A 51,534-nucleotide genomic window follows, 5' to 3' on the forward strand; every position below is an offset into this window, starting at 1 on the left:
GACTTAACGCAGTGCTATAATTGCCATTCCACTGAACAGCCACAGAGGGGAAAACTGACTGAAGAGCTTGCTCAAAACTACCTGGGGAGTTTCTGGCAGATCTGAGAAGTGACCATAGATCTCCTGAGTGCTGGGTAAAATATTGGAACATTCTTTCTCCTGTAAACTTCTGTTCTCTCCTCAGGCATTCACTTTAGAGCAGCAAAATCTGAAGAAACAATATAAGAAAATACACATCCCCAGGATCTCCTCTCGCATGATACTGATGAAATCTGACACAAAATGGTAGCCAATTACTAGTAAAATATTCTCTTGAAATCTAAGAAAAGCTCATGTCCAACCTTTCTGAAGTCAAGAGGAGTCTGGTCAAGTAATCTCAATGCATTTACGATGAATTTAGGGGGGCGGGGAGGAGGCATGTAGCAAACAGAAAATAAGTGTATGTTAATCAGATGCTATGCTGGTTAAACTATGAAAACCACAGGTGTGTACATAAAAAAACCACCAAGCCATAGCATTTGGTGTTAGCTTACAGTTCAGAGAACAATCCTTTTTTCTACATCTTGTCACCTGATAACTCTGCACTGAGCACTTCATACTTGAGGTACTTCAAACATTCTGCTTGAATCCACAAACACATTTAATCATGTGTTCAGTACACATGCCCTGCCCCACATCACACACCTGTCCTTCCTCACATTTACCCCTTGCAGATTTAGCAGCCACCACACTCTGCTCAATCCATGACCAATCCTCCTTGTGTCTCCCCTCCAGCTCCTGCTGGCACTTCAGGCACTGGACTTGAAATCTTTAGCTGTAATGACAAATATAAATGCTGCGTGCCTTTCATTATCCAGATGGCATTAGCCTGATTCTCACTGTAACTGCCAGACACGACTGATTCTCCTTCTGCACAATAGTTTCATAAGGGTGTATCCACAGCTCATTATATTGTTAGAAGTGGAAGTTAGTAGACATTGACAAATAGTGATTCTGCAGCCAGGCTTTCAGAAGTTACAACACAGAGACATGTGGTGTCCTGTTGCCAGATCAGTGCCAAAGAATAACTGTGCCAAAAATTAAAACAAACTGTGAAGATAAAAAAATACACTAAGAAACAATTGGAGATATGATCAAGAATACGAACTTCTAGCAGACCAAGCCTAAGGAGACTGATTTTCCAGCTTCTACGTTGCACAATCTTTACTGTCTGTCATCCCTTCCCTATTTAAGCTAAACACATTGAATGATTTACAAGAAGGTATATAAATATAAGCAACATATGCAACAATCCACCTGACTACTCGATCACATAAAATTTGTTCCTTAATCTAATATCATATTAGTTTTACTGTTGCTGCAAATATAATTGAACCATTCAATGCAGTACATGAAAAGCTGAACTCTAAAGGCTGAGCTGGTAAGTCTGTGTGTTGGTAGCTGTATTGGTGGCTTTGTGATTCTATTTATTTTCTCTGGCTTCTGTTAGAGAAACTCACCCATGCTCCATATGACAGGTAGAAGTGGCTGGGTTACGGTGTCACACTGCTCTGGAGAGCTCTTTACTGCTAGGCTCTTTGCTGACTTCTTGAATGGTCAAAGAAGTAAAGAATATTTCTGGTATGAGCAGCACAGCTTCATAATCTCATGCTTATAACCTGAACAGAAGTGGATTTAATAGATCCAGTAATGATTTCTTCTTGCTTCTCATAGACTCGCACATTTCAGGGCCAGAAGGAACGTAATTCATCTTCCCTAAGTACCTAACAGAGGCCACTTCGTTTTATCCAGCTACTCATGTATTGCATTCAGTAATTATACTCACCTGAAGTACACCCCCTGGAAATGCAGCCAGTCTTAATTGGAAATCACATTAAGCAACAGAGAACCAACTACTTCTCTTTGAAAGTTTATTCTGTGATAGTCATCTCCAGCTTTAAAAGTCATGATTTTTTGATTGACATTGTCTCGTTTTTAATTCCAGATATTGGCTTTTGTTACACATTTTTCTGATAAGCTGGACAGTCAGCATCAAGTATTTTACCTCTATGAAGGTACTTTCACATGTATAAAGTCGACTTTCAATCTTCATAAGCAAGTAATCTTAAAACATTGATTAATTGGATTTTTTCAGTCATGGAGTATTTTATAGTTCATTTCAGAGCTTTTGGAAACATTCTTTATAACAATATTAATGGCAAATCTGGAAACAGAATTCCTCTCTTAACTGGCACCATAACTTGTAAAAACCATATGGATTTAAAAGTACCTGAAGTAACGGCGGAAAGTGGACACAGTTGAGAAGGTGAAAACAACTCTGCTCTGTTTCATGTGAGGTCAGGAAATAAACGTCGTCATCTTACAAGATATCCCATTAGGACCCACCTAAGTATATTTATTTAAGACAGTTGTTTACATTTTCTTTAGAGAAATAAATGAAGTGCTGATCTCTTGTAGTTTGTGAAGACCAAACTTCCACAAGATGATAAGCAAAAAATCAGCAAGGAGCTGTCCTGCCAGATAGGAGGGAGGATATCCAGGCTCCAGGAGTCAGCTTAACAGATGGGGCCTCAGTGGCTATGCAGATACTGAGACTGGAATGACGGACACCCATAATTACTCTTCTTACTCAGATGTATGGCTCAAGGAAAAACTTCTCTTTCACTATTTGCGCTCTGCTGATTGCCTTACAAAATTGCCAATTGTCCCGTCTCTTTAAAAACATAACAAAAAAAAGTGTCGAGTTGTGACTATGAAATTTATTTTAGAAGCTGCTAATGGCTTCAGACAGATGTAGAGGAATCTAGTCTTCCATTAAAAATAAATACATTCTGACAAACTTTGGCTGCATCTACTCTGCTGACTTGGATGATGGCATGAATGGCACTAGAGGGCAACTGCTAAATTGCTGGAATGATGCTTGGCACAGTTTTGGCCTAAACCAAATAGCTTTCTGTTGGGATTATAATGCATGTTTTGGCACTTACTGTTGGCAAGGGTCTGTTCCCTGTAAACAGCTTACATGCAAAATAGGTCCATGAGTCTATGGACTGCCTGGAGTATCATCGGGGACCTGTTCCGTTCCCCTCACTGGGACAGGTCACAGTCCAAGACACGCTTGCAATTCACACGCCAGTTATTCTCAGCTGTGTTGGTCCTGGCTTGGATGAGGCTTATGCACTTGCCCAAACTAAAGTTGTACCCATGATCCAGCATCATCATTTTAGTATTATTGCTACTTTTAGGTCTACTGAATTTTGCCATAAAGCCCTAAACATGAGGATCAAACGATCACATGAAGATGTTAGATCCATTCACTTCTCGTAATTCTGGCAGAGTAAACAATTGGAAATGGAAAACAAAATACTACAAAGGACTAGCAATATTAAATATAGATGTGATTATATATATGTGATGATCACAAAATCTGTGATAAAATGAAAATGCACTGAAAGCACAAACAAACACATCCAGTTACTGAAAGAAATGTGTTACCATCATTCAAATGGTAAATGGTCCACTCGGTAACTTACCTACCTCAATTTAAAAGAAGCTGCCAAAGAATCTAACAGAATCATAGAATGACTGAGGTCAGATGGAGGTCATCTGGTTCAACACACATGCTCAAGCAGGGTCACCTAGATCAGGCTGCCAAGGATCATGTCCAGACAGCTTTTGGATATCTATCTCCAAGGGCAAATATCTCCACAACCTTTCTGGACAGGCTGTGCCTCTGCTCAGTCAACATAACAGTGAAAAAGTGTTTCCTCATGTTCAGTGGGAGCCTCCTGTGTTTCAGTGTGTGCCAGTTCCCCCTGTTCCTGTCACTGGGCACCACTGGAATGTTCCTGGCTCCATTTTCTGTACACCCTCCCTTCAGGTGTTTCTGTGCATTGATGAGATCTGCCCTAAGCCTTCTCTTCTCGGGGCTGAACAGTGCCAGCCCTCTTGGCCTTTACCCACATAGGACAGGGGCTCCAGGCTCTTAATCATCTGAGTGACCCTTCGCTGGACTCTCTCCAGTAGTGCCATCTCTCTGTGACAGCTGGAGTGCACAGCCTGCACTTCAGCTGTGGCCTCACCACTGTCTGAGCAGAGGGGCAGGATCACCTCCCTCCTCCTGCTGGCAATGCTCCTCCTAGTGCAGGTATCACAGTTCTGACAGTTCAAGGCAGTATATAACACAGACAGATGATCACATAGAAATGTTCATGACAATGGATAGCACTGTGACACTATTCGTGCCGTAATTATGCCTCTCCTGATGGGAGAGATCTTTAAAGTCCTTGCTAGGAGTTCGAGAGACAAACGGGACTCTCAGCCTTCGCTGCTTCTAGATAGTTGTTTATGAAGTCGTATCAGAGAAAAAGAGTCACTGGTGTGATCCAGACACAGCACAAAGCAGAGAATGCAGGAGAAAGACGAATTATCAAGATTACACAGCCTTTTTAAAGGTAAATCAACCAATGATTACTAAAAACTTAGATTATTTTTACTTTTCTACCAATTATTTAGTAACACAGCCAGGAACTGCGGAATTCTTTGTCCAATCATCCCAAATGACTTTTACTGCGGAATATGGAGTAGTAGAAGAAGAAGAAGAAGAAGAAGGTTTGGAGAACAACAACAATCCTCCATTTTGATGTTTTTTGCTTTTATCTGTTTACTACATTAACAAACCCAAAACCTCTAAATTTTTCACCCTGTGACAATCTTACATAGTAGCCTATCACCTAATTTACACCAGTGTAGTTTCTAGTTCTTCTCTAAGAGTAGGCAATTTTTTCCAAGGACGGAGGTCAAAAGCAGTGTTGTTCAGGGGGGTAAAATTCTTCAAAATAGGCAGAGAAATATTCTCTGCACTCTGGGTTCCCACACACTGAATTATCCCAAATATCCCATTCTGTCTTTTTTTTTTTTAAGTAAGGGCTTGGGCTACCCTGGTTTGTTGCAGGACACCAAGAGTTTTCTAGCATCTGAGGATTGCTGCAGGTCAGCAATCTGTAGGTCTACCACCTGTAGAGTCTCCCTTCAGGAGATAATTTGGGTACTGGAGTGCTCAGAGGAGCCCAAGTGGGACTGGTGCCTCAGGGCAGAGCAAACAAGCAGAACAAAGCAGCACAGCCAGCTAGGAAGGTGCATGCTTGTTGTTGGGAAAACTTTCCATGCCTCCCTGTTACAGAAAACAATTGCTAGAAGTTTAGCAAACCACAGACCTAAAGTATTCATCAAATTTCCTGTTTCTGAACTCGCTAACCACCACGAGAGCTCAGAACCAATAGGCTCTCTAATTTACATGGTTGGAAACAGATCCTACACCGGCAAATGAAGTATAAAAATGTGTCTGCAGAACCTGGATACTCAGAAGTTATGACCCAGTCAACTCTATATAAGGACACCAGACCTAACCTGTCCACATCCTGCCCCCTTCCTGGACTCCCCATTTCCATGGAGGAGAAACCCAGTAGCATCAGCTGGAAGCTGTGGCACGGCTCCAGGAGGGTCCCTGATTTTATCTGGAAAGAGCTGAGGTTCTCCAGGGAAGGCATCTGGCCTGCAACCTGGCACAGCCAGAGCTTCCACAGGGTGCCTGCACTGCTGGCTCACTCTACCCGTGCCACCAGTCACAGGCTGGGCAGGCAACAGCAGTGCTACAGTGGCAAACCCTGCTGCTGCAGCTCAGGCAGGGAAATGTGGCAGCATAGGGGCTGCTCTACCTCATTTGCTACTTCCATACATGGCAGGTAAGGGAAAAAATACCAAAAATCATTAAGGATGCCTGGCATTTCCCATAGTTAGGCTCTGTCTTATGTTTATAACTTTTCCAGCTCTAACCATACAGTCTGTCATTTTCCAAGCTTGGTGCCTGCTCAAAGTTTTGGAAAAGGTCAGCCAACAATTCAACTGTTTCTGAAAAGAAAATAACTAATCAAGCTAAAAAAAATAGTGGCATTTTCTTTGAGCTGCTCTAGCACCCCCCAGCTTTGGAGCATTCACATGAAATCTGCCAGGAGGTGGTCTCCCCATCTGGGACATGCCAAGAAAGAAGTCTTTGAAAATATGTGGTTTACAATGATCGGGAGAAACATAGTAGAGTTTATAACTAATTTCCCCAGAGAAACTGTCTGCAATGACAATGTCCCAGCTTCTGGCGAGCACAGAAACTGCAGTTCTGTGCTGTGCGGGCTCAGTGCTTTACACCAGACACCAGATGAGGAAGATTCTCTTGTGCTCCTCAAGCTCCCCCTGCTTTTCATTCTGTGATTCTCTGGCTCAGCTTCAGTGAGCTCAGACAGTTAACCGGAGCGTGTTTCCTCATCTTCTTGTACTATTGAGTGGGTGGGATGTTTTAGTGCTAACAAACTGGAATAGGTGGGGCAGTGTGGGTGTAAAGGTACTGTCCTTCTCTGCTGAAAGAGCTGTGCAGAGATCAGAATGTGAAAACCATAAAGCATAGTATGAGTGTCACCAGATAAAAGACAATTAAAGGAGAGAACTGGGCATCAGATTCTGATCTCATGGCTTTTCTATATAGATATTGTTCAAGCAAATCTGAAGTAAAAGGAAAGCCTTTAAAAGTTTTAAAATATGAAGCCTCTACCTATAGTTTGTGGGCTTTTTTTTTTGGTCATAGGTTTTATATTTTTATATTCATTCCAGTAAGGATGTTGAACACACTAATAAAAATAACTTGCTGTAAAACTCTGTGTGCACTAGGTTAAAGTTAATCCTGTAAAAGATTTATTCCTCCTTCTTCACACACACTGAACTAATCTGCCCTGTCTTACTCAAAACCTATTCTCACACTTTTGTCAGTGTTAGGTGGACAAGTAACAGTTGCTTATTAAATTTCACAAACAGAGTTAATGCCCACTTGTACTGCTTTAAATGCTTGCACAACTCGAAGGAGAGGCCCTTACAAAGACAGTTTTTCTAACCACATGTTGTTTGGTTCCCGCTCTTCCTATGCATGAACGTCTTTGAAGGAAAATGAAAATAATTTTCTCTTTTTAAAAAATGTTCCAAATTTCACCTGCTGAATCTAACATGCAATGCAAAGTGACAGTCATGCAGCTTCATGCAGCAGTGGATGAAAATTCCTGCTAAGTAGTTAAAGACTACTTGTGACTGAGAGGGAAATATCTATATTGGATTATAAACTCTGTGCTCTTACGGAATTAAAAATTTTATGAGAGCAGCACAATAGCAAATGAAGCAAGAGGAAATGGAGAGTTCCTTATTCAGCACAGGATGTAGATGATGCAAACCAAACAGTGAATGGCAGTTGATGGTTCCCAGTGTTTCCTAACTTCAGTCCAGCTATATTCATGTCAGCACTGGAAAGAGGTTTGTTCAAAATTGCACCAGTGCACAGGGAGATCTGAGGAACTACCTTATGCAACTGTTCACCTTATTGAGTGTTCTCATTCAAAAATTAATCATGAGCCCTTCCTAAAGATTATAGCTGTGCAACTGTTGTGGTTTAACCCCAGCTGGCAACCAAGCACCATGCAGCCTCTCACTCATGGAGTGACACCCCTGATGGTACTCTCTACACTCAAGCTCCAGGTCCTTTTGGTAAATGGGACAGAGCACTTCTTACTTCACTGTGCTCTGATCCTGGTTTAGAGGAGCTCTGTCAGATGAGTTTCTCTTGGCCACAGGAAGGGACTCACACAGAACCATCCTGTTCTCTCACCCAGAGCTGCCAGAGAGCAGACACACACCATGGGGTCCAAAGAGGCACAGATATGCCAGGAGGTGACAGGCCGAGCTTGGGGAATGCTACATCCCAGCCATTCTCAGATTCTACAATGGGCCACAAGGATTCTTGGCTACCTCCTGAACTTAGGGAAAGAGACCCACAGTAGTACAAAATTACCTTGATTTTCATCTATAATTTTCTTCTGAAAAACCTCCACAGGCCTCTAGATTTATAAATGACCCACAGTTTTTCTCCAGATGACTCCTATGTATAAATATATACCTATGACATATATAATTTTGTACCTCCCATACATTTTGTACAATTCAATTCTTCAGAAGAGTTGGATTCTTCTTTTTAAAGATAAAATAAGGCAGGAGTTCTGAAGACCTATCAGATATACAAACAGGCTTAGCCTGTACATTTTCCCTTCTCCCTTCAAATTCAGCAGGCCTGCAAATTTTTTTCAGCAAATACTCCCACTGAATTATTCACTGTTGAGACATAAAAAGTATTCAGAATATCTTTAATTTACTGGAGGGGAAAAAGTCTGAATTAAATGGTCTGTGTTCTGTAGCTTGGTCACGCTGACTTGAGATAATTTCAGGGCAGGATTTATTACTATCTGGTGCTCCTTTGTGCTGGTGAAAAAAATATCCATAAATGCTTCCATGGAAAAAATAAAGCTTGGTTTAAAATAAAGTGTTTTGGTGATCCTATACAAACCACTTTCTTTCAACACTGGACCTTGCCACCTTCTCAAAACCCTGATGAATACAAAGAATGCTTTTGCAGCATTGCTTTCACCTTTCTCATCACTATCCATCATGTGGTGCTTAGGCAAGAAGAAGGAATTCTTGGGGGAAGATTTGTGCACTATGATGAAAAATCATGCAGCGTTTGTTTCCAACAATGAGCATGATGCCATGGTACTTAACTTAGAGGAGTGTTAGTCCATAGAAATTGCTTCTGAACTGTAACTTACAGAGCAAGAGTGGGATTCAGTTCTCCTGACACTGTTCTCTAGACATCTTTTAGAGCCAGTGGAGAGAAACAAGCTTTTCTACATTGTGATTCATTGATCTGTTTCATTACCTCTTTGGATGAGATGAATCTCACCTTAAAAGTGCCTCCTTTTCTCCACGGACTGATAATGGTTTCTATGTGAGTAGCTCACTGCTTCACCACTAGAAGCATTTCTGTCCATTAGTCTTTCCCTGTAAATAAGTACAGCTAGCGCCCTTCAGCTTGAATCCAACCAACTAGGATGATGAACAGGGGACTGCCTGGAGCTACCAGTGCTGTTTGAGATCACACCCCTCTCTAATTCTTACGATGTGCCTCTTTTATGGCTTTACTTTGAATACAAAGCATTCTTTTGAAGTCATCCCGCAGTCATCCCCAACTAACTACTGAGCTTTGATATGCTTTGTGAAAGTCTGAGTCCATCACTGGTTCTGCTTCAGAAGGCACTACGGCAGAAGATGCACACCATAAATGCCCCTAATATGCTTCTATTGCTAATATGTCTTCAATTGACAGGATCAGGCTAGATGCAGTTTGAAGTAATTCCCCATGAAACTTCCATATTATGGTTGACAAGTTCTCATATTCAACTATTTTACTACACAACCATTTATTTTGGATTCCACTTCTTCGTAATTAAGATACAGATGCAGATTTCCAAAATCTTACAGGCACCTACCTCCGCTGATGGTTCACAGCCAGGAACTACTGCTTGAACTGAAGTACCAATGCTGCTAGCCTGTGATCATCTCTACTGCTTTATGGCTGGCAGAGCTGGCACAGTTCTGGCCCTGCCCTCTTTCATACATAGCTGGGAGATGGCATGTACCAGAGACTGCAAGCAGCAGGCAGCCTGCAAGCAGACAGGCATCTTCTGTGGGGGAAGAGTGCTCTGGCATGTGGCTGACAGCCATAACATGTCACACACCTTGGAGGTCAAAAAACCCTTGACCTGTTTTACTCACTGCAACAAACATAACCTTAGAGACTACAGCACTCTATGAGGATCAGGGAGAAATTGCTTATGACTGAAAGAGTTCTCCTCCCCTAAGTAGCTGCCTCAAAGAATAGGCAGCATAACAGAACAAGTGCCTCCCCATAACTACAGGATAGACTACAGACAGTGGTTTGGTCTCCCTCTGCAAAAAGAGAATCCCCTTAAGCAGGAGACGCAATTGAACCCAAGTCTTCCACATCCTAAATCGGTGCATGCACCACTCAGACCCTGAATAAAAATCAATTACCACCTCTGCTCCAGAAGAGTAATTTTGTGTGGCATCCAATCCTTTGTGGAGCTGCATCCAACTGCTTTATCAATGAAGCTGCAAAGTGACATGGATGACACTGTAATTTATGGCCTTGAGGTGATATGCTGTAATGGCCAGAAAAAATACAGAGTCTAATATTCTGCTAGTCCCCCTGCTATAATTCAGCATCCTGATAATTCTTACCAAATGAAGGTCCCTGAGGAAATAGGCAAACAAAAGGACTGTCGTTTTAGGCAAACTGTTATCAAAACTACTTCATGTGGTTCAGACTGAAGGGTTTCTCAGCACACTCCAAATCTAGCACTTACATTAGGACCACCTTCATTAAAACTTGGGTCACTTAAAAAGTTTCAGCACACCCTGGTTATGCCAAACATGACCTGGTCTTGTCAGACTCGTAGGTCTTGGACTGTGTTTTCCTAGTCCTACCACGACCATCTACATTTGCCCATTTCCATCCGATCTTCGGCATCTCTCTGCCTTTATTCTTCACCCGGCAGTGGAGCGGCACTGCCTGGCACCAGGCGGTGCTCAGCCCTGGCAGCACAGATGGCCGGGCAAGCCGCGGGCACGGTGACACGCTGGGGCAGTGGAAGGGAACTCCGCCGCTCTCTCCCACCCGGCCGGCAGCGATCTCCTCCTGCGGGAGTCACCCCCGCTCACCTCCGGGCCGCGCCCCCGCCCCGCCGCCGCCTCGCCCCCGCTCGGTGCCGACCGTGCCGCCTCGCCGCCGCCGGCCCTCCCTCCCTCCCTCCCTCCCTTCGCCTACCGCCGCTGCCCTCACCCTCGGGAGGGACCGAACTGGACCGGCGGCGGGAGGGGCCGGCGCGGACCCCGACAGTGTGGGGGACGGGAGGGAGGGAGGGGGACGGGAGAGAGAGGGCGAGAGAGAGAGGGAAGGACAGGGGGCTGCTACCCTCCGGGCGGGATGTATGGTAGGGATGGAGGGGGACAGCTCCCCTGCGGGCGGGACGGATGGCGGGGATGGAAGGGGACAGCTTCCCTCCGGGCGGGGCAGGAGAGAGGGATAGAGGGGGACAGCTCCCCTCTAGATGGGACGGGAGAGAAGGGTGGAGGGGGACAGCTCCCCTGAGGACGCGCCGGGCCCGGCCGGGAGGGAAGGAGGGATTGAGGGGGCCAGCTCCCCTCTAGATGGAACGGGAGGGAGGGCTGGAGTGGGACAGCTCCCCTCTGGACGGGTCGGGGCGCCTCGCCCGCTCCGGCACGAGGGGCTGCGCCCTGTGACGAGCCCGGGCGCGGGGAGGCCGCGCGGCGGGGCGGGGTGACGGCCGCGGCTCTAATAAGGCCGGGGCTGGCGCTGGCCGAGGGCCGTTCGCCCCCGCCCGCCCCCGAGCATGCAGTGCCTCCCCGGGCTGGTGCTGGCGCTGAGCTCGCTGCTGGGCGCCCTGGCGCTGCTGCAGCTCTCGCTGTACCTGCGGGTGCCGTCCCGCTACGGGAAGCACGAGGAGCGGCTGTGCCGGCCGCGGGGCCGGCTGCCGGCGCGCTGCGCCTGGTTCCTGCAGGAGCTGCCCTCCTTCCTGGTGCCCGCGCTGCTGCTGGCGCTGCGCAGCCCGCCGCGCCTTGAGCCGCTCGGCTGCCGCCTCCTCTGCTGCCTCTTCTGCTGGCACTACTTCTACAGGTACCGCCGCCGGGCACGGCTCCCTGCCGCCTCGCCTCGGGAAACTAAACCAAGGGGAGCCGCGGGAGCGGGCGCGGCCGGAGCCGGGCGGGCGGCGGGGCCGGGGCAAGTCCTGGCTGCAGCATCGCTCCCTCCCGCGTCCCGCTGGCCATCCGCGCCCCTGGACTCCGCTCGAAGCGTAGGGATCGGCCCGGTGGGCATCTCTGCCTCGGCGCGGCCGCCGGGGGAAGGAGCAGGTGGTGCTCGGGTGCCTGAAGCAGGGGAAAGGATGGATGCTTTGAATTGTTCTATTAGGGGGAGAAAAAAAAAAAAAAAAAAAAAAAAAAAGAAGGTGTCGCTAAACTGGAGCAAATGTTTGGATTAAACCCATCCAAATATTATATAAAGGTACATAGGAAGAGCTGGTTGCGGGCAGGAGAAGCGCCGCATGTGCAGCGCCGGGAGCAGCGCCGGCCGCCAAATCCAGCCGTGGGAATATGCGAGAGGATGGCCGAGAGCAAAGCCACAGCAGCGCGGCAGCGCACGGCTCTGCCCTCAGCGCGGGGCAGACAGAGGCGCTGCCGGCTTGCTGAGCCACGGCACCAAAGTTGGTTCTTTAGGCTCAATTCGTCATTCTCACTTCACTATCGAACTACCAATTTATGTAGGGTTTTTTTTTTTTTTTCCTTTTAGTATCTTTTCTTTTAAGAAATCTGGTCTTAACAGAGTCAACGAATGCTGTAACTCTAATTTATTCCATATTTACTAATCAGGAGCTCAAAAAAAATAGTAGAGTTTTCATCCTGTGTGATAATTTTGAAGAGACATAGCTCTACAATTGTCACCTGGTTCTGCAGTCAGTGGGACTTGTTTCTGGAGAATATCACCAGAATCCATCTTCTGCTCCACTTTCATTTTCTGTGGAGTTCTTTTATGAGGAATTTGAGTTTTGGTTATCTGTTTATGGAAACAAATGGCTTTTATTCACATGTGGCAAGTGCATGTGAAAATGTTATGCCATTATGTAGGAAAGAGCTATGTAATTTCTGAGGCAAAACCTTGACTTGATTTGCCATTTTTCACCACAATTCCTATTTCTGTTTTCTTAGTTTGCTTCATAGGAATAGAAAACATTCTTGTAATATTTGATCAGAAATTATTATTTGCTACTCAACCAAAATCAATATATTGAAAATCCAGTTGCAGTATCTCCACAGATAGTTTAGGGATAGAAACTCTAGGCTGTTGTTGAGAAATTTAAAACAGAGAATGGTTTACTCTGCTAAAACACTAGTTTAGACACGTATTTGTTATCACTACCATTGTGTTTGCTGGAGGAGTTAGCTGGAGGACACACCCATAATATATTTGGCTTCCAGAAAGCTAGATATACTGATTATATGTCGTTATACAAAATTTAGTTTCATGCATTCTGTTATTCTCAAGAATTTTGATTGTTTGAGAAACACAACTATCAATGAACACCACTAGACAACTGAAAGAAATGTTACCCTACCAGCAAGCATACATCTATTGAGCCTCTGGCTTCTTTTCCAAATTTACTGCCGGACTTAGGCAAAAGCACTGTGTTTGCGTATGTTTTCTTTCCCAGACAGTTTGGGAATCTTCTCATCTGTCACTGGAGTATACTTTTTTAAACTTACTTTTTGAAGTGAGTAAAAGCCCTCACTTCAACCAACTGTATAAAACCTTTCTTTCTAATACAGCATGTTACTTCAATATTATTCTCACAGTCTGCAGCCCCTTCTCACACAAGCCATTCTGACATTCTACTGAATCAATTAATATTTGAAATGTTGTATTAACTATTACTACTCTACTGTTATCTAAAGAGCAGCAAAATCACAAAATAGAAGTGTTTCTGGCTTTCACCTGACAATGCTATGGGATAGGCAGGTTCTTTGAGGGATCCTTGGCAGAATGACCTGTGGGCACACAGTTGTGCTTATGATTAGAACTTTATTGATAACATTAAAGTTTTAACAAGCGGCACAGATAATTGTTATATACAATTTCTAGCAGGTAGGATAATTTATTGCTACAGAGAATTTTTTAGCCATTAGCATAGCTTACAGTTAAACAGAATTTGTGCAGCTTTCTTCTTTTCTAGACTTTTTAGCTGCCTAGACTTTTTAGATACTTGGACCCTCTGAAGGTTGGGTCAAATTCTTAGCAATCAGTAAGTGACAAAACAACTGTAATCTGGATTAAGTCTTTGGGATTTATTCCGTTTTTGGAGGAAGAAGACAACAGTGGAGGAGACATCCCTGACCACCAGGGATTCACGGGTTTTGCCATCCAGCATCAGCTCCAGTCTAAGCCCACTTGCAGCTCCTGGATTTTGTAGGCAGTATCTCATGGGATATTAGACTTCCCTGTTCCATACTGAGTGCTACCACATCCTGGTGACAAGGCTGGTGGGCAAGCTGTCTTATTGCAGTGCTGAAAATGGGGTAGAAAGAAGTGCACTTATGTATTTTGTGCACTTGTGTATTACAGCTGTTTGCCGATAAAATGATGTTGGATAAATCATATTACCAAGGGGCACTGATCACACTGGATTAGAACATTTCATTGCCATATAGTGTTTGAAAAGAGGTTTGGTAGTTTGACATAACAGTCAGGATCTAGCTTGATTTTTTTAGTTTTGTTTTGTTTGTTTGTTTTTTTCAATTTATTACCTTTACTTGGAATAAACTAACAACAGTTTTAAATACTTTTGTTATTAAGCTTGCCTGCAAGGATAATGAGTAAAGCATTAAAATTGCATTTACCTAATGGCTGTAGCCTACTGCATTTTCCAACTTTAGAATTTTGAAATGAATAAAGGTGTTCCACCCTTAACTATGAATGTATTTTGTTAATCCACTCCTACTTTTACTACTGATCATCTGATATCTGTACTTAAGAATCCACTCTGTTTGTATGAAACAGTTTCCTTGTATATTGTTGCAAAATTTAATTAATTCTTTCTCTCCATGGGGAAGATTTTGTAACTCCTACTTTTGTCTCATCTACTATAGCAACCATACATGAGGAAGGGAAGTTTTCATTAGAGGTATGCTCAAAAGGACATTATACTCCATAATGGAGAAACACAGACTTCCAGAAGACTACGGTGCTTAGCTATTCTACCTTCCTTTATGTTCTAGCCAGCTGTGTTTCCCCAGTAGCTTCTTTTAGACTGAAGCACATATTTCGGAGTAACTTCAAGTCTTCTTCTCAAGACGCCAGAAGGCGAAAACTCCATCATTTTTTAAGTGGAGAAATCCAGCGTTTTCTTTGGTAGTGTTATCTTCTGAATCATTTTACCCTTACTTAAACATGTTTAAAATGTCTTGCTTAAATATGACTGGTCTTGATTTTCTCCCAGTGGGCCTTGCTCCTTCTCTCCACCCTGTGCTAATTTAAAGCACTCTGTAGTATCCTTCAGTATTTTCTTACCATGATATCACTTACACGGTACTGGGTCATGTTTTAATTTGCTTGTTACAGGGCTGTCAAGTCCTCTGTCAGCATCAGTTTGATCCAGATAATATAGGGGCACATGATCGTGTTTCTGGTGCATTAATTACTCCACATGATATGGTATTTATGCTGAATTTATGGGTTTGTAGTGGATTTATGCCAGTTATAGGGGAACAGACATTACCTGATCTGACACGAGTTAGAGTAGTGCAAACACATGATACTTCATCCAACATGAAAGTGGTCAGGATAAAATTACCTTTTCATAAATTTAGGAACAGGTTTAAGCCAGCATAATTAACTTGTCCTGCTTTTGGACATGGTGTCAAATAGCTACAATATTTTTTATTTGAACTGAGATATCCTAAACTAGATTTATAATGTCACTGGACCACAGCAGACAGCCCTCAATGCAAGACTTTTTTCCCCCCTCTCAGTCCTCAGATAATTTCTGCGGCTTTTTTTCCCTCTCCTCTTTTTCTGTATCCATTTTAAAATGAAGACATCAGTGTGTGATGTATAATACAGTACCAGAGTTGTAGTAGCATGTCTGGAGAGAGCATTGCTTTCCTGTTCCCCCACGCTACTCCGATGTTTACAGACTGGGAAAGCGCTTTTCTGTTTAGAGTCACAGAGGGACATCCTGTGTTTCCACGCTACTTAGAACACTCTGGAGCTGGTATAACCAGGATTGTAACCAAGGTTACAATCTATCACTCCTTAGGAGTGGTTTTTGTTTGTGTCACTGTATTTCTTTGATTTTAAAGTAACTTTTTTATATGGGCACACTGCTCAGAAGTGCTGTCCTGCCCACATTAATATGCACAGTTGTCTAGAATTTGTGCCGTGAGCCAGCTTAATCAGTGGTAATTTTGTATTTATTGTCAGGTTCTTGAGGAATATGCTGGAGTGTTGAAACGACCACCCTAATCCTGTTCTGGAAACTGGGTTAATGCCGATGGTGCCTCACTGACAAGGACTTTAGAGGACCTCTCTGCTTGCCTACAGGAGCCTTGTGAGCCAGTTCTGGCAGGTGCCATGCCCCATCCAGCCCACTGCTGGCAGAGAAAGGAGAGGGTCACCTGATTGCTGGCCAAAGAGCCAGCCCTCCCCTAGTGCTGCCCAGAACAGAGATTTGCTGCCCGAGAGGATTCAAGAGGGAGGTGGCTGGAGCCAGGAGACCTTCCCTCCATCCTGCTTGTCCAGTGCCCCGTGGTGAGCCATGACAGCAGGATGCTTTCTGCCTTTCTCTGCCACCGCTAGGCAGCAGCCTCTCTCTTCGTAGCTTTCAGGAAGGGCTGAAGGCAGGCTGCTGCTGCTACTGCTGAGGGGAGAAGGAGGAAGGGAGGAATCCCACCCCCGACCTGTTTGGCTGCTCTCCTTAGCCAGCTCTTTGTGTCTCAATGTGCACTTTATTAGGTGAACTTCATCAAATTCCAATGTTCTCTGGTGCTAAAGATAACATTCTTAAAATCTGAATTATTTGGAATCTGAAAAAAATCTAAATCTGAGTTTTCACGTCTGTGTTAAATAGTCTCATAGCTTCTTCACTTTCACAAGGTAGGTTCTGTGATGGTAGGGGCCTCCAAAAGTGATGGGGTGGGAAGGCAGAGGAAAGGAAGAAGAAAGTGAGACAAGAAAGGATTGCCAAGTCTGCCATCTGTATATGCAATCTCTGTGGAAAGCTGGTTAGGAGCTGAAAATGATGAGTGGTGTAAGATGTACGTACAGGAACACTTCTTGTGATAAATTACTTACGAAGTATTTTACTTTGAAATGTGGTTTGTATTACAGCCTTTCGTGCTAGAGGGGCTGTGCTGGGAATGCCAGCGGAAGCCCTCAGGTGGCGGGGAGAAACCTGTTTGCTGCCTTTCCATTTCGCAGTCCAACTTCAAAAACCAAAGGTGGGAAACATAACATGAGGCGATGAGAGGAAGCCTTTGCAATCCAATTCCATATAAATCTTAATGCTGCATTTCCTTTGCCAGTGAGGAAGGCAGGGGGGTGAGGCAGCAGAGGAGATGCCACCATGGGCAATGGCAGCAGGGAAGGCCTTGTCCCTCTGACTTACAAAGCTAATCCTGAAGACAAAGGTGTAAAAGACAGGGTGCTGCATTTGCCCCTTCTGTGCTGCCCTTAACAGCTGGGGCACAAGCAATTTAAAGAGGCATTTCAGTTTAAAAGACCACCTAGAATTACATTTACTTATTTGTTTTTTTCTCTTGCAACTTTATTTTCAATCAAATCCAATCAAATCTTTGTTTTCTTTTTTACTCTGTTGATATATTAACAAACCAAACTGCTGTTTTCATTTCTGAAGTGCACTGAGGTGAATCTGAAAGACATTAAGTAAGGCTGCTCTTTGAGATGTAGCTCTGATTGGAGGTGACCCACTTGGTGTACTTACTTTTCTACAAATTGAGATATTTCTAAAAAGATCAGGGAATGCATAATTTGGTGGCAAGAGAATGAGAAATGAGGAGCATTTGAAAAGTGCATCCTTGCATAAGTTTTTAACATTTCTTTTGGCCAGTTCCCCTCTCTCTGAAACTAAGCTGGGTGGAGAAAGAAAAAGGCACTCCCTCTCCCCTGGTGCTGCAGAATGCGGTGCCTGCCGGTACTGCCTGGTTGGTCAGGCAGGTGCTGTGTTTACCTGTACATACCTGGACTGGCCTTTTTTTCAAATAGGAGTACCTACTTGTGATCAATAAGAAAAGCAGCTCAAGCCTCCAGAGAAATGCAGATGGATGGAGGCTCCAAATGAATAAGTCATTTATAAATTAATTTTCTCATAATTTTTAGAGGTATTCTGTATTGGTACATATAGAGTTTTAGTTATGTTTTTTGAAACATGAAGTGGATAAACAGAAATTAGATTAAGTTTGAAGAATATTTATATATTTAAGTGGTACTCTCCTTGCTAGTAGTGAATATAACCAGACCAGATAATAACCACCAGATCCAATAGATCCAATCCAGAGATTATTTTTCCCCCCATAGAAATAGCTATTTTATCCTTTGGTCTTAGAAAGTCACCATTATTAAGGGTCAATAACTAAAAGCATTTTTACTGTTGGCCTCTTGAGACCTCTGTCATTAATCTCCCAACAAAAAATATGCAGGTATTTGACAAGTAACAAATCCTGTTCTCTTTTCCTTCACCTTGATGCTTTGGAATAGACCTTGACTAGATTCCTTTTGGCCTTCACCAGTAACACATTTGCATCCTCTCTCCTGCTGTTTGGACTTGGCAGTAATTCTAGATCTGTCAGTGATATCCCTAACAGAGGCTGGCCGTTGCTCTGCCTCTTCTATGTATTCCTTGCTCCCCAGTCATCCCAGTGCATTTCAGTAATGCTAGTATACAATTTCTTCTCTTCCATGAAAATACTAGATTCACTGCTATTTTTATCCAGGTTCCTCAAATAATTGTATTAAAAGCCAACAAAAGTGTCCCTTTATATGCTTTGCCTCAGAATTGTAAAATGCTCATGTCCCCAGTGCTGGTGAGGAGTTTGCTTCCTTGCAGTCCTCTCTAGCACTATGAAATATCTTCGTAATTCTGTCCTCAGAATACTATCTGATTGCCTTCCTAACAATTAGCACAAATAATCCTATCTATACTCTCCTTTCCTACTGGAAAGTGGCTAACATTACAGAAACCTGTCATTTTGCCCACACCAAATTGTACCCATGTGATTTTTCCTTTTGTCTCTCGGTCTGGAAGATTTTCTGAGTTATGACTTTCATCTTTCTTCGCTTCTTTTCAAGACAACATGCCTTTTAGGAGTATCTTTATATCTGCTACTAATTTGTTTGTGCCATTTTGTTATTAGAAAGCAGCTTTAAATGCACTAAAGGAGTATTCATGCCTTCTCTGAGACTTCACTGTTGCTGTCAAATACAAAATGCCTTGGTGGGTGTCAGTCCACCATCAGTCTGCTCTGCAGAAAACTGTCCAAACTTCAGTCCCAGGGCAGAGATCCAAGTCCCAGCCACCAGGATATCACCAAGGCAGAAGAGGGTTTCTCTGATCTCACCCGTGTGAGGCTTGAGCCCACTGAGGAAGTTAAAACACTCGCTATCCTGTGAGCTTAAATCCTTACAAGACGGTAACATTCTGAGCTCCAAACTCCACTGGGCCTCAGTAAGACTGGTGTGGATGTAAAGATCTGGATGTGCATTACTACATTCATGCTGTTGATATCAGAAAAGCAGAGTTGTAAAGGGTTATACTGAGACAGAGAGAGAAAAAAACCTAAATTATATACAGGAGTTTCAATAAAGGTTTTTACTTGAAAATAGTAATGTTTTTACCAAACAAGAAAATGACTTGTTTTAATTAAGAGGTGTCTGTAGTATTCCCTTATTGAGGCTACTCTTAAGTAGGACATAAAAAGCAAGAGAGAAGTGTTAAGGTTCACTGTATAAGGCCAGTAGGAAATTTGTGATGGATCTTGCTCCTTCAAGATCCACAAATCTGGTTTTTTTCGATTTCTTACCGTAATAGAGGCAGCCATTATGGAGGAGGTAGGACTTTTTTACCAAGCCAATAAATATTGTTTGACAAAAGGACACACTTTAATAAGCCCCTCTGAGTACTCAAAACCTTATTTAATTAGGTTATTTGCCAGTTTTATGGTGTTCAGTTAAGAAAAATAAAATAGTGAAATAACCTCCTAGTAGTATGATTATAAATCAGTGCCCATCCCAGACATTGCATATTTCCCTTGATGTAAGTTATATTCTTGGTATCTCCTTCAAAATGAAAGTAATTTTGGTCAGGATGGATTATGATAAAGAAATACTTTCAAACTTAAATCAAGAGACTATTCGTAAGTTATACACCTCAAAATGTCCTTCTATGTCTAGAAACTGATTTAAATGTGGCAGGTGAATTGGTCAGTAAGGTGATCCTTACTGAATTTGGTCAAATAATTAAATACACGTATATCTACACCCATTTGAATGTAAGAGCTGTGTTACTCTTTGCTGACCACTCAGCTGACATTCTAATTATTTTTGCAACATCTCATTGTTACAACAATAGCAATGAGATTATTTTGTTAAAAAACTCAACAAAACAAAACCAATTAAAACTGAGTTAAAATATTCCACGCAGGAAAATGGGAAAAGTCAACTCATAAGAAGAAAAAAACCAATATCTTTTCCTACAGATCCAAATTTATTTTAAGAGCCAGCTAAGTTCTACCTAGCTGTGAACTTTTGAAGCACCGGTTGCTACCCTTTTAATACCTAAGGATGGGCAGAAAGTTTCACCATTCCTAGAAATGTGTAGCCACATGTGACCTTCAACAACAATGAAAAAAGGTCCTGTTTGAAGGAAGCTGGGTTTGACTTCCTCCTTCTTAACGACTCTTTATAAACATGTAGTAGAGTAGCAACACCCACAGTCAGTTTTAGCCAGACATAAGATACCATTTTGCTTACAACAGTGCTAGACCAACTTAATCCAACACCTGCCATGCTGGGAGACTGCCTCCCAGAGATGGCTCTGGAAAATGTCACCTTAGCAAGGCTGTCTTCAAAGAGATGTGTTGTCTGCTAGAGAAAGAGGGTTAGCCTAGGTGAGATGCTAAGGAGCAGATCAGTTGCCAGGCAGGGATGCAGATCGTGAGGCAGAGTGACAGCCTGCAGCACTCTGATGTACTGTAAAGATGGGCTGGGTGACTTTCCTACAAAGCCAAGTCTCCTTGGTCTAGGTTGTCATGCCACCCTTCAGGGTGGGCAGGAAGGCTACAGAGAGCTCTGAATAAGTTAGCTGGGCTACCCAAAGAAGTATAGTCATGTTAGCAGGGTCTCCTGCTAGAGATGCACATGGAAATACCTCTAGACAGTGTGGTCCTAAGAAAACCTTCCAGTGACTCCTGTCACACATCTGGGGTAGGACAATGCATGGACCTCTATAAAACTTCTGTTCCTCCTGAGAACAGGAGAGGAAGAAATGTTGAGAAATGACAGAGAGGAAGAAAAGTACTTACATTATGCTATTGAGGCATTTTTTGCCTGTTTGCTTCTCTTTCAGACCTTTTTTTAAAAAAAAAAAATATTAAAGCTTTCACATTTTAAAACTCGGCCCAGATTAGGGTTACTAAAGTGAGACACGTCTCTGGCTCTTCCTAGGGAAAGCAATTTAAACTTGGCGGAGTTGTCTGAGAAATGCATTTCCTTTGCACTATTAGCTCCACTTTACCTTCTTTGGTGATGAAAGAAAAAAGTACTTTAAAAACAAATCCCCATCTTCCCAATAAATATGCCAAATTCCACAAGGGATGGTGAGAAGGTATTAATTTCTGTTTCCTCTGGCTCTTGTTTCAGTTGCCTTTGGTTATGGTCAGTCAATCAATTCTTCCCTTTGTTTAGTTCAGTGCTCATTCTGATCTCCTTTCCACAATACAAATGAAAAGGAAAAAAAGTGGCTGGCTAATAGCAAATGAAAAAAAAAAGAATATTTTAAATTAAAAGTATTTCAAACCTATTTGGTGTTTAATACCAAAATGGAAACATTTGAGAAACGAATATGCTGGTACAAATGTATACTGAGTGTAATTTGCTGATGGATTGTGACTTGCTGAGGCAGCTTGTTAGTGCACCAAGCCCAACAATTCTGTTCTTGGTGTCCTTTTACAAAATGCATAATAATTGAAGTACAGTGTTTTGTTCCTATATCTGCAAAACCGGGAGAAAAGATCGACGCTTTTAATGATTCAATGCCTTTTTACCAGAAGAATTCTCCTTTGTTGGTTCTGTCTGGATGCTGGTAGTCACTGGGAGATCCCAGATTTTCTAGTGACATTTTCAGAAATAATGGAAGAAAACCAAGAGGAGTAATGAAGTAATTTATAAACAAAATTGCAAAACACTTTCGAAACGTGGCTGCTATTGCAGTGAATTTAGAAGAGCAAAAATTTTTGCCTTGCAGTCAAGCCTACACAATTCTTCTCTACTAATTAAAACCAAATACCCTTTTTAAGGTCCTATTCCTTTTCTTTTTCTTCCTTTGCTTTCCAACCACTTTTATGAAATATAGCATGTCTAATAATATCTGTATGCAATGTGAAGAGGACTAAGCTTTATTCCTAAACTGTATTTATCCTTATTTTGCTAACTGCATAGCATGCTTAAGATTTATATCAATCAATGAGGCATTACTGACTAGTTCTAGATGGTCAGAATGACTAGTTCAGGTGTTTATAATGTTGGAACTGAGTGTTAAACAGCTCAGATCCCTTAAATTTATCCAAGGTTAAATGCATCATGGTTTTGGGTTTTTTTTTCAGCAATGACTGACAGTGATGTAGAAGCAGCACTTTATTTTTAGTCTTTCCCATCAGATATACATACTTCTGAAAATATTTTTCCTATAACCCCCTTTTATTCAAATGCAGTTGCAAGCAATTGAGCTATTCTGACCTGCCACCAAGGTTTCAATCTGAAATCTGTATTTAGCTCTGTGGCTGCAAGTCAAGTGCAGTTGCTGATTCCTTTGACTGTTCTGCAAGTGCTGTTATCCATGGTGTCAGCCTTCCTGGCACAGCAAGTACCACTCTGGAGCTTTACTCATAAATGCTGGTGTTAAGCAACTGCTAATCTATTCTAGGGAGTTTATCATCTTTGAGATGTTCAGTTTGTATAAAATGTTAGATGAGTCATGAGACATTATGAAACCCTGAAGGCATCACGCTGGATTAGAGCAGAGGTCCTTCACAGTCAGCAGTCTGTCTTGGCAGAAGCCAGTGTCAGATCATTCAAAACAAAATGCAGTAAATGATGGTCAATTGTCCTCAGCAGCTGCTACTTTCTGCCTCTCTTCAATGGAATATAATTTATCCCCTGAAATATAAAAATTAATATTAATTCCAAACCTTTGTCTTCTCTTTATTAAAGAACCTGCCTTTGTCTGTAATTTCTGATTATCCGCCTTCTCTCAGTCCTACCAATCTCTTTACTTGAGTGGTTTTTTTCTATATTACCTTTAACAGAAATTTCATTGCATTCACACTAACTTCCTCTCAGTGTTATGACAACTGTTGATCACAGCTATTCAGCTGTCCCAAATAAATTATTTTCTAGTATTGTGTGTTATTTTTTACCTCAAATAAGTTTATTCTTATTAATCTTCACTATAAATTCAGCAGCCCCCATGGTTCAGTATGGCAGTCTCTTACAAGTCTCTTCTCATTTTGCCACTGAATCCTACTGCATTTCTGATGCTTTTGGCATTAAATCAGTGCTGCCCAGACATTCTCTTTCCCATTGACCTTCTTCTCAGGAGCTCCTTGAAACCCAATTATGGTGCCCTCTGTCTCAGGGTTTCCTCAGTCCTTCTCCCATCCCCTGATTAGATGTGTGCCTCTATCTCTTGCCCAAGAAAGATGAGTTTGCTCCTGCCAGAAGTCTTCATTCAGCCCTGGACCTCATACTAAGAGACCACATGGAAAGACTGTCCCTACAAACAGGCTTCAGGTTGGATGAATCTTGGAAGCGAAACACAAACATCCCAAGGGTTGTAGATTGAGCCAATTTTTTTAGACAGTACCCTCAGAAATGAACCTGATATGGCAGGTTTAGTATCATTTTATACAGCTGAATCATAAGATTTTAAATAATATATCTTTCTTGTTCCTTGAATTATAGCCATCAAAAGTTTGTTCAAAGATCTTTACAGGAACATGGAAGCAGGGTATTTTGCATGTGGAAAAATATTGCTCTCTTGGAAAGGAGACCTCATTCCAACTTTGTTTTTGTCATCACTAGATAAATAAATCTTCATGATTAAAATAAAAAGGTAGTTCTCTTGCTCCCCTCACTGACTCTGTTCAATGATTTAAGATGAACTTACAAACTGGGCCACGGTTCAGGAAGTGATTACAGTTATCTGATGGTTTCAGGTTGTCCCAGTGATGCAGAAATGAGGAACATTCCTGCCCCCACCAGGAAGATGTGCCCTGCAGCTGGGGTCACCCAGTGGCAAACACAGCCACTACACATCCCTCGCACTGGTGGCTCCTCAGGCAGCTGTAGCTGGACATCAGCTCCAGAAAAAGAGCTCAGCTCCTGAACTTATGGCTTCCTTATATCAGGAGATGGAATACAACAGCAATACAGGAGATGAGACCTGCTGTCCGTCCTCCAGCTGCAGTGGGTGTTGCCAGAGGCTTAATGGGCAGTCCGTGATTCCTGCCTGCCGGCACTGCTGGTGCGTCACCTGCGGGTAGCCCAGATCTTGTTCCCGAGTCTGTGACAGAGCATGTCTCGCTGTGCAGACCCTAATAAAAGGGACACGGTCCACCCTGCACAGTACAAATAGCTGCTAATAGCTTACTTTTTGTCCGAATATTCCTGGCTGATGACCTTCTCAGGCTGTTGCAGAGTAAGTGGGGAAGGGCAAAGCATCTCAGGGTAGGATGTTTGAGGAAGGAATATGATGGGTGAGGAGGTTCTACCTGCATTGTGATGCTGGGGCATCTGTAGATACCATAATGAAGGAAGGCTAAAATGCTTCATTTCACTTTTGGAAGTATTTTGAAGTCTTTTGTTTTACGTTCCCTTTAAACTGATAGCAAATTAACCTGCTGCCCAGAACTGAACATTTACCCATTACATTTGTTTAAACCCAGTCTGGGGTACCTGAAAATTTTTAATTGGCCACAGAAAAATTAGGTGCCAGATTGTGTACTGGTGTGGACTTGACAGTTTTCTCCTATAAATATTCAATGAGAATTCGTGTAACACAACTCAAAAATTGTAAAAGTTTAAAATTACCTCAGAGTGCAATTCACAAATAACATACAGGATGGGGCTCAGAAAATACGTGCAGACTTCAGCAGCAGATGTCTTTGGGACACATAATTTGACATCCATAACTCTCCAGAATAATTAGAGGCTTTGTTTAAGGCATCACAGCCACCCCAAATAAAAGTCCATCATGTCTGTGAACAACTTGAGCCTTTGTCCAAGTGGTCAGGTATGCCAAGGGTGCCAGCAGCCCCCTGGTGATGTGATTCCAGTGACAACCTATGGCAAAGACTCCTATGATGTTAATTGTTGGCGCAAATAGAACTGGTCTGTGTAATCTCCCCAGGTTTGGACACCAAACTTTTCAATCTGTACACAAGGCAGATTGAAAGTAAATCCATGGTTTGATAGCAGGCAAATCCTTTCATGTCTGGTCAGTAGTTAGTGTAACACAAACCACGTAGTTTCTCTTATCACCTGAGATACCTGTATTTGTACAAATAAGAAAATGAAAACACCCCCATAAGGAAAGAGGTGCAGCAGTCTAGAGAGCTGTCCTCTGACTTAGAGAGGTCTTTGTTTGAGAAGGTACCAATAATGGGGTGAGAACTGCAGACAGCACCTCAGCAAGGAGTTTTCAGGGAGTGAGAAAAGGGACTGCAACCTGGGCCCTCGATGGAGCAGGGTGTCTCACCTACTGCATGACCTCTGCAGCAACTGCACAACACCCACCAGTCTGTGGAGTGTTTTCAGTGAGCTGGGAGGGCCCTGAGGGAATCACCCTCACGGGAGGGCCTGGCTGCCTGCCCTGACCTCAGCCACCAGTCCTCCTCACCTTTTGTATGTCTGGGTGGGACAAGAGGAACCAGAGCATGTGGAGCCCAGACTGTGGGGAAGTGGTTCTCAGGCACTGTTTGGCATGTTGGTTCATCCTCACCAGGGATTCAGGGCAAGCCCTGCCCCACATTGTCCAAGGAGAACAAAATATCCCTGCAGGGACTCAGAGCATTCCTGGTCAGGAGAAGTCCATAGCTCTCTTCTGGAGGCTGGCCAGGATCACAGGGGAGGGGCCAGGGCATTCAGACCATGGCCCAGCATGAGTAGGACAAAGGTGGGTTATGGCCAGCACCTGCCTTCAAGGAGAAAAGCACCACATCAGCCCTGCCCACCTTGCAATCTTTCTGATTCCCAGTTCTTTGTTCATCCTGGTTAAACCCAGAAGAAGGCCCGGGGGCAGAGGCATAGATGGGCAGACACAGCAGGAGGCTGGTGACCCAGAGTCTCACAGGGAGCCAGGTGTGCCCCATCCTTGGCGCCCTTGACTCAGTTGCCCCAGGTGTAAAACACCCTGAGTTTCCAGAGTGAAAAATGAGCTGCTACTGTCTGACCTACTGCATCTAGACCCTGGAGAGGAGAAGACACAGCAGGAGCATAAACATCTCTGACTGACAAGCCGTTGGAGGACTAACAACCTACTCTTAGTGCATTGTAATAACATTTGTGAAAAGATTTCCACCTTCTTTGGAAAGAAGAGCAAACACATACTACTCTCCCTTGGTTTAGGTGAGGGTCTCCCAAGTTTTCAAGAGCTGGACCAATACCTTTAAGATGAAAATTGATGCAATGACAAATGATTTTCTCTTCAAAACCTGCTCTTTTGGAAAATAAATGATGGGGAAGAAAATGAATAATTCATTATTCATTCATTGAAAAAGAAGCTGTTGGCAATGGTTTAGTCAGATGCAGTGCCTTTGGCTGGTAAAGATAATAAAGGAGTAATGAATTAGTCATCAATACTGCACTGAAAGTAAAAGGTCAAATTTGTCATTGGACTAAAACTAAAAGGCCAGATTTGTTCTGTTATTCTAAAACGGTGGTCTTCAGGCCCTCTTTGATTTTTACACTGCAAAATAGTTCCAGTAGAGTTGCAGACTCTTCCATGGAATATTTAAACCTATTAAATGCTCCCGCTTTATGTCTGTTGATTTTTCAAATCTCATCAGGAATAGTTTGTGCACCCTCAACTAGCCACGTAGTACAACCTGACAAGTGCTGTAGTAAAATAAATACTCAGGGCATTGTTCTTATACAGAGAACTGAATCTGGCCTCTGGTTTTGCAGACCCACGGAGATATCCTTTGGGAACACATTCCACAACAAAAATTCTTGGATGAAATCCTGACTTGGATTGTCCAAACTGCTATGAAGCAGGACTACAGTGATACCAGGATTTTACTGCCTCAACAACTAAACAAAGCTGATGCCTCCTGGCTCCCCTGCCACTGTACTTTTACTTTGTATGCAGATTCTTTCTGTCCTGCATCCACTCCATGCTAGAGAGGTCTGTGACCTCCTGTTACTGCAGGATAAACCACCTTTCAAGGGCCTGTAACCTCTATCCTGCAACAGCAGCATCAGGAAGCAGCATGGAAACAATCAGCTTTTCTGGGACCTGAGAAACTTCTGTTTGCATCAGCTGTAAAAACTCAGAGTCTCTTAAACCTAACTGGTTTTGACCAAGGACAAAGCACCAGTCTTACTCAAACCTGCTGTATAAATTCACCTCCTAAACTCGCTTTGTGTGGTTTGCATCATTCCCTCTTCTATACAATTTGCTGTCTCTGAGCCTTCATTTGCAAGTTTCACACTTTTTCTCGTAACTGTTCAGGTCCAATTCGTCAATATGACTTCAACAGCCGATCAGAATGCTAAAGCTGGCCTCGCCTACTCACAGCTGCAGCATCACATTCCCAAAGGGCAAACCCAGTGATTATTGGTAACATTACTCCAAAGAGCATTCCTTTCTTCTGTAATAAATATGACAAATGTGATACCACTATCTGAAGAATATTTTCCATACCTCTTACGTTTCTCTATATTTAGAAATATTGAGCACTTTTGCATCACAGCTGCCTTAATTGCTGGAAATCTGTCTTACCTTGCTTTGGAAAGCAGTGAATACATTAACATGTTGCTGCTTGTACTCTGCTTACTCACTTCCAGACATAGTGTGATTTAATCTAGATTTATAATATTATGACATTTTATGCCTCAGCTTGCTTAAATTGACACTGGCAACATGGGATGTGAATTACTTATTAGCAATGCTTATATACTGGTATGATGAGCAACATCCAAAGGCCAAGAGGGCAAAAGAAAGAAACTAAGAGTGTAGATTTTACCATTTACAGAACCTAATTGGCCAGGTAAGAAAGCACTTACTAAATACGAATATAACGTCTTTGTTTTACTCTCCCAGGGATGATGTGGATTGTCCAAAATGTCAAGAGGGATACTCCCACCTGAAGCAAACATATATAAAAATTAAAACTGTACAAGCACCAATTATTTGCTTCCACAGATGTTAATGCTACTGTTAGCACAGCTTTTGTCTAAGAAAGACCTAGGTGCTGTAGCTGCATGGAAATCTTGGTGTTTAGCATATTAAACTTAGGGCTTTAGCTCTTCTTATTTTAAAGGGAAGTTTGAAAGCATGGAAGGGAGGCAGGGACTGGAGGCAAAGCAGCTCCCCAAGCAGGCAAAAGCATTGCCCTGCCTCTACATCAAAGTGTCCAAGCAGAGCAGGGCAGAGCTTCTATGAGTTAGAGATGCATAGGGTTCTCTTTCTGAGTGAAGTGGGAGAGGCTGGGAAAGGGAATTGCATCTTAAGCTGTATACTGCAGGGGGTGAGAGAGCCAAAGGGGTGTCAACACTACCTTCTACTCTCTCTGCCACCATGGGTTCAAGCCCTCAGGCATTGGTCTTGTAGCGGGATCAGGAATGTCTTCTCCATAATGAAGCTCCTCCTTGATGCTCGTGGCACAGTACTGCTCGTTTGGAGAATCAATATTGCAATTGGTACTGCCCCTCACAAACATCAGTGATGTCTGAACATCATTGTGCCCCTGTCCCTCCACAGCAACCAATCTTCACTTGGCCCACCAGAGCATTAAATCACGTCTTAAAATGAAAATGTTTGTGGGCACAAATTCCTCATTTTCACCAAAAAGCGTGGAGAAAGATACAGAGACATTCTCAAAGCATCAGTGAATCTGGATGAGCTTACTAATTTCCCACCTTGTGTGCAGTCCTGAAGGACCAGAAAAAGACACCTATCTGTAGTACTTCATGTTCCCATTAATAACTGATCTTATATTGCTGCAGTTCTTTTCAATTTTTTTTGTCTTTATTGACCTATTTTCTATTTTGCGCTTTGTTCAAGTTTTTTTCCCTACAGCAGAGAAATTGCAAATACAATGTTATCATGAGCAATGTGCTGACTCTGTTTTCTTATCTACCTTAGGACATTTATTTACCCTTTCTTCACTAGAGGCAGACCTTTCCCACTGCAATTGCTTTTCTTTGGCATGTTATTCTGTATCTATAATGGCTTCCTCCAGGGGTACTACCTGATTTACTGCGCTGAATATCCAAACGATTGGTGCGCCGACATCAGATTTACATCAGGTAATTACAGCTGCAGGATTCTCAAGATCTAATCTCCAAGCAATTTGTAAGCATTTTGAATTATGTCTTAATCTTCAGTGAACATGTGAGTCAAATCTGTTGTGATGGAAATCAGCATAATACCTGCCTGCTGGCCCAGATAAAACAAGTAAATGTGCAGCAACCTTTTTTTTTTTCTGCTAGGCAGCCACCTTTGAAGGTATATGATGTGTTAGTCTCAAATCACAAGTCTTGTTTTACTGACACCACTCCAGAGCCTCCTGCTGCTAGGGGCCATGGAGATGCAATCTCAGGCCCCAGGTGCATGGGGCTGTGCCCTTGCTCAGCCAGAAGCGTGCACCCAGCAGTGGCTGTGTGCAAGAGCAAGCTGTGGCTTTCTCTTCCCTGCCAGGGAGCTTTGCACTTGATGCAGCTATTCTGAGTGGGAGAGAAAAGGAGGGCAAAACCCCAGCATGAATGAGGCTTTAGGGACAAAGAGCTCTTTTTTCTCATGTAAGGCACAGGGGAAGATTAGAGATCATGCACGGTCTGGTTGTATGTTAATACGATTCCTTTATATTCCGTAACTTAATAGCCTAGCTGAATTTCACCCTGTAAAATCCCTCAGAGAATAACTGAACAAGAACAGTTGGATGGCATTACAGATTTGGTACCGTAGAGACAGTGTTTTTTAAATGTAAACATAGAAATGAGGATTAATGTGGAGGTTAGAGGAAATGTTTTGGATAAGACAAGTACAAACTAACCATGTCTGTACCCGGTTTCAGACCATGGATGAAAGTTCAGTCTTTTCAGACAGCATCACATATTAAAAATTCTGGACATTGTTTAGAAAGACCTCCCATACCCGACAAAGAAAACACCACATCACTTAATTTGCATGATAAATAAAATATATATTTAATGTGGAAAAAAAAGGAAAAAGAAAATCAGCATTAGCACTGTTTGAAATATTAAAGAAAAAACAAACAGTATATTCTTCCTCTACAGACTCTTACCAACTTTCTGTTACTACTGAAAGTGTTGAGGTTTTATCAGTATTTAGTCTTTTATCTATACATTGTAGTGCGTACACTATTTTTCTTGCTTTCCAGTCATTGTCAGAGGTGGTTTTCTCAGTGTCCAACGTGGCATGAAATGTAGGGCAAGTAACCTGCAGAGTTTCTCAATCCAATGGCCCTAGTTTTCCAGTTAAATGGAATCTGGTCAATGAATCAGTCTGGCCAGATAACGTCAGCATCCTTCAGCGAGTACCTGCTTTCCATCCACGCCCATAGCTCTGTCCAAGCAGCCTCACTGACAGCGGACTGAGAGGTGCTGAGATGCAGGTCCCTTTCCCGGCCACAGAGAGGTGCTGGATAAGTTTGTGTCTCTGCGCTCCTCTTTCCCCAGCAGTAAAATGCGACTATTGGTACTTGCCCACAGCTCAGTGGTTACTCTGCAGTAATGTCCACAGCTGTGGCTGGTAGTCACCAGACAGCAGTGTCCACGGGTACTTTGTGTCTCCCCTGAGAGTTCAATAAATGGTGACTATGGCCACCTGGGAAGTACAGCTGAAAGCGCTCTGGTGTCACAGTCACCTCTGCTGCCCCTGTTCAGAAGCTTTCTTGGTAGCAATGCATCATCTGACTTCAAAAAGAATCCACCCACCTCACATTATGACCCTATCTGTCTGTTGCAAAGACAAACCTCACTCATGAGCTTGAGTAGGGATGTCTAGACAGAGCTGTCTTTCTAATCCATTTCTTGTTGGTTTCTCAGGCCTCCTCTTATTTCTGCTGGGAATGGGAATCAACATTCACAGTGATCTCCTGCTGCGTCAGCTGAGGAAACCCGGGGAAGTCACTTACAAGATTCCTCAAGGTATATTCTTATCCCCCACTTCCTTGAAGGAAGTAGAACAACAAAATAGATAATGTTTTCTGACTGAATTCACAGGAGAGCAACAATAATAGCAGAGAAGCTGGTCTTGCACAGGTACTTGGTTCAGGTGCCCCTCTCAGCTGCAGGGATTGGTGTGAGCTGGCTGCAGACAGTCCAAGGGAAGCAGCAACAGTATCTGGAAAACATGAACTGTGAGGAGAAGTTTTAGGAAATGGGCTGGTAATTCAGAGAAGATTGAAGTGGGACACAGGAAGAGGATTTTTACTTTGTAAAAGGCAGCTGCAAAGAAGGAAATAGTCTTCTCCTTGCCCAGGAAGAAATAGTAGTGGACTTCTTACTGTGCAAAAGGTGGATTCAGAGTGTAAACTTTAGGGGAGAATAGTAACACCAAGGGTGCAAGGTGCTGAATTGTCTTTCCAGGAAATGTCTAGCTCTGTAGAGCAATATGGATGGGGATCCAAGAATTTCTTGGGCTTGGTGTTGACTCCTTGTGCTGGCTTGTTATGGACGGTGATATGTCTCTTCCAGAGTTTCTCACCTTCAATACTTACCTGCGTCTTGTAAATGTTGCAAAAAACTGAGATCCAGATTTTGCATTCCCCAAAGGTAGTGAAGTTGAAAAATATTTTTAGGGCATACGAAGAATTTACTAATGTTAATTATTGTAATTTAAATCTAAAAATGGTCTTTCTTCAGTTATTTTCCAAATGAAAATAAATTATTGTGAAAGCTGGAAGCCTCTGAGTCAGAATCATCCTTGATTCTTGTATTCATACAAGAATTTTGAGCAAGATCCCCCTTTGGCATAGCTCCACTGGCTTCAGGGAAGTGCGCTTAGGTTGCTGATACGGGCTCTGAATAAGAAAGAGAATGTATTCTGCTGCTGACTTTATGAGAAAAAACCTTCCATGTGCAGGAGATGACTGTAAAAATTAAATATTTTGTCTGTTGCTGCAGGGGGATTGTTCACCTATGTTTCTGGAGCCAACTACTTTGGAGAAATTGTGGAATGGTTTGGTTTTGCCATTGCAACCTGGTCCCTACCAGCCTTCGCCTTTGCCTTTTTCACTCTTTGCTGCATTGGTCCACGTGCTTATCATCATCACAGGTATCAAACTGTTCCTTGCCATATGCTGCTACTTCCTCTTGGAAGGCAGTTTGCAAAATGCCAGGGGAGAGCAGAGCCAGGCTTTGGGATAAAACTGACATGTAATACTATGTACAGGAGGTGTACTGGCTTATTTGTGTAAGACAGGCAGTCAGCTGGAGCCCCTGTCAAGTGGGCCTGGCCTGTCATTTAATCTGACATGTCATTTAAGTGAGCTGCATCACTGCTTCCACCGTGTTAAAGCCTCTTTTTACTGAGCCTCATAAATGTGAGCCTTTCCTAGGGTTTCCCTTGCAACCTCTGCAGTCCTTTGGAGTAGATATAGTCCCCAGCTCTGAATTCCTAAAATTTCTACTTTAGGCCTGTTAGAACCCAAACAGTATTATCAGTTAATTAAATAACCAGGTGTAAATCGTTTCTGAACTGCTCTTTTGCAGAGTAACACACCGAGATAACAAAGCAAGGCAGTTTGGAACAGTTTTAAGGTTCCCCAGCAGAGCTGTATTGAAACTGTGCAGTTTCCCTCTATGTATGCAGGTTCACTGTCTGCTTATTTTCTTTCAGGTACTATCTCAAGACATTTACGGACTATCCAAAATCAAGGAAAGCCTTGATTCCTTTTATTTTTTAATGACTGAAATATGGACTCTTTGTTTTGTTTTTATAGGATTTTTTTTTCAATTCCCAGTTTTAATGCTAGGTCTGACTATAATTAATTGTATAGATGATAACCCAGGACTGTAACAGACAAGACGGTAACTCAGAATGGAAGTTCTTATTTTTATTTAGAGGGGAAATTGCAGATAGTTGTGGGCAAAAGGACTCCCCAAGAAACATATCTGCTTCTCAGTTCAGCTCTATCTATGGAAAATGAATATGTAAGTGCATTGACATCAGAGAGAAAACATTGGCTAAATGTTGTTGCAGAAAAGTAGAAAGTAAGCCCATTACTCTGGAGAAAGTTTTCAGCAGCCACTCCAATTTATAGCACTTCTGCTACTGCTTCTTCCTGCCTCCATGCGGTAGCACGTGCCCTCGCTCTGCTGGCAGTACCCTACATGTTGCCACACTTTAAACCAGAGAGGGGGGTCTCATTTGCCCCGAAAAATTACTCAGCCCATTATTTTTCATCTAAAAGCCATCTTAACTCCCAGAAACACCATGTAACGAGGGAATTTGTGCTGGCACAAGGCTGGGAGCAGTGTGCCATGGCACAGAGGTGAGGTGAGGTACATAGAGATGGAAGCTGGCACTCACAAGCACGATGTCTGTGTTCCTTCCTTGAGCATTACTTTCCTCACTGTCAGATGATTAATCTTCAGCCATCAGGGTTTGTTTTTTAAATGTACTTTGTTATAGCAATTGCAGCTCCATTAGCATTTATTTTGTCTTGCAAATCCAGATCTGTTTTTCAGAATAAAAATTTTGCCACTCAAAACCACTCAGTTGTTGTTCATAAAAAGATTTGAGATGGTGATGTATGACAAAAATTAAAACAAATAAAAAGCTCTGTGTTGAAGAAAATGTTCTCTGACACTGGAAGTACATTTTGTCTATGGAGAATATTTTCAGAAACTCTTATTAGGAAATGATGCAGAGATATTATTGAATTTTTACAGAAAAACAGAATACCCCTTCCTAATTTCAGGGTAGTTAGGAATTTTCCAAAAAGTGTCATTAACCTCAATAGGAAGAGATGTCCTCTTGGATGCTGATAGTTTTAGTTACCCTTTAGAGCATAAAATCCTGCTAAGAATTATGCTGAGCAGCTGAAAAGAAAAAGACCAGACTACACACATGAAGCATACTACCTGCTGCTGGAGTAACCTGATTGGTTGTATGCAATTTTCTCCAAAACACAATAAAATTTATATGAAACATGGAGCTATGTTAGCCTATAATTTACTGTTTGCAGAAACAAGTCTCTGTGACATTGCTTACCAAGTTCTGCTCACACTGGCTTCCTCCCTGTGGACAAACCCTCCCTTCTTCACTGATATTATTAATTGTCTTTACCACAGAGCAGAGCAGCCAGCTGAGGCTGGGTCCCACCATACCGTCCCTCTACAGCCCACAGGAGAGCCAGACCTTTGCCAAGTGTAGGCAAAGGTGAGGGAGAGAGAAAATGAGATGCAAGTAGAATTGTTGCTGCATGGGATGAGAGTTTCTACATTAGCACCGCAAACTTGTTTTCCTTTGGTTACCTTATTTAAAGCAAGGCTGGAGGAAATGAGCGTACCAGGTTGGAGGGTATGGCCTCTTCCCCAGGGAGTGGATGCTGACTGTGAGCAGCAGCCATGCTCCCCAGAGCTCCTTCCCTCAGCATATCCTCCTTGATGATTCCTCCTTGCAATTTTTCCCTCCAAAGCCTCACAAGTGATGAGAGAGCAAATGGTCCATGAGTGCCAGTGTTCCTAGCTGCTGTCTTCTCCATCTATTTCTGAGCTGGGGGAGAGCAGGGACCATGCTCTGCCTCACCCTTTTGACTAGAACAGGACTTGTGCAGACTTCTCTGTCCCCCTCATCTACTCCTCAAATCTGAACAGGACTGTTTCCTGCATTTATTTTGTCTTGCTTAATATGTGCACCTGATAGACTGTTACTGCCACTGTCAGTCCCAGATACCACTGCACAGAGCTGGGGGTCAGAGTGGGAGAGCCGGTGCTGGTCCAAGGTAGGAGATATCTGCCTACAGGCTGGAGGCCCCCACAGCCTGGCACCTGTGCACTTGCTGAGCTCAGGGTGCCTCCAGGTGCTGGATGCCTTGCAGAAGTGACTCCATCCTCTCTGTCATGGGCCTTGGACATGTTGCATGGAAAAAGGTTGGTTGCAGGAAGGAAAGGAGCACAATTTCCTTCTGCCCAGTCCTGTGGTGTTTTTGGACAGCAGGAGCGAGACACATGTGCTTTAAACTCCCTATAAGCAATGATTGCAGTTAATTGTCATGGAGAGGAGACACAGGGTCCCCCCGTGTGGAGGTCCCCTGTGGAAGTGCACCAGGGCAGCACACCTCCTGAGAAATTTCTTTCATAATCCCTGTAGTGGTTTTGATTCAAAATATCCATTATTTACTTATTTTTCTTCTGTGAGATAAGAATTAGGAGAAAAGCAAAGCAGGCACAAACCTTAAACAGTTGCAGTACAATGAAAGAGCTTTATTACTAACAGAATTAAAAGTAAAGAGAAAACAACAAAACAAAATTAAAGTAAATTCCCCCCCCCCCCCTCTTTCCAGCACTTCTCTCCTTTTATCCAGCTCACACAAGGGATAACAGAACATGGGATGTTAGTCAGTGTTGCAGTTCTTGAAAAGTCTTTCTCTTATGCTTAAGGAAGAAAAGGTTTTCCTTCAGTTGCACGTGGTTCCCAAACTGCCACCAATAGCAGACCCGCCCGGAAACAAACAGTCTGCTGTGTGTAGAACATCTCTCCCATGAAGAATTTCATAGTTCTTTCATACTACAAAACATGGGCCATCACATGGGGTTATTCATCTTTTTAAGGATAAGTTATTTTGGCCTGCACACAGAGGCTTTTCTTCGCCACAAGTCTCTAACAGCCTCTCACTACTTCTATATAGCCTGGCATAGGCACTCTTCACAAACTTCATAGGCACACGAGGATACTCCATCCCCCCATGTTCTTCAAATGGATTAAAGAGACAAACAGTTTGTGGTATTACAGTTTCTTACCACGGCATGCAAGAAGGTTTCTTTTAAGCTGCGCGCCAGAATCGCGGCACCGCCCTCTTTTCTCCTGTCGCCATGCTCAGCTCCGTCCCATGTGACTCACTTCTCTTTCTCTCTGACTCTGAAACCGCCATGTTGAAGGGTGTTCTTGTTCTTGTTCTTGCTTTACGGTGGGGAAAGCCTCGCTCCCTTTGTGCTGCTGGCTGCACGGTGTCCTCTTCAGTTCAGCATGAAGTGTGCTGGCTGCAGACAGGAGGCTCCACCGGCTCCCGCTGGCTCCGCCGGCTCCGCATGGAGAGGAGAGGGACCCGCCTGTCCCCAGAAGCCGCGTTGGATGGGTTTAGCTGTGAGCAGTCCATGGCTGGTTTGAGCTGCCTGCGGCTCTGGGACAGTCCCCCCCAGCGACCCAGGGTCCGTGCCGTGGCGCTGAGAAAGGGGGAAAGGGGCAGTGACCCCGGCCCGGCCCAGCGGGGCCGGGAGGCTCGGAGCCCCCCCACCTTCCAGCAGGCGAGCTCCGACCAAAAAGGGGAAGTCCCGCCTTTCTGTGTGGTTTAAATATGTAAATTGTGAGAAGCGTAATTGGTCTTAAAGACTGTCCATCAACTCAGGGTCAACCCAACACATTCCACCCCTCGCTTCTTAAAATTTACATATCCAAAAGTTACTTAAAATAGCAAAACCAGAGCTAAAAGAAAACAAATTACATAAACCTCCACCCCTAGAATTTTTACCACTACTACAAAGCAAATTTCTTCTATTATTCTACTTAATGTTATAACTTTCTACTTGCTCTGCTTATTATTTTCTCCTAATTAATCTTCATCTCACAGCGCTCATTAATTGCCCGCATTCTCCACCATTGATGTAGCGGGTTGAGTTCGAAACCGGGCGGAAACACCAATTAAATGTAGTGGTTTTGATTCAAAATATCCATTATTTACTTATTTTTCTTCTGTGAGATAAGAATTAGGAGAAAAGCAAAGCAGGCACAAACCTTAAACAGTTGCAGTACAATGAAAGAGCTTTATTACTAACAGAATTAAAAGTAAAGAGAAAACAACAAAACAAAATTAAAGTAAATTCCCCCCCCCCCCTCTTTCCAGCACTTCTCTCCTTTTATCCAGCTCACACAAGGGATAACAGAACATGGGATGTTAGTCAGTGTTGCAGTTCTTGAAAAGTCTTTCTCTTATGCTTAAGGAAGAAAAGGTTTTCCTTCAGTTGCACGTGGTTCCCAAACTGCCACCAATAGCAGACCCGCCCGGAAACAAACAGTCTGCTGTGTGTAGAACATCTCTCCCATGAAGAATTTCACAGTTCTTTCATACTACAAAACATGGGCCATCACATGGGGTTATTCATCTTTTTAAGGATAAGTTATTTTGGCCTGCACACAGAGGCTTTTCTTCGCCACAAGTCTCTAACAGCCTCTCACTACTTCTATATAGCCTGGCATAGGCACTCTTCACAAACTTCATAGGCACACGAGGATACTCCATCCCCCCATGTTCTTCAAATGGATTAAAGAGACAAACAGTTTGTGGTATTACAGTTTCTTACCACGGCATGCAAGAAGGTTTCTTTTAAGCTGCGCGCCAGAATCGCGGCACCGCCCTCTTTTCTCCTGTCGCCATGCTCAGCTCCGTCCCATGTGACTCACTTCTCTTTCTCTCTGACTCTGAAACCGCCATGTTGAAGGGTGTTCTTGTTCTTGTTCTTGCTTTACGGTGGGGAAAGCCTCGCTCCCTTTGTGCTGCTGGCTGCACGGTGTCCTCTTCAGTTCAGCATGAAGTGTGCTGGCTGCAGACAGGAGGCTCCGCCGGCTCCCGCCGGCTCCGCCGGCTCCGCATGGAGAGGAGAGGGACCCGCCTGTCCCCAGAAGCCGCGCTGGATGGGTTTAGCTGTGAGCAGTCCATGGCTGGTTTGAGCTGCCTGCGGCTCTGGGACAGTCCCCCCCAGCGACCCAGGGTCCGTGCCGTGGCGCTGAGAAAGGGGGAAAGGGGCAGTGGCCCCGGCCCGGCCCAGCGGGGCCGGGAGGCTCGGAGCCCCCCCACCTTCCAGCAGGCGAGCTCCGACCAAAAAGGGGAAGTCCCGCCTTTCTGTGTGGTTTAAATATGTAAATTGTGAGAAGCGTAATTGGTCTTAAAGACTGTCCATCAACTCAGGGTCAACCCAACACAATCCCTCACTTTTATAAGGAAAAATATATTCCCCTTGTCTGTGGGAGAAAATGCAGTAGACATTTTCATATCCTTCTGCTCAAGCCTCTGGAAGTTATGTACACATATGATTTCAGAGCTGACTGTAGAATATTTTGCAAAGCAGCACTTCTCTGACTTTCTTTGCAGTGCCCTTTTGTTCTGCCAAAACCCAACAGGTGTGTCCTCTGCTGGTAAGCATTTTAAATAATAGCTCATTTGTTCCCCCCCCCCACCCCCCTTTTGCAATGCTGTTTTTCTGTTTGGTTTCCTTCCATCATTCACATCACAGTCTTCATTAATCTTTGAGGAACATTTATGTTTGGGTGCTGTTCGCCTGGAGAGAGCCTCCCTCAGAACAGCTCTTAATGCTGCTGCTCTGCCAGAAAGATCTTTCTTACGGAGGGCTGGTAGCCCAGCCTTCATCCCTGCTGGCAGTCTGCTGGGAAAATGAATCCGTTATCCCCAGGAGTCTTGTTAATTTAATTATTTTTGTACCGTTTGAGTGGTTTTTTCAAAAGCTGACTTCCTGCAAACATGAGCTATATTGCTGTGGTAACACACAAATGGTTTAATCATGCCACTGACAGTTCCTGCTGCAGAACGTGTTTTCTGCACCTAAGAGATCAGACAGACCACTCATGGACTCCAGAATTTAGATATCTAATCTCTTCTGACAACCAAACCCAGAATTAAATGCTGCTCACTGGGAGGCAAAGTGGAGAACAATAGCACTTGCCAGCCCTCATTCCCATCTCAGTGTGCCACACACACTTCAGCCTTCTCCTGGCTTTAGTCCATGCTTCAGATGAGAGGTCACTCAAGACAATAGAAACTGGTTCCAGGCAATGCAGGGCATTGACACTTGTTGTTTCAAAGTATGTATTTTATGTAACATATTTACACAAAAGGACACCCCCCTCCAATTTTGGCCCTTGAGTGATGTCTTTAGGACAAGCACTCATCTGAGAGCTGCACTCCTGCTTCCATTGTTCTCCTGGAATAGACCATCTTATGCTTGGACAGAAGCTCTGAATAATTCTGCAGAAATATCAAAGCATGGTGTAACCTGAAACAACAACTACTGAGGAACTCTCCCTAGGTAGGCAGAGTGCTCTAATGGCTTAGGCTCAAGAATATGTTTTGTACTGTTGACTGTGTCACTGACTGACTGATGAACTCCACCCAGTACCTCACCACTTTCAGGGTCTTTCCCTTCCCTTCCCTTCCCTTCCCTTCCCTTCCCTTCCCTTCCCTTCCCTTCCCTTCCCTTCCCTTCCCTTCCCTTCCCTTCCCTTCCCTTCCCTTCCCTTCCCTTCCCTTCCCTTCCCTTCCCTTCCCTTCCCTTCCCTTCCCTTCCCTTCCCTTCCCTTCCCTTCCCTTCCCTTCCCTTCCCTTCCCTTCCCTTCCCTTCCCTTCCCTTCCCCTTTATGAACCCATTGGACCTTATGATCACCTGCTGACAGCAGAGGTTTTGTCTGCTTATATTTGATTTGCTTGTCCAATTAACAAAATCCTTTTTAATGCAAATCATCACAGGGTCTCATTTAAATCCAAGCATAGTTCTGGAAGCCTCATATCCTCTCTTCTGCCACTTCTGGGTGCTCCTGAACTGGTTTAATTTCTCCGAGCAGGCATTACTAGAGATGGCTCCTGTCAGACTCAAACACCACTGTCCCTGTGTGAGCAATGTGATCTAGGAAACCCAAACATCTGATACGGATTCAGAGCCTGGGTCTGCCAGCTCCTCACGAGTAAAGCATGCTCTGTGAGTAAAGCCATTGACAGCCACTGAGCTGCTCAGGAACGTGCCATTATTCACCTCAAGAAGAGTTAGCAAGTTTGATCTCTGCAGGAGCAGAGTTGGGAGGCAGACATCAAGAAGTGCCTAACAGCAACATCTGGAAATGTAAAGGAGGATACTTGGATCTAGTTCTGGTCTATGTTATCACAAGTTACAGCTGCCTTTCCAACAAACCTACCTTTAGTATGCTAAGTGTAAAAGGTAAAAGACAGTTTTCAGAAGTTCATTATCACAGAATCAGCCCCCTGGCTGTGGGCAGGGATACCCTCCAGTAGACCAGCATGCTCAAGTTAGTTCCTTTGCATATTAAGAGAGGAGACTGATCTTAACTGATTCAGTGTTTGGAATAATCCTGCCAGCATGCTTTTCAGGTAGGTGTTGAGGCCTCCCCCCTCCTGATATTAGCTCCTCCAGGCAGTCATTTACAACACCCAGGCTGGAAGGATACAATCTCACAGAGGAGACAAGAATGCCAGAAGTACATCCCAGTAAGCCCACATCCATTCGTTTAATGGCATATGCATTGCCTATGATCAGCTGGGAAACAGCTATGTCTGGCTCCTCTGACCAGCAGTGTCATTCCCAGAACCTGAATTACCCTATTTGAACACTTCTCATACCAGCTCCAGCATCACAGGCACCTGACAGGTTGCTTTCCAGTTTACTTTTGCCAAGTTTGCCATGTAAGATTACACGTAATATTGTCCCAGCCACACTTCCCTACTATACCAAATACACTATGTCTGTTCAGGCTGAATATCCCCCTGCCTTGCAGTGTTGCTGCTGTAAGTGGATATGTTGCATTTTTATGCTACATGGCAAAAGAGGAGGCGGCTGCTGAGGGGTTCACTTCAGGGAGTTCACAGCAGTCTTGCCTGGGCCTGAACTGAAATCTGTGTGGGGTGAGTTTGTTCTGCCTGAATGGTGAGAGGGGAAACAGCTCCATGAGCCCCTGTGCTCCTATTCTGTGCCCACCAGACCTTGGGAGCTGGCCATGGACTCCTTGTGCCCACAAGGCACTGGGTATCACACCTGTGAAGGGGAACTCAGCTTTCTGGCAACTTTGGGAGAGTCCTCCTCTGCATCCCCATGTTCAACTTTCTCATCCTCAATCCTGCCTAATAGGGGGCTGCCACACCTGGGGATGTTACACCACAGCAAAGCCCTCCTTGCCCAGCGCAGTCAGGTACATATGTGCAGACCTGAGCGAATCTGTTTTCTGTCATGGAAACTCTCAACTGACTCACATCTCCCCAGCAAGAGAGCAGCTCACAGATGATTTGGAAATCAGTCTCTGCCAAAATAGTATCTCTGCCATTTGACCAGAAAATCTGTGTTTCAGATCTCTGCAGGAAAAGAAACCCTGTCCTTTCACCAATTAGAAACTTGGAAGGCATTCAAGTAAAGGAAACCAAGAAAATTATGTTCAGAGGGGATGTTCTGGAGATGGGGGAAGCTGGCTCTGGCAGGCCTACAGGCAATTTTAAAATACCAGCAAATATCACTCTTGGGATAAAAAGCTGGAATTAAAGTACATTTGCATCAATGTAGTCCCCTGATCTAAATCCTCTCTTCCCTCTTATATCTGGTAGTAAATAGGAAAATGTGTACTTCAGCACCGAATGTATTAATCCTGCCTTCTGCACAGTGGGTGAAACTTTACCCTTGCACGTCCTGGCAGGCTTGTACACTGAGAAATAATTCTGGGGATGGTAACTGAGCTATGCCAGGCAGTCCTCTTACATGTGATACAACTTTGGCTTCACAGCCAGCAAGCCAGAGCCTGATCCCAAAGGGCTACAAGCATATCTGCAGATAAAGTCATAAACAGAAAAATGGGGACTCACAAAACTGAGCTGGACACCCTAGAGTTGTGCTGATAACATTGGGCTGAACTCGGGCTTGGCAACTGGCACTTTGCAGCATGTCAAATGGTGAAAACCTCCCTGACTTCAGCAAGGATCTGGTTTCACATGTGTTTTCTCTGTTCAGATGTACTAATGGCCTGTAGCCAGTGATTTTCAGCTCTGTTTCTGCCCAGCATGTGTTAACCCTGGCAACCCAGGCAAGCTTTTTTTCATAATAACAATATTGCAGTTTTCCCTCATTGCTGCTGAGATGCTTTTTCATAGGCATTTCAGAATTTCTTCTCTCCCTAGGTCTTGGGCTCTTAAACATCATCTACAAGGAGGAGTAGGATAGACTGAGTTTGTATACCTATGCCTTCCCCTTCTTTTCCAGTCTGGTTTAGCCACCAGCTCAAGCAGAGACTGCCATTCCTGCAGCCCAGCTGAGAGCATCTGTCCTTCTGGCAGGACAGAGGCCAGCTCAAACAGCTCTGCCTCAGCATCCCGCAACAGCAAAACCTTGCACCATTTGATTAACTTATGGTTTGCTTTTTTGTTGTTGTTGTTTTTTTTTTTTTTTGTTCGTTTGCCAAGAAGAACATCTTTGAAGAGTTTCCTCTCCTTCAGTCCCCTCCAAGGTTTCTGAAGCCTTCTGAATTGTGTAGCATGCTCTTTGGGTCTGTGTCAGCAAGTTCAGTGTCACCCTTCAGACTCCATTTGAACTGGCAGTACCTGAGCCATGTCTTGGCTCTGTGGGGTTGATGCTCTTCCATATCTTACTTTTCCTCTTGTCCATCTTCTAGGCTTTTCCTCTGCTCTTTTTAAACTGGATCTGAGCATTTGAGGCTCTGGGCTCTATGTGCTGCTGCACTTGGGATTTTGCCACCCTGGGAGATGCAAGCCTGTACCCTGCATACTTTCACTATGCACCTACCCAGCATGAAGCCTAAACTCTCAGGTGGCAAAGAGAAGCCAGCAGAGGAAACAAAATGGAGTTTCCTGCCCTGAAAACAAATGAAGTTGGAATAGACTAGAAGACTGCTGAATTTCCACTCTTCAGCAGGTCCTGGAGGAGGTGAATACAGAGGCCTTGTACTCCCTGCGAGGGACAGAAGGGTCAGTTCCTGGACTAGGGCAGGGAGTCCCTGGCAGGACTGGCTTGTTTGGGAGGTCAGTCCAGATCAGATGAGGAGCTCTACAGAAGGTTCAATGACAGTAAGAAATGGGAAAGCTGTTGGCTGGGAAGACCACTGGGAACTTTGTGGGTGAAGTTCAGCATGGCATGAAGGCATCAGTGGGGCCAACGTTCTCTGCCCAGACAAGTCATTCCCAGTCTTAGCACTTCAGGCTAAGGATGAAGGAGCATCTCTAACATCAGCTCTGATGAGTGTCAGTGGACAGGCCTGCAGGTTCAGGGTGCCATCCTTGCTCTGAGCATGGTGTTATGTTCTCTGAAGTGGGGTCATGCTAGTGGTTGATGCTGGGCTGTGAGTCCCCTGGGACTCTGTGTTGACCAGGGCTCTGTTTAGAGCCAGTCTATCTCTGACTTACCCCAGACTAGATGAATGGGTCCTGGCTAGAAAGGCTACTAATAAGATTATTAATTGGGCCTCCTTTATTAGAAAGCTGGATTCTAATGCTGCCTCAAATGTACCCATTTGTGCAATGTTGTCTGGATGATGTCTAGATATCCTTGTAATCCAGACATCACCTGGTTGTATCCAAGTAATTGTCACCACTGATTTGAAACCAATATACAGTGAAACTGACCCACAACTTCTGGTTGAGCCCTTGCTTTGCAGGGCAGATGGTGTCATAACACCGTCTCCTCAGTTCTTCTTGCTATGAGCACATCTCATTTGAGGTCTACTGATAGTGTTGCTTTTGCTTCTCAGAGGACATGATGAGCTCTTGCCAGCCTCAGCCATCCCTGCTCCCCTGGTTGAAGCAATGACTGGGAACTGAGTGAACTGGAATTTGAGTAAATCAAAGGAATGGGCTTGATTATGCCAGATGTCCTGGGCAATAAGAGTGTTACAGAGAGGAAAATATCTTAACCACAGCAGTGGGTCTGCCTTGGCATCCCCAGGAGGTCAGGGAGTGCATGATGGTTTCTGACAAGAACACCATGCTTCCTTCACCCAACACAATTTTATTTGGGGTTTTCTATTGTGCTTTAACTGTGAGAGGAGGAGCAGCCAAGGAGGGATGACTCACAGCCGTGCTGGAGGCATGGCAATGACTCAGAGGTGGACCTGGCCTGCAGTCCAGGGCTGGAGAGGCTCCCAGCATGCTGTCCTTACTAGAAACCCTGACAAAAGATGCAGTGACTTCTTCTTGGCATTTTTTAGCACATTCTCTGCCAAAAATTGCCCCGTATGTTCACCTGCTTCCACCTGACTTAATCTTCTCTGAACACAAGTGACCAGGCTTAGTCTCGGGATTGCAGGTGAGGCCTCAACCTCTGCCTTAATGCAATAGCAATAAAGCCTACTGCAAATGCCTGGCCTGACACATCTGACAACTGTATTTACCTTGGTTTACATCGGCATCACACTGGGGACTCATCATCCTGGGGCTGATTAACCCACAGTGCTCACCCATGACACCTCCTCAAGTGATGTCTGTGTAACTTGGAAGGTCTCCTATGGAGGCTTCATCCAGCCTGGAGAACTGCTCAGCTTTAGCAGGTGATCCTTGCAAGAAGCAGCTTGTTAGCACAGCCCAGCCAGATCTGTTGTGAGAGGCAGGTGCATGCTCACTCTCGTCAGGTGGGTGCTATTCTCTCCCATCCTGCTGTCTGAGAAAGTCCTTCAGTATGACAACATATTGCCCAGCTGCTATCATGAAATATGGGAAATGGCAGAAAGGGCTAAGAAAGGTATGCAAAAGAGCTCAAGGAGTAAAGCAGACTCCTTCCCCAGAAAAAAACAAAGTATGCACCCAAGACGGGGCATGGATTTATTCCCCCACTTCCTTGAGTTGACAAAGGTAACAGAAGCAATGATGCATTATCTTATGTGGAAGTGGTGAAAACAAAGGTGTTCTGGGCCTGCTCATCTCTGAGGAGCAAGGAGTGAAGAAGGCAGGTGGCTGGAGGAGCAGCTCATCTGTAACACTGCCTGAGCTGGGCTGGGCACTGCACATCACCTGCTCGTGGTGTCAGGCTCAAACCCCTTCGGTTTATTGTCTTTTATTTCTCTTCACTGGAAGGACTTCTCAATCACAGCAAAGTGTGTTGTGGTGATATTTTTGTCCCTTGGTCTGAGGACATGTTGACAGTCTCACTTCCTACCAACTGCAACACTGCAATTGCTTAATGCAGAGTGTTGTCACATTACTAGTTCCTCAGACAGAGCATTTCAAGTTTCTAACCTCTCATTCAAATGATTTGATGAAAACTTCATGATAATTTTATTGCTATAGCCATAAACATCAGATGCTGTGCAAGTTTCAGTCCAAACAGCCTAAAAACCCATTTATTTCAATAAAATTGCTATTGGTAATTTGTATCTTTTCATTTAAGAACGTGTTCACACATGTAGGAAATTAACTATTTTCAGATAAAATTACTTACTGCCAGTAAATGACTACTATTTTGACTTGCACTAACAGTTGCTAATAATGCAAGATGGGGAGGGAGAGGAACATGTGTCTGTACCAGCTGTTGTCTCACTCTTACCAAAAAGCATGAAGAAGTTGCTGGCAGTAATCACAAAAAGATTTTCTTTCTTTCTCCTCAAGCACAAGTATAACAGCTGTTGCCTCTAGCACGCATAATGTTTGCCCTATTGATGCTCATCCCATGCAGAGTTTTGTAACAGACCAAAGAAAAATAACTCCCAAAAATGGTAACAGTTGTGCAAAGAATTGAACTTGTTTCCTATGGTTGGCACTCAAACAAGAAAAAAAAAAAAAAATCTGGCCACATGAAGACGTAGTGACCATAAGCCCAGACCTGTCCAGAAGAAGGGCAGTAGCAGCAGAAATTATCACCCTGGTCTCCTGCTGGGGCACTGCCTCAGATTTCCCACAGGTCCTTTTCTGTAGCTATATCAACAACTGCACTCCTTCTCCCTCTGGGCAGCAAGTCTCTTTCTTGATAGAAACTTTATTTTCTTGTTCCACACTGGGCCACGAGAAAGTGCTGGCCTTGTGACAATGAAGCGGCACTGCCGGGCTCCCCGGGTGAGGCTGCTCCCTGCTCCGCTCTCTGCTGCCAGCGGACACTTGCAAGCTGTGGCTGCTCCAGTAGCACAACGACCCCTTACCTGAGCTGATGAAGTAGACGGAAACACATCATTTTGGGGGTGTACACTGCTTTTTCTTATAATTGTGCAGTGTCATGGCCACCAGAAGAGTTTTCCCAGGGGAATCTCTGTAAAGGCAGCCTGGGTACTACAACAACCAGCAACCCACATAGTGCTAGCTCTGCAGGGCAGCTAAACCTTTGCTGGGCAAACCCAATCCCTACTAATACGCATCACAGAAAGAAAAAATCACCTTCTCAGTACAGGCAACTCCTGGGTTCTGAGGGTTGTGAATTTTTTTTTTTTTTTTTTTTTTTTTTTTTTTTTTTTTTTTTTGGCAGCCAAGCTGCTTACTTACTGTCATCAGCATCACCCCTGCTTTCCCTCCACTGGCTGTGGGGTTTTAACACTGCAGATAGCCTGCACAGTTGCTTGTTTGTCTCCCTTTCATTCTGAGGACCTCACCTTTGTCCCTCTGTCTGTCTCACCAGTACATTGCACTGTCTTCTGGTACTGTCCAAAAAAGTTTCAGGCTGAGGTGAAATAACTTGGGTCAACTCACCGCAAAATATTCTTAAAAGAGATGGACTAGTATTGAGAACTTGTAATCCCCTCTTTAAAATCCAGCAGGCTAACCACAGGAGAACTTACGTAACTCTAAGTGCATGCTCAGGGATCCAGTGTCAATCTCCAGGGTAATGTTTCTTCAGTTACAGCACTACTTTTTTTTCTGGCAGACCTCATGGGCAACATGGTCAAAAGCAAATTCTAATTACCTAATACTCCTTCACAGACAGCTGCTTTTGATTAATAAATCAAAAAGTGCAGAGCAGCTAAAATCTATAACATATGCAAGGAGCTAAAATAATTTGTGATACTTTGGGACAAACCTCATTCATTCAGAAGGGCAGTGGGCTGGAGAGGAGGATACTTACTCCTACGATTTAATTTCAGCTGAAGTGAGACGTGCTCAGCTAGCATGCTAACTGCAGCAGCATAATTTGTCATTCGACCAGAAGTCATGATTTGGATGTGGAAATGACTAGGTAAAATCCAGTGATTTGTTCTTATGCAGAAAGAGATTAGAATACTGAACCAGCTTCTTAACTCTTGAGAAAATCTGTGCATTTTTATTCTCCAAAGCCAGGGCCAAGTCACAGCAATTATTTTTGGGTAAAATTATCTGATGTGATCATGGGCACATGTGGACTAGAAGTCAATGGTGCCATTTGGCTCTTCAGTAGGTCCTTGTCTGCTGTTAGCTCTACAAAATTCAGGGAAGGTAATGTTCATCATTCAGCACGAGCAGCTGCTGCTGGAGCTGTTCCTTGGCTAAAGTGCTGGTCAGCCAGGGGCCAGCAATTCCTCAAAACGATATTTAATTTTGCAGTGTAAGTTTCTGAGCATATTTCTTAGGAGGCGGCAGCCACCGGTATGAATAAATACACAGATCCACCTGCTAGCCAGTTTGAAGCAGGTCTACTCAGATGCCAGGAACTGGGGTAGCTGGTTAACATTTCTGGCTCAACTTTTGATCTGTTGCACAAATTTTGGCAAGGCATTTCTCACTGTAGCTGCTTCCCATCCAGTTTGTCAAGGTGCAAGCACTTTGTGTGACGGGATAAATGCAGTCTTGTCTTTATATGAAGCTTAATGAGATGGGACTCTGACCTCAGCCAGTGCCCCTAGACCAAAGCTGCTGAATTTAGATTTTTTAGTTGGGTACATCTGAAAAAAACCCCAAAAGACTCAGGAGCCTGTTTGCCAGCAGTAGCAGATCCAGGGACCACAGTGAGACTGCAAGGAAATCTGAACTCTCCTCTTAAAGGAAGAGTCACATAGAAAAACCAGGCAAAAGTTGCTCTCTGCTTCTCAACTGCACTCCTCTCACTGACTGGTGTTGTAGTATCAATGATATTAAGTGAATTCAGCTTGCTCACAACTAGTTTTGGATCAGCTGGTGAGGTGTCTGACAGGACACACACACTGGCTTCTTTGCTCTGGAGATCCCTGGCAGCTTTTAAGTGTTCAACCCTTTTCCAAATCTTATGAAATTCTAGATGAAAATAATCCTTCATGGGAAGAACCTAGATACCACGTAGTTTCCTGGCACCAGTGTGCCAGCCACGCAGCGTGCAGCTGTGGCACCCAGGAGGAGGAGCTGGCTCTGCGGATGGCACTGGTGGCACAGAGGTGGCACCTTGCCCTGTGTCCTTATTGAGCTATTGAAATCATTCCTACATCCATCCATTGTTTGAGGCTCAGCATCAAGAAAATATATTGCTTCTTTGTCAGCATTTTTTCAGGGAACTCCATGTTTTTCCCACTGGCTGATGTTGGATGCCATACACTCTGCAGCACAAATGTTTGCTAGCAGAAGGGGGAAAATAGCAAATATACCTCCCCCATTAAAAGGAAATCCTTTCCTACAATCATCAAGCAACACAAGTTGGCAAACAAACTCATCTTAAATGCTTGTTGTAGGGAATCACCATCCATTTATTTTCTGAAAGCCCCACTGTGTTGTGTAATTAACATGATTCAAGCTGCTGGTGTAGTTTCTACTGGAGATGGGGAAACAATCCAGCTGATCCCTGCCTAGGGTGATGTGTTTCAACAGAGTTGGTGCTACACAGAAGCCGGGTCTCTCTGGCAGGAAAAAGACCTCTGCCCAGAAAGCCTCTTGGAGCCCCAGGCAAAGAAGCGAAGTCTCGTACAGGTCAGGTAGTACTCATTCTGGGAGCTGTCCCAGCCATGCCGGGGACATGATCCCAACACAAACCAACCCAGGCACTGCAGGCACGGGCAGTTGGGCAGCAGGGAAAATCATGGGGACTACCCTCCACAGGCTCCCTTGAAGCCTGGCTGGGCATTGTCCCATGCCTGAGGCTGCCAGGGAGAACCTCAAGCTGGTGCCACTCAGCTAATTTCCATTATGCCACTTCCAGAAAAATATTTTTTAGCTTTCAAATGGTGGAGTAGCGGAATCTAAAAGGACTATTTATTCACAGTAATTCTTTGTTCCAGCAGTTAATGAGCAGATTCAGCAGACTGAGTGATGTCTCCTCTAAATTGCTCAAACCAGAGGTCACAGTGGCTCTTTCAAGGGCACTGGCTTTATGTTAGCTGTCTCTGTTTGCAGAGGATGGATCACCTTAACTTTTCAGGACCGGTGGGTCACAAACCCAACAAGGCTCTGATCACTTTCAGCAAGGCACCAAGCACACCCTGACAAATGAGATGTCTTAGCACTTCTCAGGAGGTGATCAGCATCTGGAAAAATAAAAGGCTGCAGGGCTGAGCTATCCAGACAGCCTACACGACAATAAATTACACATCGAAGTTGCTGTGCTGGCAAATGTATTAGTCACTCACACTCAGCAGCGCTTCTCACACAGCTGGGCACATCGACATTAAACCTTACCTGCGCTGGGAAACGACTCTTTCTCTCAAATATTTTCAAGAGCCTGTCTGTTGCAGATGGTTTGAGGAAACACAGATATCCTGAGCTCTCCTCCACAAGGCCATGAGCAAGTTCTATAATTCGCATTCTCTGCTTATAAAGGAACTGCTGGGTACTGTGCGCTTTGCAAAAATCTGTCCTCGATGGTCATTTCAACATATACAGACACATTCCCTACGAAAAGAAGCCAGTCTAAACCTTTTTTTCCAGGTTGCATTTTCTGGCATTTGGGGTTTTGCTACTTAAGTTTGGATTTGATTGCCTCCAAGTTTTCTAGTTAACTGGATTTGATTGCCTCCAAGTTTTCTAGTTAACACCTATTGGTACTTTGCCCTGAGGTCACACATGTAGAGTTTAATCACCAAAGAAAATGTCTAATACCAATAATCTCACGGATACCCAGCTCAGCTCGTGTTGAATTAGGGCATTCCAAATTTGAACATGATATAAACCACCTTACACATGCAGTATTTGTACAGTGATAATGAACTGTAGTCAGCAGAGTGGTTTCGGTGCAAGTGGAACTGGAGTGTTTTTATTTTAGACCTCAGAAAGCATCTTGAAGGCTAGTTTGCAGCACCCCAGCATAGCAACCCACTTCTTCAGTTCAGTGCACTGTCTGTTGCTATCGCACTGCATCTACTGAGTTCAAAATCCCCCTGCACCAGAAATCACAGGGAAACTGTATTTCCAAGTCAGATTTTAAGACCTTATTCTTTAGGATTAATTTGTTATTTTCCAAATGTGCAAGCTCATTACTCCTTTATTAAGGGTGATGGGGATTTGTCAGAACTGGAAGAGAGGCCAGAAAAGCAACCTCAGGTCTGCATAAATTATCAGTTTTTATTTCAAGGGAAAATCTTGGTATTGGACTACTGATCATTGGGATTTATCAAAAAAACCATAGGCATAAAAACCATTGTGCTCAAATAGTACAATTAATTCAGCCAGATTGCACATGTGCTGTGCAGAAAATTCTAATCCTTTCCTGTGTAAAGGAGTGTTGCTTGTTTACGCCACTGAGCATAAACCCCACGTTTCTCAAGATGTGCAATGCAGCCCAGGTGCTCCAGAACACGAAGGTCTTTCTTTGTTGCCTGGTGGGTACCCTCATTGTATGACCTTCATGCTGCAGAAGAAGGAATATCAGTTATCAAAAAGGCTGGGCAAGTGAAACACTGCTGGTGAACTCGGGAATTTCTTGTGTGGTCAGCTAACAAAACGACTGAGAAGAAAGAAACTTCCTGCTCTGAATTGACTGGTCTAAGGCATGTGCACATCAGCTCTGCTTACCCTTGGTTTGCTTTGATACGTTGGTTATTTTAGACACATTGAAGCAATCATCTACCTTTACCTGCACAAACGTAAAAATAAACATAAAAAGAGGGATAAGCAAATGCAGGCCATGGACTTCCCTACAAAGAACTGCGCTATAGAGAGTCCTGTGTCTAGGGAGTTATTTGCCTTTCATTTCATGATCACCATGGATAATTGGAAGGTTTTAGAGCAGTGCGATGAGCACAACACACGGGAGAAGCTTGCTTTACGGGGATTTAATTGGCTATGCACTAAACAAGGTGTAACCACAGTCACTTCCCAGCTCTTGGTGAACAGAGTGATTCCTCCCAGCCATAGGTAGCTATCTAAAAGTGAAGCAACCTTTCCTTGCCATTTTTCTAGGCTCCCCCTAATGTTAGAGGGAGAACCAGGCACCCCAGAGGGTCTGACCTATCCAGGTGTCTCTCCTACAAAGGGACAAACAAGGTCTGCTAAAGTGCATACTCTTTCCTCCAGCTGAAAAGGGAGCCAGGATGGCTTCCTTAATTTATTGGCAGTGGTGCTGCAGGTGAGACAGGGTAAGGTACAGGGCACTGCAGGGCTGTAAGCAAGGGAAATCTGATTTAGGCATCAGTCAGCACAGTTGAGTAAGAACAGTCTAAGGGCACACTTAAAGTAGAT

General features: G+C 43.9%; 1 protein-coding gene across 1 annotated transcript; it reads left to right on the top strand.

Annotated features, from left to right (window-relative positions):
* Positions 1-11,313: 11,313 nt before the first annotated feature.
* On the top strand, positions 11,314-34,208 carry SRD5A2 (steroid 5 alpha-reductase 2). Its single transcript, XM_032102616.1, has 5 exons — positions 11,314-11,638; positions 29,169-29,332; positions 31,094-31,195; positions 32,174-32,324; positions 32,889-34,208. Exons 1-5 carry the CDS (start codon positions 11,355-11,357, stop codon positions 32,953-32,955), a joined length of 768 nt encoding a protein of 255 aa, XP_031958507.1. The 5' UTR covers positions 11,314-11,354; the 3' UTR covers positions 32,956-34,208.
* Positions 34,209-51,534: the final 17,326 nt, after the last annotated feature.

This window comes from Corvus moneduloides, chromosome 3, assembly GCF_009650955.1.
Source record: "Corvus moneduloides isolate bCorMon1 chromosome 3, bCorMon1.pri, whole genome shotgun sequence".
Classification (NCBI taxonomy): domain Eukaryota; kingdom Metazoa; phylum Chordata; class Aves; order Passeriformes; family Corvidae; genus Corvus; species Corvus moneduloides.

Bases quoted from the DNA above. Each gene is read 5' to 3' on its own strand.
- SRD5A2 (XM_032102616.1), top strand. From the start codon at position 11,355: ATGCAGTGCCTCCCCGGGCTGGTGCTGGCGCTGAGCTCGCTGCTGGGC. The intron at 31,196-32,173 runs GTATATTCTTAT...CTGTTGCTGCAG, and splicing joins CACTTACAAGATTCCTCAAG to GGGGATTGTTCACCTATGTT. The intron at 32,325-32,888 runs GTATCAAACTGT...ATTTTCTTTCAG, and splicing joins CGTGCTTATCATCATCACAG to GTACTATCTCAAGACATTTA.